Consider the following 72,089-nt stretch of genomic DNA (forward strand, 5'->3'; position numbering starts at 1 on the left):
CACTGAGCCATGCTTCTGTGCAAACAAAGATGCAGCAGTCCCTAAATTCCCGCTGTGTAAGAGTCAGATGTAGTCCAGTTTATTGTCCAGTGAGCAAACGTTTGAGAGCAGCATGGATAGCAGGGCCGGCTTGGATTTGCTCGCCCTGACGCCATTCCGCTTCCTCGCACAACCCTTCAGCGACCCGTCCCCCGGCCACCGCCATCAGGCAACGGACTGGAGGCCTGGTTTCCGTAGCAACCCGAGGATGCACAGCGCTTCCAGTAGTTCCTGGTCAGTTTTTATATGATGCTTGTAATTTAGAAGTGTTTGCCATTGGTAAACACAAACACCTCTTGTTCTGGTGTCCATGTGGCTCAGAAGTCACGATGAAAAGGAAAGCGGAGTGGCCGCTGCGTGCTGCTAACACGCCGCCAGCTGAGTCCTTGAAGATCTTGTTGAATTGTAATGTTTCCTATTTCCATTTAAGAGTTCAGTAAATAGTTAGTTGTGTGGTAAGTGTGGGAAAAGGTTGGATGCTGAGGTTACCTGAGAAGAGTTAAGGAATTTTCTGAAAACCTGGAGAACAGGAGCTGATAACAAACCGGTAAGATAAAATGAACTCAGGGCGTACCTGGCTGTTTCAGAGCGTTGAAGCCAGGGTCGTTTACCTCCTATCGTACAAGTCTGCTGGCATAAAACAGCGAAATATCAGTGACGTTATTTCAAGTTCACAGGAAAACACGGTAAATTAACGGGTGTCTGACCAGGTTATACTGTACATGGATATTTAAGTATACTCCAAATACAGGTGGAAGTATTTTTGCATTCTCTGAGGTTCAGTGAGTGTCAGCTGTTACCATGTAAGCCGTACGTGTGTGTTCACATTTCTGTTTTAAGATAAGATAACCTTTATTAGTCCCACACGTGGGAAATTTGTTTTGTCACAGCAGGAAGTGGACAGTGCAAAAGTTACGAAGCATTTCAGTTAGTGAACACTGATCTTACAACAGCAGCAAAACAAATCTAATAACAAAGTTTATGGAAGTTTGTCTGCTCTGTCTCATCTTTGCCATCAGTAAAAAGAATAATGGTTCGACCGAAGGATTTCAGTGGCAGCACTTTGACATGTTTATAGCAGAAAACCTTGCTTTATGTCACTGTCTGAGTATGTAAAGGATCCCTCAAAGAGACCCCGCTCTGTACCAGTCTCACTTATATAACACATTTTCCATCTGTAGCTCCAGCGTGTAGCTCAAGTACTTTTACTGATACATGGAGTTTTTCCATTGCTGGTGGTTTATGAACCTTCATTAAACCGTCCGAAAGTAGACTTTGTGGTGCTGTTGGCAGTCAAAGTTTGTGTTTTATCTGTATGATAAACACAGTGTTTAAAATCTTCAGTAGCACAACATGATTAATACCACGAGAACACAAAAATGATGAAATTCTGGGAAGGATGACGAGTGAGTTTAGTCACTGAGGCTGGGAAAATAAAAGACATCTCATTGTGTGTAAATGCATATTACACATGGAAGCTAATACCTTTTTTAAGGCAAAATGAGTCAGTTATCATTCTGTTTTACTTCCCACACACAAACCTTAGTCACACACACTGAGAGCTGGCAGCGGTGTTTCACGGTGAAGCCAAGGTAACAGATTTAAAGAGCCGATAAACACAAACGACACACCCACAGCAAAGGTTATAACCACTGTCTGTGTCCACATACTCAGAGACTCATCACATTTTTATTGTGTCTTCATTCATTTCCAGACTGTTGTGTGTACCTTCATATACAGTGTGTGTGCAGTCAAGTCTGAACAAAGAGCTTTTTGTTTATATGCAGACGCCTTCACTAAGAAGGCAAAGCACTTCAGCCAGGTCAGAGTCCAAATATGTCATTCACGTACTTCAGTTAGAGCACACAGTTCATTTATACAGGTTCAGGAGACAGTACAGCCTGTGATACTCCTCACCCTGATGACTGCACTCAGATGGGGGGGTCAAAGTATTAGGCAAAGGTAATATGAGGCCTAATTTAAGGTGGACCCATGCACAAATATCCAAGAGCGTTTGATGCTTCAACTCAAACCCGTCCAGCTCCCATTACTCGACACATACATGTCAGCTGAGTAGAGTTAGTACAGGATAACACAGTGAAGGTGCACCATGTGTTTGACACCAAAAATACTACAAAATGCATCAGAACAATACACTTTTCTCTTTACAGTTTTATAGTCAGGCTGGACCAGGTGACCATTCCTGAGTCATGCTGCTGAGGAGGCTAACCTCCCACCGTACACTGAGCACTTCTCATGCTCTGCAGTGACAGCAAAGAATAATTTAGTTGTGACAATTTCACCACAAGGACATGAAGGGCTTGACCAGTGTAAGAGCCAGAGGCTTCACAGGTCCAAAACAGTAGTTGACAGGAGATGTAAAAAATGCAGATACAAACTTCATTGTTTATTTAAAAACCTGGACAAAGGTAACTGGTTATTGCACGCAGTGTTGGACCCAACCCAGAGAGAGAAATAGGAAAAGGGTTTACTGGTTCAGGAGTTTACATGGAGGAGGCAAACACACCCACACAGTACACACAAAGCATTTATGAAGAGAAGTCTTTATCAGGGATGTAACACTGCTCCTGGTCAACACCAAACAGTCCTACCCAGCAAAAAGAAGGACAAGCAAAGGTCAAAATATCAATTAAACCTTTAAGATTACTCCCAGCTGTGCTCTCCTCCTGTGTCTCATTCTCCTCGCTATCCCTCGGTGTATTTAAGCCCCGTGTTTCTCTTTGTCAGTGTCGTGATCTCCTTCATACGTGTCTGTGTGTTCTGCCTGCAAAGCCTGTCTAGTTTATTCTTGTATTCCAGTTTAGTTCTTTCTCGTGTCCAGCAATAAAGCTGCCCTTTGAGTTTTGGGTCACACAGACCATGACAGAAAATGTGTCTTTACATCTCACACAAAACAAGCCCACAGAGTGTGAAATGTGACCTGATGCTATGCATGTTAGTGTCACTACTGCGTGTCATTACATTTCCCCTGCGCTCTCGTTCGTCTTTCCTTTTGTCCCCCAACATCCTGTTAAAGTAGGGTTCTTCCTCCTCATGGTCTAAAGTTGTTATATATATATATATATATGTGTGTGTGTGTGTGTGTGTGTGTGCGTGTGTGTGTGTGTGTGTGTGTGTGTGTGTGTGCGTGTGTGTGATGTGTGTACAGGAATGAAAGCTGTGCAACATTCAGCACACATGTAAAAGTCTTGGATCTTTTGAATGTTTCAGCTCTCGTTGCTTTTTTCATGCGACTATTTTTTTTCCTTTGCCTCGTCCTGTTCTGTTTTCTAATAAAACAGCTTATTGCTTATCAGCTCATGTGATCTGAGCTCAGAGTAACATGCTCAGAGTCTAGACTGTGCCCTGGTCTCCTTAAAAGGCTCGTGTACATACAGGCTGCTTCGTCCCCATTATTCCCCACAGGAAAAAGTCCTGACAAACATGTATATCTGTGTGTCTGATCTCTTTCCTGTTTTCATCATGAGCCACAGACAGTCATGTTCCAACAGGTGAAAATCCACCTCTGTTCTCTAATCTCCCTGAAACCTGCATACCAACGCACCAAGCATTCGTCTCTGCATTCCTGCGCGTTGCACCAATCCTTCTGCTGGGAGTGGAAATCGCTTTGCTGTGTTCCCAACTCTGCCTACAAGAGCAAACTGTGCACCAGTCTTTGACCTCAGAGTAGAACATCATGGTAAATGGTAAATGGCCTGTATTTATATAGCGCTTTACTAGTCCCTAAGGACCCCAAAGCGCTTTACACAACCAGTCATCCACCCATTCACACACTGGTGATGGCAAGCTACATTGTAGCCACAGCTGCCCTGGGGCGCACTGACAGAGGCGAGGCTGCCGGACACTGGCGCCACCGGGCCCTCTGACCACCACCAGTAGGCAACGGGTGAAGTGTCTTGCCCAAGGACACAACAACCGAGACTGTCCGAGCCGGGGCTCGAACCGGCAACCTTCTGATTACAAGGCGAACTCCCAACTCTTGAGCCACGATCGCCCACACATGTGCATCCTTAATACAGTTACTCCATGTGCAGTTTGAACACAGCAGCTTGGAGAGATGATGATGCTGAGTTATGATTCTGTGGTTGCCAGCAGAGCTCTGGTTAATAATCTCACTCTCTCTCACTGTGGAAGTTCCACCTTTGCAGAAACAGGCTGTTGTTTTGGATCACCTCTAAAACCTGTTTGCTGGAAGCTGTTAAAGCCTGTTCACCAGACTGTGTGCAGGTTAAGCAGGATAATGCTACCAGGAACAGGTTTTCTTGGGCAGCCTCCCAGTCTCTCTAGATTTAAGTTTTCTGGTGCTTGATCCAGCTCATGCTGCAAACACAATCAGAATGATAGATCTAGAAAAGCAGAACACAGTTTGTGACATTTGTGCCAAATAAAAGTTGACATGGACTCTTTAGCAAGATGGCGGCGCGCACAGACGCAGCGGCTCACTGCTCCTCACGTTTGGTGTTTTGTTTTTTACTTTTTCTACGTGTATCTGTGTGGATGAGTGTGTTTTTTATTATTATACATCGAGTAGAGTCCACCTACAGTCGTCAGGACCTTCTGAGTTTGGGATTACGCTGTGCAAGTAGCATTACGTCGGACTACCACAACTTTCACGGCATTCCGGAGGACATAATGAGAGCTCCAGGGTCTCCGTGGTTGGTTCTTCCCAGCGCCAAGACAAAGAGGAAACGTAAACAAAGGAGGCAAAAGCGTGGCGGCAGGGCGGGCCCACTAGCACGGCTAAAGAAACAGCCATTTAAGCCACCGCTTCCGAGTATTTTCCTCTCCAACGTCAGGTCCATAACCAACAAAATCGACAAACTGAGATTACAGATTGCAGTAAACAAGTGTGTACGGGACAGCAGCATAATATTACTCACAGAGACTTGGCTGCAGCCATCAATTCCGGACTCGGCTATTGAACTAGCAGGTTGCACGGTCCACCGTCACGACAGGAACGGCCACTCCGGTAAGAACAAAGGAGGGGGTTTATGCATCTACACCAATGACAGCTGGTGCAAAAACACAAAGACTGTAGACAGCCATTGTTCCCCGGATTTGGAATATTTGACTGTGAAGTGCAGACCCGTCTACATACCTCGCATGTTTACTGTTGTCATGGTAATGGCCGTGTATGTACCACCTGATGCTAATGCTAACTCGGCCATGGAGGAGCTGCACAAGACAATAAGCAATCAGCAGAATTCCCATCCAAACGCAGTGCACATTATAGCTGGGGACTTCAACCACGCTGATTTAAGGTCAGTATTCCCCAGATTTGAACAGCATATTAAAAGTGCAACGAGGGGAAAAACACATTGGATAAAGCCTACAGCAACATCCAAAAAGGCTACAGAGCAACCCCTCTACCACATCTAGGTTTGTCAGACCACATGTCCATGCTGCTGATCCCTGCATACACTCCCGTTAGGAGAAGAGCCCCCCCAGTCACAAAAACTGTGAAAACCTGGCCAGGAGGCGCATCACATCAGCTGCAGGACTGTTTTGAAAACATGGACTGGAGCGTGTTCGAACATCAGGACCTTGAAGAGCACACAACATCAGTGCTCGTATCGTGTCGTGTTGTGTTACATGTAGTGCCGACGTAGGACAGTTTTCCAATTTCATTGTACTATTGTACTATGTATGACTGTGCAATGACAATAAAGAGTTATCTTATCTTATCTTATCTTCTGTAAAAGCCCATGTTTGATTCAAACATGCCGAAGCTTTTAAGTGCTTATCGATGACCTAACGTCTAAAGTTATCAGGAGATTTGATATAAAATGTGTTTGTGAATCCGTGAAAAGGAGCACAGTTTCTACGACCAGCAGAGTCAGCACTGCCCCACCTGCATCACAATAAATCAAAAACACACAGCATCATAAATCAGCCTATCAGTGTGTGCTTTTACAGAGCTGTGGTTACGTGCTCATCCAGAGTGAAGAGTCGTTAACAGAAAAAACCTCAGCCTGATTGGTGTAGCTGAGGACGTAGAACAGGTCACCCACCAAAGATGTTCTCCGATCCATCTGTGTGACTGTGAACGTGTGAAAGTTGGATAGAAAAGCATGTTTGAACTGGTCAATGAGGCTTGTTGTAAAAGCACTTAGAGCACAAATATAAGAACGAGTCTATTTACCGCTGATAGAATCTGAATTTCTCTAAATGTGCTGCAGACATGTGTTGATGCATGCTCAGTCATCCAGATGAGGAAATCCTCAAACGCTGACTCTGTTCATCTGCATGTTTTCAGAGGGAGAAACCTTTCCTCACTCATCCAGGTGACTTCTTAGTTTCACTGAAACCACCCAGATGAACAGAATCATGGTTTTTGGGGTTGTGGCAGACATGTTTCAACGAGCCACACGTTTGCTCACAGACAAACTATAAGTCACATTACAACTGATTATTAATGATCACAGTTAATGTCCTGCACTGCTTGGCAGTCACATCAGTAATCTGGTAATCACTGGATGCTGTAAAGTCTTACAGTGGAGCTGCTGAAATGTACGTCTAATTCAAACTTTTTCAGCTAAACGTTGTTCACGATGACACCGGTGAGTAACAGGCTCCTCAGAAACATACTGTAAGTCACGTCTGATCAACATCAGTGAATCATTAATCCTCATTTGTTTTTAATGTGTTTTCCAGAAACTGCATGGATTTCAAAAACAGACATAATAAGCAGAACGCTGGGACTGTACTGTCTGCCTCGACAACTTGAGTCTGAAGATTAAGATCTAGAAAAGATGATTAAGACCCAGCTCCAACTTCAATGTCCTAACATGCCAAGAAAACAGCTCTTGTGCTTGTTACTGGTCACCAGTTCCTTGCTAAATACAGTAAACAGTGCAGTGTTAGCGCTGGTTAGTCAGTGATATACTGCTGCTCCCTTCCTTCCTTTCAGGAATGAGCCTGAGAAAGTAATTAAGGCAGAAGGGAGGGCACGGGGCGACTAACCCTGCATGCAGTGTGCTCCCACACCATGGTGTATTTCTACATAACATAATAGGCCTCTTAGAACAGTAGCTATGTTAGGAAATGCCTTGAGATATGGTGACAGAGATAACTCTTGGGGAAGAGGTAAATAAATGTTCTGGACCTTGACCACGTGAAGCCTTTCCTCAGTAGAACCGGGGAAAACAGAAAATGCACACTTAGTAATTCATTATCAGTAATGATCAGTGCGCCTTACATCATTTCTCAGGTTAAATTTCAAACAGCTGAATTGCAAACGTTAAGAAAAAGCAGGAAACAGCCATTAGAAGCTGCACTCTCACTCCGCTTTTCTTCAGAGGAACTGTTGGACTCCTGCTTGTGTATTCAACTCTTCCTGTTTGAGACTTGCTCGGTATTCAAAGCCACACTGTACCCTACGGCAGTCGGGCCTCTCATTATCTCTGCTCCGCCCTCTCAGGAGAAGGAGGACGAGGGGACCAGGACTGCCAAAGTCCAGGCAGATATTCCCGGTCAGCTCCATTAAAAGGCTGAAACAGCCAGAATAACAGCCTTAAATGATTCACAAAAAAATCAGCTTCAGCTTTCTTTAGATCGATATCATTAACAAAGCATGCTAAACTGTTATTGCGTTACATTGTTCTACAAGTCAGGCACTTTGAAAATGACTGGACTAAAGAATTCCATCATCCAGCATTTTGGAACAACCTCTCCATCCACATGAGTGTGTCTGGAAATTTAGCATACGTCGAAGTTATCAGATCTATAAATGGAGCCGCGTGGTGACTAAATGTCTTGACTCAGTGAGCTGCAGTGACTGCAGTGACTGTAAGGTCCACGATGCGGTCATTGTAGTCAGATCCGACTCAGCGTTCATTCATGTTTCTCTCTAGAAAGTCATGAAGTCAGCATGAGCGCGCACAGCATCCTCCACTCTGTGAACCAGGACCGACACAGGTCTGCCTGCAGAATCACAACAGTGTATCTGTAGCACGACAGAAACCAGAGTGAGGGCATAAATGAAGGTGTTCTTGTGATTTCACATCAAACCTGTAATCTAAATAAACTGTTCTGAGTTTCAATTTAAAACACTTTCAGCGATTCACTGAAAATAAAGAAAGTAAAATAAGATGAAAACCATCTATCCATCATCCAGGTAAGCAAATCCCCCCAAACTGATTCTGTCCCGATGATCAGAATCCGCATGTGTCCGGAGTAGTTCATATGATGTAATAATGATAGTAATAATAATTGGTTGAGTTCGAAGAAGCCATTGAGCCGCTATATCCGCTCAATGACTTAAGCGGGACAGGCACGCAGCGCATACCGCAGCGCTCCCAGTGTGATGACGGAGGAGCCGGACGCTCCTTATTTGGTCATGTTGGACTGCTATGAGCAGAGTTTTTTAGCCCGCCTGAGCAGAAACGAAAAGTATCCTAGTGTGAAAGGAGGCTCCGAGACTGCACACGGACAGCCGCTGTCTGATCTGGACTACACTTCCTGAGGGTACCATGGCGACCACAAGAATAGAAGCAGGATTTTATTTTCTTTATTTTTCTTTTTTTCCCATGCTGCTGTCTGCCTCAGGTGAGTCCGGCGCATTCTCTTATTGTGGATGCAACGATTGAAACTCTTCTTCTTCTTATTGTTATTATTATTATTATTGTTATTATTAGAGGTACTATCAGAACACGTCTATTTTTTTTCATTTGGCCTCACTTAATTGTGACTTGCGAAAGGAGTGAGACAGTTGCACTCTTTGCCCCCAGCTAAAGAGGAAGGAGGTACTTACGACTCCTGAGGTCTGCTGTTGCAAACAAGCGACAATATTTCAGACAGGTTTGCGATCCTGAGTGTAAGAGGGGAGAAGCTGTGGTCTGCTCTGTGGGTGGCACACTTACTGTGGTCACAAAGCAAAGTGCTGCTCGAACAGTCCGTCCGTAAAACTACATGAGTGGGGACCTTTTTCTCCACCCTGATAAGAGCTCAGCCGCATCACCATGTGAACCTAATGAAATGATGAATCTGAGCACAGTTTGGGTCGTTATGCTTTTGGTGTATAAGGATGTGCAACACTGTGTTAAAGATCTTCAGTCATTCAGTAGGAATCAGTAATGTATGGTTTTCATAATGTGACTGATCCACTCCTTGTTTGCAGGCTTGTATCCCCAAGCAAAGAACGTCATCTGGAAATCCACCAATTTTAAAACGGTTCTGGTCTGGGAACCCAAACCATCAGCTAATTACTCTTACACAGTGGAACTGTCTCCGTAAGTACCATCAGTTCACTTACGGCAGCATGTTTTCATGTATGTGGATGTTTCAGATACACCCATCAGTCACGTCTATGTGTAACATGTCATATGTTGCAGGGTTGGTGGGAACGCACAGAAAATCCCTAACTGTATCCAGTCGTCACAAACGATGTGCGATCTGTCCACCGCCATGACTGACCCCAAAGCCTGCTATGTAGCTGATGTCCTATCTCAGCCCCCACGGGGGGTGATCCCTGAACTCTCCGAGTTTCCCCACAAAACCTCGCCAAAATTCTGCCCATATAATGACAGTAAGACTCTTTGATAATTTTTTTTATAAATCAGTAAAATGTAATGTTTCTGTTGTGGAACAGAACATAGAAATGAAAGCATGCTCGGGCAGAGCACATGAAGCCAGTGTAGGAACAGTTTTAACATGTTCGTAACACACCCCGCTCTCATGATCGCTGTCAAGGCTCGTCAGCTGCTGAACCCTCAGTGAGGATGGTGCATTTACAAAGAAGTCTCACATTCACAGTCTGGGTTGTTTCAATCATCGGTCCCTGAATCTGTAGAATTTCACAAAGTTGTTGTCCATCCAACAAATAAATGCCCGTCACAGTTTCTCTGTGTCAGGTCGGATGTCATTAGGCAGGGGTCTCAAACTCGAGTGGCCCCGTCAGCCCGACCTCCGGCCCGTACACTGACGTGAAGAAACCTAATGCAGTTTTTTTGTTAGGGGGGATTTTTTTTTGTTGTTGAGTTCAATGTTAAAATAAGTTCTTTATGAGCAGAGAGCACAAACATGCTGAGGCTGTGTTAGTGCAGTGACAGAGTCACAAACTCATGTGCACACTTATCTCTGCACTTTGATTTAAAGACGAACACAGTGACAGCAGCAGTGCTGCCACGTGTCAGACAGAGAGGACCCATGTGTTCATTTAGTCGTTCAATGAAAGGCTTCACTTAGTTAAGAGGGAGGAAAAAAAGTTTAGTCTTGTTATACAATATTTGAAATGTAAACAAACAAACAAACGCTACTGTTTTCTTGTTTTGTTCTTCTTGAACACTGAAGTGTCCTCCAATGAGACGACAGTGTCAGCAGTGGCCCACAGTGTGACAGCCCTGTCTTTAAGTGTCCCTTTTGTTCTGTCTAAAGGTCCAGAAAGCAAAAATAATGTAATATGATTATTTATGTGATCATTCAGCAAACTCAAAGAACAGATTGTTGATCATTTTATGTCAACACATTGAGAAATAAGCTGGGTTTTTTAAGCTGTCATTTCTCATTTAGTTCAGTGTAATATGGATTTTTAGCTATTGGAAGTTCAACAAAGACTTGATCACAAGTGTGATCACAAACATACATGCGCACATATCCGCCAGTTTAAAAAATACAAACTTCTCCTCCACAGCTGAAATCGACAGGCCTAAGTTCACGCTGGAGGTCAGTAAAGGCAAAGCCACCCTGAATGTGACAGACTCACCCACTGCCATCTTCAACGGTCAACACCTGCAGACTTTAAGGGACATCTTCTCTGAGCAGCTGCACTATAAAGTCACCTACTGGAAGAATAGGAGCACTGGCAAAGTGAGGAACACCCACCACAGACTGGCATCACAACAGCAGTCTTTAACTTACGTGAATGACATCACCGGGCCTTTTCCTTCTGTTGTCCACAGAAAACATCCGACTCTCAAACAAGTATGATAGAGGTGACTGGTCTGGATCAAGGGGAGAGCTACTGCTTCCAGGTCCAAGTCTACATCCCCAGCCGCACTTATGGCAAGCAGTTCGGAGACCTGAGTCACGCTCAGTGCTCAGAAGTCGAGAACCAGTCCATCTTAGATGGTGAGCTCTTATATTTCAGCACAGTACTGACCACGAGCTGCTGACACAGTAGCATTACAGCAATATGTGTGATTTATTTGTAGACCAAAAAATCGTCAGACTGCAAAAGCCAGTTAACTTGATGAGTAACTTATCATTTTGTGAGGTGAAAATAGAGTTTGTGAAAATATTACTCAATGTGTTTATTTTTGATACGGAGGACACACAAAGTTTTTAAAGATAAAGGTTGAAAAAGTATGGCTCTCTAAAATATTTGAACACACGACATACTGGTGTGGTGTGAAGGAGCTGGGAAATAGAGGTGAGGCAGTAAATAGTGCCTGGATCTGATGATAGACAGTGTTCATTACATGACTGTGACTCCATTACAGTTCAGTCTACAGAATCAGAGTGGTGGGGAGGGCGGGGCGTACTGAAGTGTGCAGAGTGGGTACCAAAATATCAGACCTTACACACAATGCTGTGGTGCTGTGATGTCTGCCTTTTGGGCCAGGGGTGCTCCAGGACCCCAGCACATCCACTTCCCACGGCCTCGTGCGGAAGTGCGTCCAGAACATGTGTACATCCGTCAGTAAATATTTGGACTATAAATTCACAGCATGTTTATTTATTATCTTAGTGAAACAGGTGGTCGTCTAAAATAACATTAAATCTACTTTTAATTCAGTTTTATTTATACAAGACATATGACCTCAATGTGCTTTATATGTGAACAATAACACAAACGTGTTAAAGTGATCATTTGTAGAGTTAGTAATTCAAACAAAAACAAGGACATCAGGATGTTTTTCCATCAGACTGTAAAACCTGTGTGCACAGAAAGAAACACTTCTGCATTTATTACTTCGAAGGTATTTGTGATGAACGTACAGCTGCAGTCAGTGTGTGCTGTGGTTGCACGGATTCTTAGTAGAAATCCAACAGCGCCCCCTTCAGGAAGCTGCTACAGTAACAGGCAATAACCCCACACATGGAGCCATAGAGAGATCACTGTGGACGGGACGTCTGTCTACAGATGTTATTCTAAATTAGCAAACAGTGAAAGTAATCACATTACTCATCACTTTGTTTTGTTTTTCAAAGTAATGCAGTATGTTAATTAATTTCTAAAGTTAAACCAAGTGTCAGAATACGTTATTAATCCTATGTGGTCACAGTGTCTCCACAACAGTAAGAACAGTGACTAAATAAATAATACAATATTTTACACAGTTACAAAATATAACAAAATAGCTCTAATTACTGGAATATTTATAGTTTATGGATCAGTTTGTTGAGTCTGTTGGCATCTGTGACCCTCCACAGAGGACGGCACTGCCCACAGCAGACTCATAGAACATCCTGAGCAATGTCTGACAGATGTTGAAGGACCTCAGAGACGACTCTGGCCTGTCCTGTAGAGGGCGGTGGTGCTTTTAACCCAGTCCAGTTGGTTTTCTGTGTGTCCTCTGAGGTATTTATGTTCCTCCACGACGTCCACATCCACCCCCTGGACTGAAACAGGTCACAGGTTTCTTGGTCCTTCTAAAGTCCACAATCAATTCTTTGGTCTTTGTCACGTTGAGCTGCAGATGATTCTGCTCACACGACATGCGTGTTACTGTGTTACACGGTACAAACTAGTTTACACCACACAGAGAGTCTGCTTGTGAACTTGTGTGAAAAGGTTCAATGTGGCTTGCACTGTAGTCTAAAGTATTCTGAGTACTTAGGACTACAAAGTACTGAATAAATGTCAGTCCATCCGTAATCCCATGTGGGTTACTGCTTAGAAATGAGCAGTAAACCTTTGGTGTGACAGACTGTGTTCTGTTTTCCACAGTGTATTCTCCTGCAGTGATCATTTCTGCCATCATCCTGATCCTACTGCTCACCGGGATCATCATCACCGTCACAGTGGTGTGCTGCAAAAGGAAGAAAAAAGCTCCAAAAGTTGACAAGAAGTGCGTAGTATAAAGTATGTGCTTCACTACACATGCATCTCTCGTGGTACGTTGAACTGGACGCATGGACATATGTAGCTCAGCATTCCTCAGCCAAACACTGGAATTTGATTTAGTTTCTGTGAAACAACCTTTTTAGAGGCACTGGGAACACGGGAAAGCACTGTTAAAGCTCTGCTACAGTATGTACTTCTGATACTGCAAATACTGCATTTCTTTTCCTGGTGAGTGGTACCTCTGACTACTATAGTTAAAATATAACAGTTTATTTCTTTTATTTAATTTTACAGTCTGCTGTGTAAATGTAAATCATTCTTATACTGTGGTGGGGATTTTATCTTGAAACACATTTTTGTGGAATCAAAATGTAGGATGTATATTTTTGTATCTGATGTATTTATTTTATTCTGTTTAACTGATATTAAAGACAATAAATATGTTACTTCATACGTTTATGCATTTTACTGGTAACAGCAGAGCATCTGTGGGCTTTGGTGATCATTAACAACACAACAACAACATTCAGAGATAAACGTTTTGCTGGACCCTGTATAAGGTGAGCCGATGCAGGATGTAACCCAGCGGTTAGGTCAGACCATCAGTTTAATACATTTGCTGCAACAGTTTTGGATTTCTCAGCTCTGACGATGTGGAGATGTCACGTTTTTTATTTACAAATAAAACAATGTTGTTATCAACATGAATACAGATAATTTATAAGCAAACACCTTCATTATGTGTTGATTTACTCAGTACATGTGTTTGTTTGTTTTTTGTTATTTTACATTTTCCTGTTTTTCTTTAACTGGTTTATTCATTTCTTCACCAGGTTAAAACTGCCATTTGTTAAAATGTTACAATTCATGTTAAAATGTAAAATAATGATGGTTAAAGGATTTAGACAGATAGTGGAATTTCTTGGAATATGTTTAACAAGTTTTAAAGAGCATTTACATTATATATGGTCCATTTTGACCAGCATCCTGTTTTATTGTGAAAAGCTCATGATTGTAAGAGGAAGTGAATGTGTTTGTGATCAGTTGCTGAGACAAGCTGTGAGGAAAGTACGAGATGTTTGTCCAAGTGTGTAATTCTGTATGAGCTGGACTATCTGCTCGTCTTGGTCAGTCGCTGTCTCTGAGAAGCATCCACCGAGCAGCTGCTCACTCTTGTTTGAGCATCAAGAGCCTGCACCATCCTGAACGTGTCCACTGATGACTCCTTCACTCAACTGTTATGATCTAGTGCATTTCACAAGGCTCCATACTGTTCCATTTGACTGTCTCAGCCACAGATGATAACTGGAGATAAACAAAGCTACAGAAAAATGACCTGGTAGCTCATAGACAACATGTCCTCCACCCTCTGGAGACATCAGAGCCTATAGAAGCCACGTCTAATATGAGTCCAAGTTTGACGTTTAAAAGACGTCCACAATGACCACATAGGGACTGTAAATAGCCGCATACGGAGGTGCTACGGCCGTGAACACTAGACGTTCAGTAGACGTCGCCTGGTGTTACAAAACAGCTGCTTCAGTGGACCAAAATCACCAGGGGTCCAAAATTTAGATATACACGACGTCCCTTTGCACAGCAGGGTAACCTGGAAAAGCTGTAACTAACCCTTTAATTCATGTGTCGAAATCAAGATTTGTCACCACCAAAATGAAAAGTTCTTTAAAGTTTTGTAAACGTCTTGATCAAATGAATTTTCTGATCTTGTAATCTGACAAATGTAATTCTGAGTAAGTGTAACAGGAGGAAGACGAGGCTGCACAGAGATGTGATTTTTCCAAGGAAAAGGACGACTGCAAATACTCATCGGTGCGACTGGACTTTAAATATTCCAAAGAAGTATTAGGGACACATTAAGAAAAAAATATTGTCAATCATTTTGAGAAAAAAGTTGAAAGTGTATTTCAAGAAAACAAGTGTTTCTATTACTTTGTGGTAATATATTGATTCCAGAGGGAACGTTGTACATGTTCTAAAGAACAAAGCTTCAAATGTTGGATTAAAGTCACACTTTGACATCAGTCACAGTCAGGTACCGTCTGAGATCACTGATATTTTTTTGATGCACACTCTGAAGTTTATCACATTATTATAGATGATTATCACCATCATCATCATCAATCACAGCATCTGATCGATAACTGATCAGGAGCTGATCGGTGCTTAATTATTTTTAAACCGTCTGTGACTATGAATGTGAAACTGTAAATTTATATTAAATTTGTTTAACTAAGCAAATAAAACAATGCTGATGGTTACAAAATAGTCACCAGTATGTTATTCTTCACACAGGCTGCTTTTCTGTAACCAAAGCAACCGTACTCTAACAAAGTAACTGTCACTGTAGTATTTAACTTACAATATAAAGTGCCTTGAAGCGACTGCTGTTGTGATGTGGCATCATATATATATCTACATATATGTATGTAGTGAACTACAAACTAATAACCACAGTTTCCCTACATATTCATATGCAAGTATGAATATGTACGCATTCATACACGCTGATATATTCATAAAGAAATGAAAAGCATTACATTTGAAACTATTATTGACCAAACAGCTGTTTAATTTCATAATAATTAAAACATAAAAAAGTTGTAATTAAAATAAAGGTTTAATATTTTACAGAATGCCAATGTAGATTACACAAAGCTGTACAGGACATGAACAAACATGGCTGCTGCCTGACTGTGACGGTTACAGATCTCTGCAGCGATGAGCGGCCTCACACTTTGCGTTTTGGCAGCTCAGCCTGGTAAACACATTTCCCATCTGTCTGCATGTAACTGACTGTCATCTGACGCTCAGTCACTTGGAAGAAAGCCAGGCCTCCTGCTGTGTGATTGACAGGACTGGAAAAGAGCTGCCAGGACGGAGGGACACTGCTAATGTGACGAGTGGAATGGTCACTGACCATCCCACTCCCGCTGACAACATATGAGCTCCCATCATCCTCTCTGATAAACTGTTGGAGGAGAGAACAGAGAAACAGTGTCTTCTTTTGATGGGTTGGATTTTCACACTTTCTACACAAAGATCAGAAACTAGTATCTCTTGTTTTTAACATTAATATGATATCATCTGGTTTGGGGCACAGAAATGTAAACTGATCAGCAATAAGGAAACACTTGGTCAACACTTCATAGCTTACGACTTACTGGTTGTCCCAGCAGTTCAGTGCGATGGACTGAATATAATGGGTGCAATGGAACAATGAATGGGTGGAGACACTTCATTTCCTTGTTTTAACTGGTGAAAGTGATATTCTTTATGTGAACATACCTGCAGATCATGATCATGGCCACACAGGTAAACTGTGACTCCGTACTTCTTCAGTAGGGGCCGTAGTTTGTCGACTAGACAGGCTGTAGGTCCATGATTGCCAATAGACCACACAGGATAATGACCAGCCACCACCACATAGTCAGACCTGCAGAAGTCAGGCAGCCTTTAAACTCACACACAGAGGGACCAGCAGCACCAGCAGAGCTAACTGGTTTAAACTGTTGGGTGTATGTCTCTTTGATGATCTTCTCTATTTGGTATTCTGTACACTGTATATTTATTTAAATCCTCATACTGCTAGTGACAAGACTCATGTTATAGTGTGGCCTATTATTTGTCACACAATTGTATATCAAACCTTTCATCAGAATCAGAATCAGAAGACTTTATTTATCCCCAAGGGGCAAATAACATACAACAGAGCAGCATAACGTTGAAGATAAGGACAATAAATCAATTTTCAATAAATCAATTTAATAAATCATAAATGTATCTTTGGTTGTATTGAGTGACATTTGTGCACATAACTAGTCAAACAAATCTGTGTTTGAATCACCTGCTGCTGGCCAGTTTAGCACTGATCCAGTTCCACTGGTTTTCTGCTGCCATGGAGTCCTCTGGTCCCACAGGCTGGACTTGGTCATTCGTGTTTCCACAGAGCACCACCGTATCAATCATCAGGATGCTCACTGATACGTTTGTGTGTGGAACAGTAAACTGAAGATCGTAATAAAGAGCTGGGTAATTCCTACAGAAATAACACATCATAACATCTAAGCAACACTGAGGTCTGGAAACTTGAATCATCACTGTTATCACAGAAATGGGTGTACGTATTCAAAACATCAGCGCACGTTTTAGCAACGTCTGAAACACGATTTTAATGCAAGGCAATAGTCACATAATAACTAGGTCAAAGGTCAAAGGTCAAAGCTGCAGGTTGGTGTAAGAAGACTGACCTTCTCACTCATATCTAAGAATGTTTTGCCTAAACCTTGTCTGTATTGCTTGATATTTACCATCGGTGGGATATGTTAGAGTAAGCCATTTGTGCTGAGATGTTGCCAATATGGTCGTGGTTTCCAGCAGTTAGGTACCACTGTATATCCAGTAGAGATGGCTGAGAGAAGACACCTTCAAATGTGTTCTGTGGAGGAGAAATACCTCACAGTTTATGTCAGTCGTCCAGCTCATGGCAGTCTAAGAAGCTTTGAAAGTACTGGACTTCTTAAAGTTTCTAGAAGATGTTTCACCTGTCATCAAAGAAGCTTCTGCAATTCTAAAACCTTAGGTATTTAAACCCAAGTGGGAGTCGCCCCTGAAGGGAGTCACTGACCCACTATGGATTTCTACAGACACAAACATGAGTGTGCCATGGGCTCCCCAGTGTCACCTATTATAGCCAACCTTTACATGGAAGAAGTGGAAAATAAAGCACTTAGCCACTGGCACAGATACATGGATGACACCTGGGTCAAAATCAGAACCCAAGAAGCAGAAGCCTTTACTGCTCACATGAACTCAGAAACACACCAGGGCAGACACAAAGGATAACTGTTCACTGTTTCTGGACTGTGCCGTGCGCATGGAGGTGAACGGAAACCTCAACACTGAAGTTTACCAGTTTACCAGAACATCTGCATCTCAAGGACAAAGGTCACTCTTTCGAGGATGTCAGTGTTCCACCTGAAACCTCTACTTATCATGACTCAGTTCTTTTATCACACCTCGATTCATGTGATGAGGCACGTGATCAGTAGTGGGTCAACAACTCTTAGACTGCGGTCTGTTAGACTTGATGGATCGCATTAACAACTGCTAGCTGCAAATAATCATGTGCAGTTCTGAAAGCAGACTATGACCTAACCTCAGCCAGCTCGGTGGCGAGTAGCCTCAGTAATAGTAATAAATCACATAGCACTAGTACATTAATGTAGTTGTAAAAAGCATGACAATAGTAATCCAAAGTATTCAGAATCCCTTACTGACATAGAGTAACTTAACAGAATACGTTACAAACTACATTTTGGGGCATGTATTCTGTAATCTGTAGTGGAATACATTTTAAAAGTAACCTTCCCAACACGGTACCAGTACTGTCGCTCCAGCCTTTGCAGGGAATATGGTGATTGTGTGTTTCTTTGGAAATCTCAAGGCACATTTTGCAGCTTTCTGGAGTCCAATAGAGAAAAACATGGACAAGCTTCCTGTTGCTATGGGTTTCGTTTGGTTCTCTTACCTATTGTGAAGTTCACATAGAAACTGTCAGTGAATAAATTATCCCTGTTGATATTCACTATAAAAAGAGTGAAGCAAGACTAGTGAGAAGTGCTGACTACAAATCTAAAACTATATTTTTGATTTGTAACATTTTAGTTTTTAGCCAAGGAAATGACATCACTCTGCATATTCCTTTAGGGTAGACTAAACTCTGAAGAGATGCTATTCATCGCAAAGTCTGCGGCTACAAGAAGAGCTCAACAGAATATATTAACAGCTGTTAATGCATGGGTCCTGATATGATATACCTTGAAGCGTGGGTCTTCCTCATCCTTGACGCCGCTAAAATAGAAGTGATCTCCGAGGCTGAGGACAAAGTCCACCCCCTCGGATTGGGCCAGTCTATCCATCTCTGCAGCAATAGCTTTCTCTTGAGCAGTGTAGTAAGGAGGCAAAGGCAGCCCACCCCAGTCTGCAAGCACCACAAAGTTCAGGGCACCTACAGACAATGAAAACACTTTTCTCAACACATGTGCACCCTCCACAGACAGATGCATACATGTGAATGGTTTTGTGGTTTAAAAACTATGTGTGAAATGCCTTAATGAAAACAAATGGTGAACATACAAACAGAAAGGCCCTGGCCAGATGGTGGATTCAAACCCACAACCTTCTTCTTTATTACTTTGGCTGGGCAACAACAGCACTAAATATTGTGGCCCCATGCTGCCCTCCAGTGGTGCCATATGACCTAAATCAGTGGTTCTCAACCGTTTCACAATGAGTACCACCTCACAAAATATATGGCTCTTAAAGTACCACCCTTATGACCGACATTAAAGTACAGTAGTATAGGCCTATTTAACAACACACACAGTTTACACAGACAGTTTTATTTCTTATATGAATGTTATTTATTTTAACTGTCATAAACAGGATGTGACAAGTGATAATAATAACAACTGTACTGCATTAAAACATTCACAGCAGGTGGAATATCCAATCTTTAAGTGATGACCTGATGAACCCTGCTTCAGTCCAAATTACTCTGCATTTATTAAGGCTGTTGTGTTTTTAACATGTTTTAATGCTTTGTATCTTGTTCTGTTTAATCTGAACAAGCCCTTAAAAACAGTCAGTGATCACTGTCGGCCTCTCTTGGTTTTTATTACCACTGTTCATTTTACAGCTCCGTTTTTAAACTCTTACAATGTACCTACACTGTAAAATGTAATTCTAGCTGTTTGTTATTTCAACATATTATTCTATATCAGTTTGACGATAGATGACTGAAGTTGTTGTTATAACATAGAATTACAAGTTAAAAACGTCCCAATTACACCAAAAAAAGCTAACTTGAAAACTCATGTCCAGCTAAATCAGAAACTTATGTGAACTTGACAATGTGGGTAAGTTGAGCACAGCAGGATTCAAAACTGCCTCACGTGACTGCTACCGAGGTGCATCATGGGGAATTGGCGGTTAACGACATGCTCACTTTACTTGGACGTTTTCTAATCGTCTTCTTTGGAATATGCTTTCAAGGTGAGTAACATTGGTTATAACTATAAGGAAAGAGAGCTACAAAAGTTGGAACATGTTTTGAATTTATGGCATGATGTGTGTTTTTCTCTTTTACCGAAATGTTTGCTTTAGCTAATGTAACTTTAGCGGACAAGGTCCAGCTTGTATGTCATGACCAAACTTGACCTAATAAACTGACATATGGCCTTTTTTATGGGTTTAATGTGGCGCTGACCAAATCACAAGTATTGTGCCGCTAGCTTTAAGGTTGTGCACTCAACCACTGTTGCGATATTAGCAAGCTAACTCAGCTAATTAATAAAGCTTATTTCATATTGTCTCTGTACTTGTAAATTTCTTTCAAGTTCACAGGCTGTTGTATTTTGGTGGAAGTTCATTTTGGCAATATTTCCAATAACTGGCTGGGTTCAAAAAGAACTTTTTGGCAGGACTCCGATGCTTGTTGTCATCTGTTTACCCCTATGTAATCACTTAAGTTGTTATTAACTGCTGCATGCTAAGCTGCAAGAGTGCACTGAGGACTGAGACAAAATATGGTCTACAAACCAGCATTATATTAGTTTTTATCAGATAGTCCTCCAGTGTGTTTATTTTTTGCTTTAATTCTATTGTGCAGTTATTTGTTACCCTGAAATGCTTTATGCTTAACAACAGCTCACTATTTTAACTTATTTTTGAACTCTTGTGATCAGTATGACTAGTTTGTGTGAGTTTCCATACTAAAAGAGCTGTAGTGATAAAATAATTGGCATCAGAGACACTGATTTTTGGCATGGTATACTGCAGAAGTTTTTTGGGTTTTTTTGCATAATTTACCTTTTAATTAAACTGCATTCTCTGTATTGTAACAAAACTAACATTGTTTATATGTCAGAAAATTAGCAAACATGAATAAATGGCGAAAACAATATAATTATAACATATATTTTTATTTTACTTATTTTAGGTCTGTGAAGCCAAACTTGATGCTGGGGATTTATTTTTGTCAGTGGAGTCAAATGGTAAGTTACAATTTGTGCATTTTGTCATACTGGAAACACCTCAGATTATATTGTAATTTAATAGCTCTGTAGAACAAATGATATAAAGATTGTAGTGTCAGGGTACTTCTTAAGAAGTAATATGGCACTATTGATGATCACATGCAGGTGGCATAAACTAAATATTCAGACGTGTTACCAACAAATGATTCATTAACAAAAGCAATGGAGCAGACTGTTTAGGTTCTTGTGGTTGTAATAACATCCATAACTGCAGGTTTGTCATTAATTTATTTTCACAGGTCTAGATGATCACTTCTGACTTTATCATTTAAATGAGGTGGACTTGCAAACTTTGCGCTCTTTTGGGTAAATTGCGCTCCACTACATATACACAGAATGTGCACAGTATTTCAGATCTAAAAAGGGAGTATGTAATGGACTCGCTGGCTTTAATGTAAAAAGCCTGTTGTGTAACTTTAATGAGGCAGTTGGACTAAAACAGTATTGCTCATCAAGGTAAACATCTGAGGAATAAGGAAATTGTTACTTGTCCTTTTACTCAGTGTTCTTTTAATCGCACATTTATTAAAGTTTTACATCACATAAGTCATTTTCACAATCATTCTACTTTAAAAGATTTCGAGACAGAGCTTATTGTTCTCTGAACTTCCTTGTTTGCTGAACGGCAGGTAAAGTGCATCTTTTTGTTTGTTTGCTTTTGTGTGTTTGTGTTTTCTCTAATGGGCCTCAGATGACCATTTGCTTAAATTTGGGTCTCAAAGAATCTTTTTTTTATTCTGCCTGTACTCCCCACCCCTCTTCTTCTATTGCTCAGGTTGAAGCAGAATTTGCCCGTCTTACATCTGTTAACCTGAAAGGGTTCCTTTTTGCTGTGCTTGACCATTATGGAGAGGTTCGTGGAGCTGTACAAAATCAAGAGCGGCATAGGAGGGCTGACTAGGCTCATAAGATGCTTCGGTGATGATGTAAGTGTTCAACTGCGAAATCTAATCCTTTGTTTAAGTTTTAGGTTATCCAGTTCAACTGATGAACTCATTGAAAGAAAGCTGATAAGTAAAGTCTGTCATCATATTTCACAACTGGACATTTAGTGTGGTACCTTTTACAGAATTTATGTATATTGGTGGTAGGTTGGATATCATATTCTACTTGAATGTCCTGATAAGCCTGATTCAAAATCTCCAATGATAATCATATATTGATGGAATTATGTATCAAAAAGCTGTGAATTTGGAGCTGTCTACATGCTTCATAAACACTGTTTAAAAAGTGTTTTTGTTTTCTTTTTGACTTCTTTGACCAGAGCCCTACACAAAGGAAGAGGACAGAGGACCTCATTTTCTAAAGGAAGATCCCTCACACACTTTCAAGACTGTGAAGGTTAGCATTGTTTCTTTTAGTAAATTTAATAATGACAGCACCACAGTGTAGCTGCAGTTTGCACATTTCATGTATTCTCAGCCAGATTTGGTTTAGAGCACAGCCAATATTTAGCATAAGTAGATTTAAATTCACACACTGGTGATGGCAGCTACATTGTAGCCACAGCCACCCTGGGGCGCACTGACAGAGGCGAGGCTGCCGGACACTGGCACCACCGGGCCCTCTGACCACCACCAGTAGGCAACGGGTGAAGTGTCTTGCCCAAGGACACAACGACTGAAACTGTCGGAGCCGGGGCTCGAACCGGCAACCTTCCAATTATAAGACGAACTGTCAACTCTTGAGTCACGATTCAGTCATCCACCCATGTGTGTGAATGACTGAATGTGTAAAGCACTTTGGAGTCCTTAGGGGACTAGTAAAGCGCTATACAAATACAGGCCATTTACCATTTAAATTGAAAATTTTGTTTGAATTCTGCAATTGAAGACATGCTCAGTTATTTATGAACATGGTCTTTGTTTAAAGCAAGAAATGGATTTGTAACATGGGGGTGCATATCTCATTCTGAAAAACTCTAACAACTAATAAGTGTTACCCAAAGCCAATCACCATCATCCAAAGCATCAGTATGGCTCTTCTTTGGAAAGACATGAATTCTTAAACACAAGGGATATTGTGTAATTGTAATTGTGTAATTTTTTTTTTTATTTTTTTTTTGTCTTTGAACCCTTTTATAGCCGACAGGTATTGAAGACACGTTTTCTAAGAGGATGAAAGTTGGCATTGCGTTGGTGAAAGAAGAAGACATCATCGATGTGTTGGTCGTCCTTGAGGCGGCAGTAATCCTGTCTAATCTGAGGGATGTCTCAAGTGCCATTTCCATGCTGATGGGCCTTCTTTTTGCCCTCAATATAGACTATCCAAAGGAACTTAAGGACATCTTTGAAGTCATTCAGAACATCCTAATGAACATTGGTGGAAGGCAGTGCATCTCACTAGTGCATGGTCTAAGAAACAGACTCTTGCAGAAAGCCATGCAGAACTGTAATTGTATGCTCCTTAGTGTTAAGGACAGTTTTTATTTTACTGTTTGTTTTTTTATTCTTGCAAGTTCTCATTCTCACTTTTGTATGTCACTAAATGACTACACTTTACATTCCAGATTAGACAATTACTCATTTGTTCATGGTTTAAGAAACTTATGTGAACAACAATATAATGCTGGACTTTGCAGATGCTTATCTCATGCAAGTCAGTAGTTTTTCCTTTGTTTTGCAATTGAGCAGACTCAAACTGATGTTTCTGAAATATTCATATTATCAAATGTTTCAGAAGCATGCACTCATTTTCAGAGATATTGGTTCTGTGGAATTTGTTGCAATTGTAAACGAAGACAAATACAAGAGTTTGATGTCTTAGTTGTTATAAACTGATCTTTACTGTCACTTATCAAAGGTTTTGTACTATTTTAATATTTCAAGTTTTATGCTAACAGGTGTGACTGAGCACAATGAAGTTTAAAAATTTTGTAAATGTAAAGAATAACTTTTCTAAAATAGCAAGTGTCCCGTTGATACATTACATTAATGCAGACTTTATGTTGTTACTTCACAAGAATCACTACTGCTCCTAGAGTATTGGTCAGAATTTAATCTTCACCCAAACTGGGCTCAAGACCAAGTTCAAATTTATTGTTTCACAGGGAGCAGCCTTTGAGTTTTGATGGATTGTGAGCCTGATGAGCTACGTCACTGATTTTTCTGTTTCTCAGATGACTAAGATGGCACAATAAATGGTGAATGTTGGGTGCTCATGAGTAATTGTCTTGTCATGTTCTTAAAACAAACTTTCTGTATGAAATGATCAGATAGACTTTAATGGAATCTGTGGGGTTTTTTTTTCTGTAAACAACAGAAAATTAATTTAAAAGAATGTAGATATTTAAACCTGAGATCTAAGATAAACCTAACAGGTAGTTTTTCTGAAATGGATGTTAGAAAGCTAAAAAAACAAAACTTAAGATGTTTAATACACATTTTTCTTTACATCCAGTCAATCAACTCTGATAATTAAAATGAAACTGATTTACAAGTTCACTCAGCTACCTTAAGGAGCTCAGTTAATTAATAAACTTAAATCAACTTAGCTAACAGATTATGTTAGTTAAGCTAAAATAGATTCCTAAGTTAAAAGAACTACTAAAGTATTTGAATTAACTAAAAAACCCAAGTCAACTGAACTAGGACAAGAGTTTAAACAATAGATTATTTTAATTTAGCTGAAAGGATTTTCCCAAGTAAAAATGACAATTAAAGGAGTTGAACTGACTAACAAATCTCAGTCAACTAAACTAAGATGAAAGTTCAGACAACATGTGATTTTTCATTAAGATAACAATTGGTTGTGTTATAAGAACAAACTCTATTTCTTGACTTAACTTAAAATTTTAAGGCAGCCCTTTACCTCATATTTTTAAGTTGAAACAACAAGTTATATTTTACAGTGTAGAGCCCAGCCCATGCAGCACTATATTAATGACTAACCTTATATTGCAGTTGTTCTCCTGTTTGGTCCGTTTACAGCATAATGCCATGCGACTGCCAGGGGCGTAATTTCCAGAGGGGTTAGGGGGGTTATGACCCCCCCATTAATCAAACCCAACCAATATAACCCCCCCAATAAAATGATGAATTATCTTGCATAAATAGGCTGTTGATTTTCTTTACTCATTTCAGTTATTACCAGCAAAATAGTTGCATGTTTAATCATTTGGGAATTTACCCAGATTTATTTATTTACAGGGGTGCACAAAAGTGGTCCGCAGGTGCGCATGCGTGAAAATCCCACTCTGGCGGACAAAAACAGTGCCTTTTATATGTACGCAAACGCGCGTTGCAACTTCTTTTCTGGTGTGCGTCTTTTATTTTGACAGCGAATGCGCACCTGTGGACCACTTATGTGCACCCCTGTTTATTTATTTAGACAGAGATCTTGATCTCCCCAATGTTCAACACAAAGTTACGCCGATGGCGATTGCATTTGTCCCTAACCATCGGGAACCCTCACGTTAACTTTTATCGAGTGGAAAAAAGTTAGCGTTCATCCTCCAGCTTCACTGTTTATGTTATGCTAACATAGCTGTGTTGCTAGCGATCACATAGCACATCATTATATACCAGCTAGCCCAACTTCAGTAACCCTACAAACGTCACTGCTGTTTAGTTTTCTGTCTTCATTTAAGTTGGAAGTGATAGCAGAGCTGTACTCTTTACTTTTTGCTGTGGCAGTTAAGCTGCTGGATTTTTGGCTTCACAACTCTTCGTGGTCCGTGGACGTCGAACCTCAGTCTGATCTTCGTGGCATTTCAGAAACGAAATACCATCATGTGGTGGCCTCGCTGGATCTGCTTTTCTGGGATACCCCCACCCACGGGAAATGCACCGCTCCCAAGGCGCTGCTGCTGCGCCGCTACTCCCTCTCTGATGCAGAGCGGGCCAAGAAACTCCTATCTCTCTCAGGCCTGGGTGATGGTACCGCTCTCGAGCTCATGGAGAGCACTCTGTCCTTGCTAGGAATGGATGATGGCGGATTTCTCTTCACTCACATCTTCCTCCGACAGTTGCTGGCACCAGTGCCAGCTGGCCTCGCCAACTCCCCGCTGCTGGCCTTGGAGGATCACCGCTCACTCGCAGAAGAACCAGATCATATTCTTCTGGCTACTAGGAGCTTTGGCATCCAGGTGAAAGTTTCGACAGCATCTCCTGCCCCCCCACCGATTCATCGATGGTGGCTGGGATTGTGGCACCGCAGCACTGCGGAAAACGGCTGTGTTTTTACCATCAGCATTTTGGCACTACAGCACGGCGCTGTCTGCCGCCTTTGCAGTTTTAAGGCCCAGGGAAATGAGCCCGCCAGCGCTCTGTAGCGGCCGCGACTGCTGGCGATATGGAAAGGTTGCTCTTTATAGAGAACTCATGCTCAGGGAGACGGTTTCTGGTTGACTCCGGTCCCAGAAGAGTCTTGAGAAGTCTCATGTCGTCTTTGCGTACCTCCACAATGGTATATTATTTAATCTAAAAAAAAAATAATGGAGATTTCCTGCGTACCAGCAGAGAGAGCCCAAGTACCACCAGGGGTACGCGTACCACAGTTTGAGAATGACTGACCTAAATAACGCTACAGCTAACGCGTTAACAAGCTAACCGCGCTAACTCGTTGATGCCGTGCAGCCCCACGCACTGGGCAATCCACGCTAACTTGCTAACAGAGATTTGCTGCGTTATTGCAGATATGGTGTTAAGGTCATTTTAAGGAGATCAACGCTGACAGCACTAATAAAAACACATATTTTGATGTTATTTTTTTTATTTAAATGGTGTGCGAAAGTCTCAAGACATCTTATTCCTTTATATTTTGCTTCCAAGGAGTCAGATTTTTGCCAGACTTTGCATTTTTCTTTTTCAACACAGCACTCGTGTGCTGGCTCATGGCCTGCCCACCTCACGTTTGGGAGATTGTAATGCCATTCTCTTTGCTCTCCTCAAAAACAAACTTCTCAGTTTGCTTCAAATGGTACAGATGGTACATCTACACAAATCTGCACCAATGACTATTGCACCCATTCTCAGCTTCACTAGCTCCCTATCCACATTGTATTCAGTACAATATTTTGGTTCTTTGACTCTGAGCTCCTTCAGCCTTAGACTCCTTCCTCTGCTCAGCTTCAGCTGCTCCTCACTTCAAACTGGAGACTTCTGGTGTCTGAGTCTTTCGCTGCGCTGCACCTTGACTTTGAAATTCTTTACCACTACACCTTCAGCAGCTCGACTCTGACAGCTCAAAACTTAACGGTTTTCATTTGCATGTCAACTTTAATCATCCTTAACTTTTTAGTATTCCTATCTTCTAAAACTGTTCTTGTTATTTTGTGTTGTAAGGTGCCAACGCTGACCTATCAGTCATTCAAGCCTTATAAAGGTACCCAACTCAAGGGATGAACCAATGATGCAACTACACTAAACACACAACTTGGTAAATACCCTGTTTTGTAACTTTGGGCACTTTATCAGCAGCCTGTCACAACAAGGAAACATAAAATAATAATAATATATATATAAGCTCAAATATAAGGCACGAACCTGTAATAATCAGACAGTCCATAATCATGACTCTTCATGTACTTCCTGTGTACACTGACAGGTCAACACACTGTAAATCAAACCTAACATTGACTGCCTAACATAGGCAGTAGCCTACCTTGTTCCACAGCGTCGAGGCCATTCCACAAGTTATGAAAGCTTAGAATCAACACTATACACATGAGCCTGTCCATGGCTTCACTGTGCTCCCCGGTTTAAAACTGAAACAAACCTGAAACTTCCTGCATCAGGCCGGGCGAGAAAAACAGGATATCAGCTGATCAGCAGGTCAAAGTACAAACTGACTGCAGTTGCTCTAAGCAGACATATTGTAAACGTGACACACTGCAGCGAGTAAAAGAAGTGCAGACCTTCATACAGATCTTGCAGTATTTTCTGCTCTGCATGAAGTCTCACTGACTGACATTTAAATGATTTTAAAGGAAGCTCTGAAGATGAACAAACCTCTCTGAAAAAAGCAAAAACATAATGAGATTAAACACCTGTGTGGGTGTTTCCTGTGGTTACAGTGTGTAACTTTTATAATACTATCATTCAAGGCTAACGATGAAAGTAATTCCTAAATTAGAGTAATTTAGAATATTGTTACATCTCTAAATAAGATTTAATTTGGAAATGTCATATTCTGGACTTGCAGCCAAAAAACATGCAGATTTGAACCATTTAACTAAATACAGGATGTGCAGAGGGATGCAGAGAGTGCTATGCTGACTGGTGCACTGACAGAGTCACAGCAGTGTGATGTTGTCACCCTCAGTGGAAAAGCAAGCCTCGTCATCACCGGAGGCTCGTCAATGCAGAGAGATAGTGATGATATTCTGCAACAATCCCATACAGCCGGGGACCGTCCATCCTCCAAGATAACCATGCTTGTTCCAATAGGGCGGAGTGAATTCACTAGTTTCTTCATACTTCAGTCATCCACTCTGATAAGCAACACCAAAGTATCAATAGCAGAATAAGATATGTGACAGTGGTAGAAAAAAAATTGGTAAGTTTTTCATGGATGCTGCACAATTCACAAATGCATTGTCCTTACAATTGTGTTACTATTTATGGGCAAATAAGAGAAACATTGTTACAACAGAAATAAAATCAACCAACACAAAGTTAAGTTCTTTAGTGGTAATTTTATGAAAAGCAATGTTTTTAAGTTCCTTAAAAATAGAGAGGGTGTCAGTGTCCTGAATCCAAACTGGGAGAATTTAAAAGGAAGCCAGTACAGGAGAAGTCTGCTCCCTCTGCTCCCTGTCAGTACTCTCACTGTAACATTTTGGATCAACTGAAAGCTTTTCAGGGAGTTTTTAGGACATCCTGTTGACAGCGATTATAGATAGAAGTAATAAACGTATGAAGAAAAGCAGTCGTACACATTTATTTAATATGCATATTCAGGTTCAGATATTTTGGTAAACGGACTGGTTCTCACCCCGTTTATAGAATCACGTTTTTCCATGTTTAACTGAGCTGAGGTAGAGATTTGGAACAAGGTTGATATGCAAGGTTGTAAAACAGCGCCTGAAACTAGGTTAAAGAGAGAGGTGGTGATCAGCAAGCAGCAGTATGGATTCATGAGCAGAAGAAGCAATGAAAGGAACCTGGACCAGCACACATGTAAGCACAGCGAGACGGTGGTGAGGCAGATGGATCACACCAGAGATCAGCTCTGAATCTCCTCGTTCACAATGACCGGTTGATGCTCACAGATGAAATGTGAGCTGCAGTGAGAGTAGAGAGCCAGGAGAGGTGGAGGTACGTGCTGGCAAGAGGATCGCTTTCAAGGCTTGATCAACCTCCATCACTGCAGAGCAGCTTTTGTTACCCATGTTGTGTTCCCCAAAAAAGTCTTTTGTAGAATTCTGAAATGTACATTATTTTTAACCTGTGGCAGTTCAATACTTAACTTTGTACCATTTCAAGCTATTCGTTGGACGAATAACTGGAAACGTTTGCCTGGTATGCATCTACGCATGTACAAACAGATCTCCAGCTCTCTGTGGATGTACAGACACAAAAATAGTTTCTAAAACTCTTTATTTCATTAATCTGAAGTGAGATAACATTAATTATAGAAAATACCAACACAGTTAAGGCTCCCCTTTACATTTTTAAAACATTAGTATAAGGTACAAACCCCCCCAAAACAAACAGGTTTCAGTCCCACCACCCACAGAATCTACATTTCATTCATGAAAATGAGTAATGACACTTGGAGAAGGGAAATGCTCAAAGTCATTATTTGCTGTTCGAGTGTGGACCAACCAGTTTTATCATCACTGACTAAAAACAGGAGAAAGTGCAGCTTGACAACCATCAGGTTCAAATGACTCTGGTCTGAGCTCCAGAACCACAGCTCGTACTGTTACCAACATTACAGTTTTTCATAAATAAAAAACGCTGCACTGAACTTCACGAGCTGCATTTTGCTTCTCCCTCTCTCTCCATTGTTTGTTTGTCTGATCACAGAGTCAAGATATTCATTCAGACCAGCTTTATAAACAAGAGCAAAGTTATGGAAAACTACAGGCTGCCGTTTGTGACAGCATGTGTTTAACATAACACAACCACAGGCCTCGATAACTTTGTCCCACAGCCACAGAAAAAGTCATTGAGCAAACTTGCTTTAACTTTATGACACATTTAGACGGCCTTTATCCTTCGGCTTGGAGAGAGGAGGGGAAACAACCAGTAATGACAGAAGCAGCAAGCAAGCACATTTATGCCATGAGAAAAAGGGTCCTTCCCCACAAACTCCCCCACAGGTAGTCGTTATAACCTACAGACCCACAGCTACATGTGAACGATGAAATGCTTGCTGGTGTTGTCACCTGTAGGTGGAGTGCAAGATGTCACCTTGGTACCACAATTGAAAAAAACAAAAACAAATAAGCCGTCATTGTGAATCTGAACCTAAACCAAGTTTAGCTAAAGGTTACCAGAGAGCGAGGGAAATCCAGAGTGAGATGCAACAAGATGTGATCTCCTGTGTGAAGTCTGTGGGGTTTGTGATGTCACAGGATCTGCCTCCTCACAAATGCTTCCATAAATTAGCTCATTAAAACATTAATTATGAGTGAAGGACCGTCCAAAGGTCAACTCAACTCTAATCTTCAGTCAGAAGCTCCCAGACAGACACATGTAAGGAGCATCACACTCACATGACGAACAGCACAGCATCGTGCTCATCATTACAAGGAAACCTGGTATTGTTATGATCCATGACTGCAGTGATGACACAGTAGCACGTGTCTACCTTTTAGTGTAAAATAGCCTAAAGGCTGGAAACCGACGTTTCGCAGTGAACAAATTATTATTTCGACAGGACAACAGTGATAAGGATTTAACAGTGAGTAGTTTTAACTGCTGCCACGAGTGCAACCCACCCACCAAACAAAAACACTACACAGAGAAAACAGGACGGGTTTCTAAATCAACAGGAAATTTGTGCCGGTGTCAGCAGCTGGTAGTTATGAACCAAACTCGACTGTTTCTTCTGTGATGGGCTTGAACTCGTAGTTTCCTCTTCCATCCATGTGCAGATAATACTACAGGACAGATTCAGAAACACAGAGTGAGTGTGGGAAGGAGAGAAATGAAGAGACCAATTGGTTAAAACAGTAACATTTACCAATACAAAGAGATGTCGTTTACAACAGCAAAGAGATCAGTTACAAATGTAACCAAGTGTCAAATGGTTAGTTCTAGGTAACAGTAAGCACTAAGATCAGCATGTTTCTGAACACACATGAAGAAGAACTGGGATGTCCTTCACTATTCACAGACACAAAGGCTTAGTTTTCATTGGTTGACTACACTGCACAAACGAATGAGTAGTAATCCAATGAGACATCAAGGAGGCTCACAAGGACAAAGTCATCTTACGCCCCACTTAGTGGCTACAGTCATAAAAGCACAAAAATAGATGACAGCACCAGCACATCGTAGCATTGACCGTTTCACTGACGTTAGCATAACGGGGACAGAAAGGACCCGAGCCCAGCTTCAACCAATAGGATTCCTCCCTTCATGATCGCGACCAATAAGATCAAGAGACTCAGCGGCCAACATTACAGTGTGTGGCACATCATCTGGTACCAGTTCTTTCTTTCTTACTCTCTACAGTTTATCAACACTGAAAATCTTAATGACTCTGCTTTTAATCATAGTGAGTGGATGAGGGGTGAAGCTTTGGTGCCCCTGAAACAACAAACCACCCTGAATACAGTTTGTTTGAAGCCTTAATCACTGAACATAACAGAAGTGTCAGTCTGAACTGTGCACAGACTCACTGGTCCCAAATCTACACAAACACTATGAGTGGTCTGCTCAGCCTCAACCAATGAAGCAGAGCGCTGAAACAATAACAGGATCTGCACTTTGAATCATAAGAACAGAACATCCAGTCCTACCTCATGATGTTTCCACAGGGATTTCCTGTGAGACACAGTGAACAAGGTGATGCCCACCTGTTGAGATAAAAAACAAACCCCCTTTTAAAGAATACCATGGTGAGATTTCGCCACATCATCTCCAACCCTGCTGCAAAAGCTCATAGTGTGTTACGGCCCCAGCAGGGCCTCCTTTCAAATGGACCTTTTCATACAGCTGACTCCCATCAGCATTTAAAGGTACTTAAGGCCAGAGAAAGGTGAGCTCTAGTGCCAGAGAGCCTTGTTGGGTTGCAGTGACCTGTGTGGTGGTTGATTAACTACCTAACCCTTTGGACTTTTCAGTTTTTTGACCAACACCTCAGTTTTGTTGCTCTCTTTCTTTAAAGGCGATAGCAGCTTCTGTGTCTCTTTGAGTTTAGTTAGTAGTAGAAACATTAATAAAACCATTTTGCCTCCCTGTGCTTTTGTTACTTTCCCTCATCCCTGGACCTTTCAGAGGAACGTACCATTGTGGATGTTGGATGGTTTGATTTTATGTAGCGACCCCCTGACAGCTGATTCTTTGGGAAATGAAGATAAATATATTAGGTGGAGTTGTCCTTGACAACCTGTGTTGTGCTTGTTAATTAAAAGTTAAGAGCTGAGGTGAAGCTGCATGCTCAGAACTGGCTGAGCCCTCTGAGGAGGTCGTTCTGGATTCAGTGACTTGACAGCTTCATTTTAGACTGACAACAGTTGTTATTCTGAAAGCAATGAACTCAGATCAAGGTCAGTCCCTGACATCACTGAGAAGTCAAATATTTAACTGTTCAGTTTCTGTAAACAGGGAAACTTCTAGAAACGAATGAATTCCAAGATGCACTTTGATATGACTGACTGAATAAATGAGTGACAGACAGATTAAACTGGACGGGAGGAGTCGTGCCAGTGAGCAGGTTCACATAATTAGTCACTCTATAACCGGCCCCAGTTCAGCAGAAAGTTTTCTAGAACTGAAAACCCAGAGCCCCCCCAACAAATGTGGAACCAGATGTAAACAAATGTGCTCATGTGCTATATTTATGTATATTCAAAGACATACCGTCCTGCAATGGGTGTAGATGTAATCCTCAACATCCACACTCACTGCACTGGTGCACTCATCCAGGATAGCAAACTGGGGCTTGTGGTAGAACAGTCTGGCCATCTATGTAAAGAAATAGATGTGTTAGGTAAGTTAGTCACTGCTGTTCCAAAAGTTGACCATTTCACTGAAAAGGATACTCAAATCAACAGCCACAGAGCAACTTCAGCATCACACTGCAGGTTTAGGTGTGAGAATAAAGCGCTCCTTCAAATGTGTCTGTTAGCAAGCAGAGAAGGGCTTGCAGACCCGACCCCGCAGAGGGTGAAAGCCCAAACTTCATGCATCTGCCAAACCATGACTGGTTGGGCCAGAAAAACAAAGGAGCGACAGTAGAGGTGACAGTGAATGAGGGAACCACACTGGCTGCAGCGTACAGTTCATTTTTAAACACATGCTTCCTCGGACATGATCAGTTTGAGACATGGAGGCAGTGTGTCAGTCTGATGGACCCACAATAGATGAGCCATTCCCTCACTGCCAGCATACTGCAGTGAGGGAATGGCTATAAATAAAGAAAGGCCTGAAGAGTTTAACACATGTCTATGGCTGTTCAGCATAAATAGGCTGGTGTGAGTGAGTCCTTACAGCCATTCTCTGTTTTTCCCCTCCACTGAGAACATCCATCCAGTCCTGGACAGTATCCCAGCTGCCCTCCCGGTCCAGGATGTGACCCAGCTGAACATTATCCAGGTATTCCTTCAGCACCTGTACACAAATATAGAGTCATACACACATACACAGTGACAGTGTGGAGGAAGTCTGCTGTGTCGTACCTGATCAGAGATGCCTTTTCTTTTTTGTTCTTCATGGGTGTCGGGGTAAATGACTTGGTCCCTCAGAGAACCCAGAGTCATGTAGGGTCTCTGGACAGAAACAGAGGAGGACTTGAATTTCTAAAGGGATGCATTAATGCCTGTGCTTGTGTTTTCCAAGCTGATCCTGAAACATGTGTCGTGGGTAACATCTCAGCAGAGACCTACACTACAAAGCAGTATTTGGGCATGAAATGAGCTCTGTTTAGATACAGGAGGCTTTAACAAACTAACGTGCTCCTGGTGAACAGGGAGGTTGTGAAAAGTGCAGGAAGCCGGCGAGACTCTGGAGTACTCTATACATAAACTCTGTGACAGTCTTGTGTTTTATCCCGTCTCATTTTTAGAGACCATCTTCCTCAACCTGAATCAGAGTTAGAGTTAGCCTAACCCAGACCAAAGCTCTGGGTTAGGCTAACACATGAGTACTTACTGAGGTCACCTCTTCAGGAGGTGATCCTGAAGATTCTCACCTGTGGGACATAGAAAAGCTTCCCTCTCTCAGGTTTTGTCAGATGCCCACCAAACAGAGGCCACAGCTAAAACACAATGAAACAAATCCACATTATAAACTCAGCTTGAGATGAAACTGATTACTGATGGTGCAGCCCTACCTCTCCCAGCACTCTGAACAGGGAGCTCTTCCCACAGCCATTGGGTCCACACACAAGAACATTAGTGCCAGACTTCACCTTCAGAAAAGAGAGAACAGCATCTACACAAAGTCTCATTAAACATCAAAACACAGGGGACAAAGCTATCTGAGCCCAGGCTGATCTCATGTCACAGTAGACAGTATCACACATACATCCAGCCCGATGCTGGACATGAAAGTTTGAACTGTATCTGCACACCACTGAGTGAAACAAGTATTTGAGCCTAAAACATGTCTTAGTACTCGATGGAGATGAGGTAATGTAAAGTACACTTTACTTCAAACGTAAGATTTCTGATCAAGAGGTCTCCATTGGGTGTTGCTAGGGGAGTATTCTCAAATCTGCAAAGGAGAGGAAAACATAAATCACACTCGATATCGTACTGACGAAGAACAAAGTGAAACCACACAAACAAATCCAGCACATACTTGATTAGGTTGTCTTTGTTAATAATTTGACCACTGCCCGGGACCAGAACCAGTTTCTCTGCAGCATCTGCTTCTAAACACAGCGGAAAAAACAAATGATGATGGCAGCTGTCGGAAATCCACTTCATAGTACAATCAGGAATCATGCGTACCCTTCTCCTGCTGGGACACCATGGTGCGCTCGTATTTGCCAGCATTTAGGTCCTTGAGCACCTTCATCAGTTCAACGATACGAGCCGTGAACCTGTCAGGGGCACACGTCAATTCAACAGATCCTCAGTGAACAGCACACCAGCTGTGCTTTGTTCTACAACTGGAAACACACTACACAACCCAGACAGCCAGAGCTCATCATGCTAATGCTGACAGCAGACTGTTGGGCCACCAGTAACAAGCAGCTACAGCCAGGCCCTGAAATCACTGGCCTGCCAGAGTTTAGCTTATTTTCATTAGTAAAGAAAGTGTCAGGTCAGAACTAGAAACTAAGAACAGACTGGAAAGAAAGCAAACGTAGGACATTCCCATTATTATCCATTTAAAGATGAGCAGTCAAATCTAAGCTCTAAAGAAATACTGGCTCAAAGCACAGCCTGCCAGTCCCCACAGCTCTCCTTCTGCAACACTCACCCTGAGAGCCGGCTCATCTCTCGGCCAGCCAGAACAATCCTGCCCAGGGCCTGGGACATTCTCAGCAGCATCCTGCCGCTCTGGTAGTAGTCCTACGAACACCAATCAGTCAAACCTCAAAGCCCAAACATTACTACAGCATTACAGTATTTTGTAAGTTCATCATGGTTAAAGCGGTTTTCCTGCTGTACGTCCTGACTGCAGCATAAACATACACTTTAAAAAAAAAAAAAAGCATTAAATCTATGTGTGAAAACTAATTATGCTGGACGCCTAACATGAGGACTGAAGGGACGCCACATTGTTGGATGGAAATGAAAATGATCAGCCTACAGAGGGCCGAGTTCAAAGACACCCTGAAAAATCAGGGCTTGGAATCAATCATGGACCCTTTCACAGATCTGGAATCAGTCGTCACGGAGCTCCTGGACAGTCGGAGGCGGAGCCTGGCAGCAGCAGACAGACTGAAACATCCCAGCGATGTTCTGATTTAGGTCAGATCACGGAGCCATTCATCCTCCAGATACTCCACACTGTTGCCGTAGGAGGCTGGACACACCAGTGGGAATTCCCATTCCATGATCCATATCACTTATCAATTCAATGCCTCTCTCATTGGCTCCGCTCTGAGAGTCAACAGCATCGCAGCATAGTGTGGAATATAATTGCATGCTGTATTTCCCCCCTTTGCTGTGATCAGTGTTAGAGTTGGTGCTCTAAAGTGTAATGCATCACACATATTGCACAGACGTGCTTACTTTAAAGTAGTCCTGTTTGTTACATATGGCAAAATGACCTGAAACGCATCCTTTCATAGTTACCATTGAATATAAACCCACAGGTCTGCAGTGCCACACACCAACAAACCTCCATCAGGACACACGTGAGCAGAAACAGGCTGCAGCCTGACTGCTCATCAGTTTGTTACCTGTGGAAGTTCAGGGTCTGGCTGTTCGGCTCAGGTCTGCAGTCGCTCAGTTAGCCAGGTGCATGTCAACCCCAGCCCAACAGCTAGGTTGGTGTTAGCATTAGCATGCTGTCTGTGCAGGTGCTTGTAAAGAGCTGAAGTTGTGTTAGCAGCAGAATGTATATTTGTCCCTGTCCTGGATGCAGTTTGCCCTTTACCATCACTCTCTTATCTTTGTTGCACAAAAGCAAGAAAGTCATGTTCACATCCACGCTGCAGACTGCAGCACGATTCTGCTCCTCGTGGCACTTGTGCTGCAACTGATTTCAGTTCAAGTGCAAGTGGAACCGATGAGCAATAGACAGGCAGACTAACAACTCCAAGGAATTCATCTACTGGGAAGCCACAGCATCTTCTAGTGGGCTGTGTGGAGCCTGACTGGCATTTGCCACAGAATACCAAAACTGACAGGTCCACTGGCACCGTGGAGTTTTCACAGGTGACAGCATGTTCACCCTGAGCATATGTGACAGAAATGAAGGATCTGGAGCTGTGGAGGATGCTAGGCTCAGCATGACAACGCTTGTTGGTGGGTGAGTGATGGTGGGAGGAGACCATCAGGTACACACAGACCTCGACTGCCATTTGGTATTAGGATGACGCCCATCGTCTGATTGCTGCTGTCAGAACTTCTGGTGCCCGATTATGACAGACCTCATGTATGCAGGCAGTTCCTGGAGAACAAAGGAACCAATACCACTGACTGGTTCCCACGATCACCTGACCCAAACTCAATGTAACAGCTGTTCATTCCGTCTGATGCTGCCAGGTTACACCTCAGACTGTACCTGTACCTCCTGCTGCCAGAGTAATATTAGAGGACATTAAAGCCCACCAGCTGGAAAAGTCAAGGTTCTTAGAGCGATGCTGACAGAAGCCCTGGTTTCACAAACACAGTTCATTATTACATTAATAGAATATATTTGTAATCTAGATTCATCACAGCTTTAACAAATGTCAGCATGGATTTATAAAGTATTCTTTTAAACACATGTTAAGTTACAGTACAGCTCTCCACACACCGCTCACCTCCAGCAGCTCCGAGTGTGTGCTGTGTGTGTGCCGTGGATGGGAAAGGTTCAGGAACGGCCGGCTAACCACCAGATATCCCACCACGGTGGCCAGATCTGCAAAGGAACAGCATGTGCACACACAGGACACACTTTATGTTCTTGGGTTGAATTTGATGAAAATGGCTTCCTTCTGTCAGTTACAGACTGTTACTGATGCTTGTTGGAGGATTGGACGAGGAGGACGTCAGCAAAACAACAACTACTTACACTTAGCAATGATACTGTCCACGACGCCCATAGAGAACCGGAAGAAGATGAAGTCATGCAGGTGGTTCACCTGGAAGAAGACATGCACCTTTGATACAGTCTGGATTACACTTCCATATTCACTCATAGTTACCAGGAACTGGAGATTTTTCCTGCTTTACTGGTTTCATCCTTCAAAAACAAAATGTTTGCATCTTCTAAGTTTCTCTACATGAGTACTTACTGAGGTCAAGCACACAGTCCCTCAGCCTGGGCTAAACCCAGGGTTACCTAAAAATGGTACTCACCAGTTTCTGGAAAATGCTATGAATGGTCTGTTTTTCCCTCTTGTTTCCATTGTAGAAGGCGATCTCCTCACTAATGAGAAAATAAATCATTAACAAACACACCAAACCTACACAGTAACAGACGAGTTACTGACAGGTTTACCTGTTGGTGATGAGGCGAGAGTTCACATAGCGGTACTCTCCCTCGTAACGCTGCTCAGTCACGGTCATCTTGCCTACTGGCCTCCTTAATCTGGTCAGGAACAGACCTGAGATCAGCAGGTAGACCATCATGGTGGCTGGACCCTAGGTGATGATGAATAAAGAGACACCAGTACACCCGAGCTTAAGATGTGCCCGCGTCAAACAATGAGAAGACTTAACAGATGTAGTAAGGAGGTGGACCCACACCCTCACTGAAGGAAATATCCTGGTCAAAAATGACTTACTTTAGTACTATTGGAGGCCAAGGTAATGCCACCTGAAGTCTGGTTAGACACGTTTTTTCTAAAGACTGGTACAACACAGTAGCATAACCTCGGGATTGTTTGAATTCAGAGGGAGAACTTTAGGTGTTTATGTTGGACCAGACAGCGATCCACCCACCGACCTTCAGCCATCCCAGGCTTTTGACCAAGCTCTGTCCTCCAATGCACATATTAAAGAAACATACACATTGACCTTCCCTTCTTTAGGCGTCTGTCAGAAAGAGTTGAAGCGTGTCTTTGTGGAAGCACATAATGGGAGCTGTGGTAACGCACAACAGAGTCAAACTGTGGAAGAAAGCTGTGTGAGGCTGGTCCAGCACACATGTACACAGATAGGTTCAAGCATCAGCTCTGATTCTCTTGTTGGACAGGTTGATGGAGGAGATGGAGATGTCAGGGTGGGGTGATTTGTAGCAGAGGGATAGCAGAAAGAAAGGGAAGCGTTTCATGATGAGGAGGAAAGTGATTTCTGCTGACTCAGGAGTCAAGCCTACAGCTGACAGTGCTGATCACAGAGATCTCCTGAGAACCAACAGGAATCATTAGTGGACACGCAGTCCATCTGGAAAGTACTCATTGTACTTGTTCCATCCCAAAATAAAAAGATATTTCTTGGAAACTGATGAATCAACTTGCTTACCTGGGCACCAATGGCACTTGTCAGTTTGAAGATGTAAAGGCCAATATCTAACAGAGGCTGCAGGACACAAACAGGAAAACCAGAGTTAAAAACAGGGAAACACCACAGGAGGCCTCACGAGTCCAGAGCTGCTGTGGTTTTAACAGAGACACCAAACAGAAGGTAACAGCTGTAGTTACAGACGCACAAACATGTCCAGCACAGAAAGGCCCCGCCCACGTGGTGGAGTGCTGCCCCCAACACTAGGGCAGGGCGATATGGCCAAAAATATTTATCACGATATATTTGAAAATTTGCGATAACGATATAACTGACGCGAGACAAAATACTTTTTTCACTTAAACAAGCAGCTGTTTTTTATGTGCATTAAAGCTGTACAACAATGTAACAGTGCAAATGCAAATTCCTCGCTGACAGTTTAACCAAAAGACATTTCCAGTGGAAACGGGCTGACATATCCTGAGCATAACCATGTATAATATCACTGAAGTTAAAAAGAGGTGCTTTGCAACATGAAACTGCAGCGTGCCAAATAAAAAAGTCAAATACGTATTTTTCAGACCATAAGGTGCACGGGATTATAAAACCAAACAGTCAGATAAGTCAAACTTTACTCAGTCTTCTTGCTTCCTGCACTTTGTACCATTGATTCATTAATGTTGAATTCTCTCACAGCTGCTCTAGTCCCATGTTCTACTGCGCCACTGATAGAGTTTAAAATCCACTTCATACGCACGTCTCTTAACAGGAGCCATTTTGGGCTTGTTACACACACACACACACACACACACACACACACACACACACACACACACCTGTAATATCACATTGAAGCACAGTACGTATCGCTCCGCGAGGCTTCTGACTACGGCAGCCGTAATGCTCCGACAATCCATCATGCCGTGCAGCTTCATAGCTTACCAAAGTCGGACTAAAATATTTTGACGCATTTCTGAGCACCGTGTAGCACATAACATCAGTTCAAGGTCAGTAAGCACAACCAGAATTCATACATAAGGCGCACTGTCGATTTTTGAGAAAATCAAAGGATTGATTTTAAGTGTGCTTTATTTTGTGAAAACAAACGGTAATAACGACGGCCCGCTTGCATGTTCTACAAAAATACGCTTTGGTGTGTATCTGAGGGAGAAAAACTCAGCCAGTTCTGCACATTATACCAGTATTACGGTGAATGGTATGATATGGCCCAGCCCTACCCACCACACTGCTGCACCCTCAGCCTCCTGGTAGGCACACCTCTGCTATTGATTTAAAAACCAGGTGACGATCTTGTTAAATTATTGCAGTCAGAGGTTTTTAGCACATATCCATAATATAAATTTGACTCTCCTGTGTCGCCTTGTTCTCCATCCACCCGCCCCACGGGGTGATGATACTCTGATGTGTACAGTGTATTTACATCCCACTCTGGCCGAATTACACCTGCATGATGGGGGAGTGCAGCTGTGTGTCAGTATACTGACTGATCTGATTTATCATTAACATGTATAGGAGTACCTTGCTGACGTTGGAGTACAGATCCACCACGCTGTTGCAGAATTTCTCCACATCCTGTGTCAGCAGCTGGTCTGCGTTGGCTACACGGTTGTCCAAGTTTCCCATTTTGTAGTAAGTGTAACCTCTAAAGAAGCAGGAAACAGAGTGAAGCAACCAACACATGTCCCAATCACACAACAGATCTAATTCACTAAGAGTTGGGTTAGAGTCCCTGTGATGGAAAAAAGGGTTGATACTGTTTGCTTTGGCTCTCCTTTGAAGTGTTACATCTGCAGGGTCAAAGTTCAGTAGTGACGAGCTGATAGTAGCAAAAAAAGAAAAAGCTGCACCTAGGGCTGCTCATTTAATCGAATTTTAATCTCGATTACGATCTGGGTTTTCAACGATCATCAAAAATGACTGAGCCGATTATTAGCACCTCCCTCGTGCTTTACTCTCGCGCTGCTCCGTGTGGCAAATCGAGCGCACCTCTCTGCGTTTCGAACACGCGTCACAACAATTAAGAGGACCCCAGGGAAGCTCGGAAAGCTAAGCAGAAGTTATTTGGAGAGGAGAGGATAATGGCTGCTGAAGAAAGAATGCCGTTGGTTGAAAAGAGGTAAAACGACTTCAGTGGTGTGGAAACCAATGTTCCCTCTAAACTGCGCACGTGCGCAATTGCGCACTGCTGGCACGGTCTCTGCGCACAGAAAATCTGCGTTGCGCACAAAAAAAAAATCTAACCTGAATTGAAATTAAAATTAAAACTTTAACAATCCTGTTTTGCAGTGTTAGTCAGTGAGTGACTGGCTGCTCCTGTATGGGATTAGAACGATGCCACCTTATCCCATAGTCCAGCCAATGATGCGATTCACATTCGTATATACGCAGCTAATCAACGTCGCTGACAGGCTATGACAGCGTCCTTATGTGCCGACACCGGTGTTTTAGCTAGCAAAGCGGCGTGGCTGATGTGCAGTGAAGCCACGCTAATGACAATGTGTCCAACCATTGGAGATGTGAGCAGGACAGACGGAACAATTGACGGACAAAGTGTGGACTTTATACCAGTTTTTAAATTGTGTTGATCGGCCACGTAAAACCAGAGTTATGATAAAAATATCTGCAATGTTTGGTTTTCTTCCTGAATACTATCGTTGTTTATATTTACTGCGGGAAGAAACGGTAAAAACGGCGTTTTATAAGGAAAACGCTCGAAAGCCTGTGAGCAAAAACAAAACCAAACCCCCCCCACCCTTTCCTATTGGTCGAAAAATGTACCGTGTCGACCAATCAAAAAATGGTATGGCAACGTGGCATCTAGTTGTTAAGAAATGGGGGGAAGTTTTAGGAGTGACGGCGGTGTTCTGAGATGTGAGAGATTTGAGACGTTTAGCGCAAATCTTGTGTAGTTAGTGTGTAGTTAGTGTGTAGTGTAGTTTTGTTGTGTGTGTCAGAACAATGAGGCGGCTGCTGAATGTTACAGGTGTTACAGCAGTGATACATCTCCTGTTGTCAGGCCTGCAGGTATCAGGCTGTTGTTCTCCTTTATCTCATAGTGGACAGAAATTAGTTTTTGGAGTGGCACAAATAATTTGTGTGGCATCAGATTTGATGCAGAACAGCTGATTGTTCTGTAAATAGTTTGAAATGTTTATTTAAAAACGCCTTGGCTGCAGTAAAAAAAATAAATAGCTGCAAAAAACTTTGTTGTTTGCCAAACTGAGTTACTTTTTTGAAGAAGTAACTATATAATTAATTGCCCAACATTGGTCATTATATACTGTATTTGGCAGACAGAGAGTTACAGACTCTCTCTCAGACCACAGACTCATAATACAAGTCAGAGCTTTATGAAAAAAAAGAAAAGAAAGAAAGTTGTGTTTTCAAAATTGGAGTTCAAGTTATTTTTACTTCCAATAGTGTTAACATACTACACAGGTCATGAACAGGATTTTTTAAATTTTCATTGTAAGTGGGCTAAAGCAGTTAATTAAAAGTCGTCTAACATAAATGTAAATGCTGTGATTTGATTATTTTAATAAACCATGTAACTTGGATGGATTAGATGCTGGCGTGACCACAGTGCACACGTCTGATGTCGCTCACAGTGGTCCAAGGGACGCTCAGGGAGTTTGTGTGTTCGCTCAGACACATGAAAGATTTGAGGGAACATTGGTGGAAACATTATGGGTTCGCGGAGTCAGACGTGGATCAAATATTGTGCAGTATTTTGAAGTTCACTAAACATAGATGTTTACATTTTTCATTTATTTTTTATATTGCAAACATTTGCACTGTAATCAGTATTTGCACACTATTTTATATTATTTTTTGACAATCTTTAAAGCCATTATTCAATACATTGTTATTGTTAAATAAATATCGTCAAATAATCCAGATCTCAATTTCAGTGAAAATAATCGTGATTATCATTTTTGCCATAATCGAGCAGCCCTAGCTGCACCCACACAGGCACAGCTTACATGCATGTTCCAGGTGTTGGTGTCAGTGACCACAGGGAGACAGAGAGGCTTCAACACAACAGCCAAAACTGACACCGTCTCACATTTGTTTCTCAGATTTAGCAAACAAAGCCACTCGTTTCATTTGAAATTGTAGTTCAACTTGAAATACACCAGCCTAACCATGCTGCTCTCAATGCACCTGTCTCACAGGCACTGAAGGTGAAACCCTCTGGACATGATGAGCACAGTATTACTGGTGTACTTACTGCAGGTACTGGTTGTAGAGATGGTGGGTTAGCCTCTCACGAAACCTCAGCTTCAGCTCATTCAGACCAAACTTTAGGAAGTTGTTCACCAAGGATATCTGGAAACAGCCAGTCACACATTAAAAGAAAGCTCCCAGGAGAACAGCGTGGCAATAACAAAGCTAGAGCTGCTATGGTGACCACCCACAGTTACTGGCAAAGGCTACGGAGCAAACTAGCATGATTTCATGAAAGCCATGCAAACTAAACAACACAATCAGCCTGGGAAGAGTCAATGCTCAGTTTATGTCAGTATGATAATTACACCAATTTCTGTGCCATAGAGCTCAACCATGAAAAGCAGTCAGTCACACAGCTGCACAGGCATTCATTCACACTGTTAGCGAAGCAGAATCATGGTAGTGTGTGTTTTTGGTTTTAAATGGAATTATTTGTCATTCCAACAAAGATGTGGGAGCATGAACTACAGATGGACATGAAATCAACGTTGGAGTGTCACAAACCTCAGGAGTTCAGAGTTCACACTTACAATTGGCATGAATTCAATAAACTTCAACAAGCAGATCTTGAAATCTTTAGTCGAACGACCAATAATTGCACTGCAAACCACAACAAGAACAAAGATGAGCAAACAAAGCCAAGGTCAGAGACAAACACTGAAGCTTGCTGTGTGCAATTTATGATGTGATACGACACAAACAGAAGGACGGTGGGATCCTGACACGGAGCAACACTATTCAATCTATGCATTTCCATGTTATTAGCTGCTGTGCACTGGACTATAGAGGGCCACCGACTCCAAAGGCTTTACTGTACCACGGCTGACGTACAGTGGCTAGTGGCATTAAATTGGATTTGTTACATACATTACAAATATTTGTCAGATCCACCTAATCGCACAAAAAAAATTAAAAAAATATCGCAACCCATACCCAAGTGCAGTGTGTGTGTGCTCGTAATTCAAAATCTGCACCAATATCAAATCTATAAGCAACAGTACTTCAGTCAAACAGCTAGACGATGCTCTTGGTCAGTTGGCTCTCTGAAAACTCCTCAGTGACTCCTGGATCAAACCATGACGCTCTCCCTGCTGCTGCCACCATGAAGAAATGGATCGAACCACAGTCTCGGTCTTTTCTTGCTTAGAAGCATCAGGCCCAGCTCGCTCTCCTGGGGTTTCTCACATTTGCAGAGTGTACATAGAACAAGTCTGCATTTGAATAATTCTCAGCTTCAGTCGCTTCTTAACAATGCAGCGTGCGACGGCTTTCACTGCTCCTAAAAAGATGTTCTCAGCCAGCAGTTTCTCATCAGATACAATCTGTGACCGGCGGCACTCGTACGCAGCGCTTTGTGTGCTAGGGTCACATGATACATGAAACGGCCCTTCTGAACGCACACAGTATCTGAAGCAGAACAAGTTCATACTACACGTCATGTCTGATCAGCTGCAGGCCGAGCCTGCTGATTCAGAGACAGCCGGCTGTGCTGCTCATTACTCTGACATGTACAATCAGACTGACACAGGCTGCTTCCAAACCAGGAGTAACAAGGCACAAGCACACACTGAATAGCATTCCAGTTAATCTATGCCAAGATGTTACACATTACCATGATGACCACAGGTCAGTGTTTTACCTCAAAAGGAAAGCAGACCTCACACAAAGCACAACAACTCCAAAGCAGATGTTAAAACTACCATGTTAATGGCTTCCCCACTTCTAATACAAGCACTTGTTGACAGTTACCCCTGGTATGACTGATATGTAGGAAAAAAAGTGCCTGTTGAATAGAGAGCTGTCTCTGCTTATAATACCACTGTGAAGAATCAAAACAAAGTTCATCAATTCCTGTAAAGACAGCAAAGCAAAATCAACGTTACATTTTCAAACTTTCATTCTGTGACTAGCAGCAGAGAAACCCGGGAACGCCACATGCAAGGTAGGGCATCAGCATCAGTGATATACACTACCCCACCCCCCATACATAGATTTATCATCTTTGTTGTGTCGTCTGATTTACTTTTGTAACAAAAACAAACATCTTATCTTAAACACTGAAGCCTGACCTTTCGATCATGGTCCCATTCTGGATCATCCACACATCACAGTAGGTTCTGGCCACCAACATGGCAGCAATAAAAATAAGGTAGCCAGCCTGTGGAGGAGAGGGGAAACAGCGCCCACAGTTAGTGGAGTGTGTAAAAGACTGCAGTCAATCACAGTTGTTTATTATCCTACCTTTGACTCTGCTCATATCTAATGAACTGATGAGATAAGACGAGAAGAAACCAGGAGCAGCCATGTGGCTGCGACCTTGACTTGTGGAGTTATTGTTTCTGTGTCAAAGGGCTCTGCTGCACACGCAATCAGAGTAACGGTTTGGAAACAGTTTCCAAGTATCTTTGAACCATTACCAGATACCAATGTTTTATGGTTGGCCCAGTCATCACTGGTCAAATAGGTGAAAGGCAAATGGACCTCAGTAATTAGGGCTGTCACAAAACTAGAATTTCAAATGTAATACCAATAACCATGAAAATGTCAGAGAGCAGCCAATCTAACACCACGGGGAGGGAAACACAGGCACAAGTACTTTTAAATGGGAGGACTGGCAACATGTGTCTTCAACATTAATGCTGACCAGAAGGAAGCAAAGATGAAGTGTTGGTATCACTACGATCTTATTATCAGGTAATTACTGTCCAAGTATCATATTTATACACATGCTGTCCACACCTGCTGTGTTTATTTCACTTAAAAATATGTGAAGATGTGAACACAGTAACCTCACTGTGACACGAACCAAAGCCGGAGCCATGGACGTTGTGTATTGTGGGATCCGGCAAGGTACTATAGATATGTGAGGGTCTGTATGGGCTAGCAAGCAAGCTGTGAAATTCTCCATGTTCTCCTGTAGTTGAGAACACAACACCATCGTCCTGAACTAACCTTTGTTGCTCCCACTGCAGACAGATTTGGATTTTTCTGTGTGAAAACAAACCAAACTATGGGGACCAGCTACACATGCAGCAACTGATACAGACCAGAGTAAAAGAACTATAGGTGTGAAAACACCAAGTCATCAACTACATATTGGAAGCTGTGATCTCAGCTCACGGCAGATAAGATGGGCACCGAGCCCTGGTAGGGTAATGGCTCTTCAGTCTCTGGTCCTTAGAAAGAAGGAACCAGGATGTGCTCACAAAGCAGTCAAGGCTTGTTTTTTACACTGTACTGGCTTTTCTGCTATTTTTTTAGAATAAAGGATGCAGTGTGTTTTTCCCCCTGATAATCATTTAACAGCGATCAGAAGAAATGTACAGCATGTCTACACTGGCGTGATGAAAGAACTGTCCACTGCCCTGGAATCTAACAAAAGCACATATATGAATAAATAAGAGAGCAGTGAGTGCAGGCAGTGTAACAGCTTGGTTCAAGTCTACTCGCTTGTCTTCACATCTTACCTCCATGCAGAAAACGCGAGGCACCAAGACCCGGAGAATCCGGAGGATCCGGAGAAAGAAAACTTTGTCCACAGCTGCCCGATCTTTTTTGCCATCCTTCTACATGAAGAGGTACAGACAAGAATTAAAGCAATTGCACCAAACTAAGTATTATGTAGACTTTGGACACTTTAAACATTCAGGTCAGGGTGTTTCAACATACCTGCGTGTTCAGCACCAGATCTGAGCTTCCTCTGAAAAAGACGGGGTTGAACGATTATCAGAAACACGCTGTTAACAGTGGCCTCCCCTGCCATACTGTAGCATGAGGCCCATTTACGGGATTCACACAGGGACTACAACCTCCGCCTTCACCGCCTCAGAGCAGTGTTACTTCTGTAAGCTTTCCCACAATTAACATTACTCACTTCACCTGCCAGCGGGTTTAATGTTGTTGTGGCTGACAGATAACTACACACACTACCTTATTAAATTATACACACACACACACACAACTTTGGCTGACAGTACGACATTTCTTAGAAAGATATAGTAGAAGACACCAAGCCACAGATTTGACAACTAAGTCGTTTCCCAGTCAGCCCAGTCATGGGTTTACGACAGTGTGTCAGGAACACACGTTACTTCTGTTTGTGTTGGGATGTATGCCGACCGAAACAAGAGGGCCCCAAAGTGCACACAGAAAACGTGCCTGCTTAGAAAACCTGAGGGAGACTCGGGAGCACCGAGGCAGCGGCAGGTCGCAGTCACCTGTCAGCATGAGCTGCTAGCCGCTCCTAAGTAGCATGACAGTCGTCGCAAACTGCTGACAACCAGCTACTGAGCGACACATAACAGCAGCCACTTACCTATTTGACTTGGTCCGCTTCCTGTGCTTCAGCAGGACTAACACAAACAAAATGCTGCCCGCTATGGAGGAGTTCCTAGCTGTCAGATATTTACTGAAACCCGCCATGACTGGGACACAACGACCGGCCTGCTCCCCACGGTCTTTCGGTCGAAGTCTTCTGCTTCTTCTTCTTCTTCTTTTTCTTGTGCTTCGGCTTCTTCTTCCTCATCGGCGGCTGACAACAAGTATAGAGATGCATTACTGCCACCTACCTGTGGCTACAATACTACTACTACTACTAATAATAATAATAATAGTAAATTGTCATTATTATTATGTATCTATTTTTACTTTGACACGTCAAGTACAAATGCATATACGAATGAATGAATTGCCAAAGAGATCAGTAACAATGAATTTAAACACGAAAACAGAGTCAGTGAATAAATGTACATCCAAAAAACACACAAATATCTATCATATCTAAATAACTATGCAAAAAATAAGCATGTGAACGAAGTGTAATATTAAATAAAAGCTGCACTTACTTTACAATAGCATATGTTTTTTTGTGTTTTTTTCATTTTAAAGTACCTGTAAAGTTTTTTATATATAAGTTAAATTATAACTTAAATTAGCTCAATTAGTTTAAGATCTAACCCTGCTTTAGACATAATAATCAATGATGGTGATAATGAGGTAGCTCTTCTGCCTTAAGCCATGTGCTTAGCCAGAGGTTGTTTGGTTTCCTTAATGTATAAAACATGACAATCATCCTGGCACTTACTGGTGTATTACTAATCTGTGCCGGGGGACTGCCAGTCACACAAAGCTTGTTATCAACTTGGTAAGCTAACCCACGGTTTCCCCTGGGGTTTCTGTCCCGCAGTCTAATAAAGGAAATATGGAATTCTCTACAAAGTAACAGGAAGCAAAGAAGCAAAGAAGGACTCATCCAGGCTGGAGAAACTAATCAGGAAGGCTGGCTCTGTGGTCTGTGAAGCTGGACACTCTGGTGTCAGTGGCAGAGAAAAGGACACTAAAGAAACTCCTGGACATTATGGACGATGCTGGGCATCCTCTGCACATGGTCGTAAACAATCAACGGAGCCTATTCAGTGACAGGTTGCTTCTCCCAGAGTCAAGAACCAACAGACTTAAAAACTCCTTTGTCCCACAGGCCATCAGACTGTTTAACGCCTCTCTGGAGGGGAGAGGGAGGGGAAACAGGGGGACAAGGGAGGGCGGGAACAACTGAGCTGTAGGTGCTTTTTTACACTGTGCAATATTTGCAATATATATATATATATATATTTTTTTTTTTCTTATATTCGACTGTGCAATAATCACGGTGCAATATACTCATTCAAATGAGCAATCCTTTGTATATTCTGTATCTATATATTTGTATATGTGTATATATGGTGTATTTATGCTAATATCCTTACTCTCATTCCCCTTATTGTATCTGTAACATGCAACTTCTTTCGATGCTTTGCTACTGGAAACTGAATTTCCCGGAGGAACCCACCCGAGGGATTAATAAAGTTTCATCTAATCTAATCTAATCTAATCTGAACTGTGCATGTTTCTGTGACAATGCAATGCATGCAGTTTCACTCAGCGGTTTTAGTTCTGTAGACTTAACCTGCACATATAAAGGGTATTCCCCCCAGGACTGAGTCTCTATCACACTTAAAACAAGCTGTAAATAAAAATGTTCTCTCAGCTTAAAGGGTTTGAAACTAAACATAGAAACATAGGCTAAATCTATCTACAAATTTGATATGAGGTCAGTGTAGGTCCATCAACGACCACGATAAGATAAGATAAGATAAGATAAGATAAGATGGCCTTTATTAGTCCCACAGGTGGGAAATTTGTTTTGTTACAGCAAAAGTGCAAAGTTATGTAGCAGAAATTAGAAAACACTGGAATGCAATAAAATACAATAAAATAAAATAAAATACTATATACAATAGAATAAAATAGAATAGAATAATATATACAATAGAATAAAATAGAAATACAAATACTATATACAACTGAGTAGGAAAATACAAAAACACAACTTCGTCAGAAGAAGAATTGCACGTATAGCAGTCTTATTGCACATGTGTGGGTTTGTGTGTTTGATCAGCTGCAAAAGTCTTTATTGTAGAGTCTGACAGCAGTGGGGAGGAAAGACCTGCGAAATCTCTCCGTCCCACACCGTGGGTGCCGCAGTCTCCCACTGAAGGAGCTGCTCAGTGCCTTCACAGTCTCATGCATGGGGTGGGAGATGTTGTCCAACAGGGATGACAGCTTAGCCACCATTCTCCTGTCACTCACCACCTCCACTGGGTCCAGAGGGCATCCTAGAACAGAGCTGGCCCTTCGGATCAGCCTGTTCAGTCTCTTCCTGTCCCGATCCTTATAGAACAACAAAATTGTTGTAAAAATGTTTTGTTCCCAACAGAAAAAACAATCAAAGAATAAATTTGCATCTTTGTGATCTAAAGAGCTCTTACATTCTTTTAATAATATCCAAAAATGTGAAGGCTACATATTTTTCAAATTTTATCTAAAACAGCCAAGAGAATTCAAAAGTTTTACTTGACACAATCAGAAACATTGTCATGTCTGAACGTCCTGCTCCAACTGTTCAGTCAAATAAAGAGTGTGAAAACTTTCTTTCTGTGTTAATAAGACCCATAATATCAAGCAAATATTAGCTGGTCATCACTCTTTGCACCAATCTCTCTGAACAGTCTCGTCAGTTTGGTTGATAAAATGAAGGCATTCTTTTGCCCACTTGACACTTTACCAACTTGACTGTTCAAAAAGGTCTCACACACCAATGCACCACTTGTTCTTAAGGTGATGAATAATTCTTTCACCTCTGAATGTGTCCCTCAATGCTGACCTCTCCCTCCTTGAGAATTTTAGGCCATTTTCTTATGTAGGTGAATATTCCGTCCTTGTACTTTTTGATCTCTCTGCTGCCTTTAACACTGTTGTTCATGGTGTTCGGATTGACTTGGGTGGCCATTTGTAGGTCTTGACTGTTTTTCTTCCAATCTCTCTCACAGGAGTTTTTCAGCCCCGGGACCTATCCATGCTCTCACTTGGGCACAAGTTCAGTATCTTCTCATATCGTTGTTATGCAGATGATATTCAGATGTACATGCCCTTCAAACCCCAGAATGTAGCCACATTATCTATACTTCAAGACTGCATTCATGTTATAAAAAAAGGATATTTTCTCTCTTTGAATACAAAAAAGTCTCTCTGATTTAAAGTTCTGATCTGTGCACCTAACACAGTAACTAAAAATCTTGGCCCACTCTCATGTTTAGTTTCCCCACTGTGAGAAATCAGCATGTTGACTACCTTTTTAGAAGCTGTTTTTGTCATCTGCAGAACATCGCCCATCTTAAATATACTGTGTGTCAAATTGAAATGGAAATGGGGTGCTGGTCCCGCAGATCGACATTTGGAGTTTTCATCTTCACTGCCCTTATCCTAGTGTGCCATCGGTGCAAATATAATTTTATCTTAGAGGACAAGGGGTTGTAATTGTGTCTTTATGGTCGCCTCCCTATCAGAGGCTGTACTTGTCCTGACGTACATCTTGGGACAGTAAAATCTGAAGTCATCCCCTGTGTTTTTGATATATTAATTTTGTATACTGAAAATTTGCCAAAGTCATATATTATGTTCATTAACACTTCAAATGATTTGCAAAGCTCCTCCAGGAACATCATCAGCAAACATCACCAACTGCTCACATCCTACCATCACAATGTCTCCAGCCTTTTAGTGGCCTGGAGGGTCTATAAATACAACAAAAAGGAGAGGAGATAGAATATAAGACTCTGAAAGGTCTTATACCTTTGCTCAGGGTTTATTTACAAAGCCTGTATTATTTTAATAATGTTAGTACAGATAGTCCTGATGTTCCCGTGTTTGTCATGGGCATCTGTGTTTGGAGGAGGAAAATGCAAGATTCTTGGCCAAAATCTCCTTCAGCTGGATGAGCTGTCAGAGTCTAGGGGAGTCAGTATGGAAGTAGCAGTGACACACCCACAGGACTCCATCCACACCCAAAAAGGGTGTCCATGAACTGAAACTTGATGTTGGTGTTAAGGCTGCACTGTCTTTGTGTGTCTTTCTGTAACAGATCGAAGAAGTCCATCTTTGACAGCACGTGTCTTCTAGGACCACTAGGACCACTCTGCAGCCATCACTGCATCTCTGATCTCTCTAAAAGATTAAAAAAGATTTATCCTCTGAGGAATTTTGGGGGAGGGGGGTAGAGCACCTAAATCCCAGTAGAAGTCAGTCTGGAGGAACATGGTCATGGTTCTGGGTCATTTGAGCCAGCATTTTGAGTTTCTTATATTCCTTGTGTAGCTTCTTGTCTGTGAGGTTGCCGTTGGGTCTCTCCTCTGTGTCGCCAGTATGTGTCTGTCATGTCGTCTGTGTTTACATCCCTCCCTCCATGTCTCGTCTCCCTTGACTATTTCTATGTTTCCCTCTTTGTGTCTCCTTCCTCTGTCTCCCCAGTCGATCATGTTCTCATGTGCGTTCCTCTCTAGTGACCATGTCTTAGTGTTTCCTGTTTTATTTTGACAGTCTCGTCTCCGGTTCAGTGTTTGGCTTCCCCTGTGCTGTTACATCTATTCGCCCCCAGCTGGGTTCCCATGTGTTTGGCTTCCCTTGTCACACCTCTGTGTATTTAATGTGTGAGTTTTTCTTTGCTCTCATGTGTCATATTCAGGTATTCATGTGTTCCATGTCCAGGCTTCATGTTATTGTGCTATCTACTGTACAATATAAAGCGCCTTGAGGCGACTTTTGTTGTGATTTGGCGCTATATAAATAAAATTGAATTGAATTGAATTGAATTGAATAGTGTTAGTTTTGCCTTAGTTTCCTCCTACCCTTTGTCTTGTATTTCTCCCCAGGTTTTGAACAAACAGCTCACCCTCAGTTACTTCATTTTGTTTCCACGTGCCTGCTTTTGGGTCCACTTCTACACAGTCTGCACCCGACAGGCAAGCAATGTTCTCCATATTAGGAATGTCAGCAAAACCAAGTCATACTTCATGAACAACAGTGACTCTAAGCTGTCACTAGCAGGGTATTTATTGTAACGAACTCACTGTTATTGCTGGTCAACCAGCAGGAAGTGAGCAGCATCTATATGCTGTGCATGCTGTTTATTGTCCCACAAACAAAAGGATGGCCATGGTCATTACTATAACAATCAAATCATTTTTAGAAGAAGAATAAAAACTAAATGTATAGAAAAGTAAACATCCCAACTCTATTACTCTATTACTATTACTAACCGATCGTCACATCATTAAATATCAGTTAACATGAGCTAACTGGAACCAGCCCACATACTTGTGCTATTGTAGCTTTAAGTTTTTATCTTCAAAGTGTAGACCTCCAACCTCCCAGTTTCCAAGGCCCAAAATGGCGGAGGGTGCAGTCCGTTCCAGAAAGAGGAGCTTTCTGAGAAAACATGACTACTTTGTGTCTTGGTTGTGTGCGGGCAGGCAGGGAGATAGGACCCAAAATGCAGGACTCCGAGGCAGACGTGAACTCAAAATACACAGCTTTATTTTTGTGGCAACAGAACAGAAGCTAAACTAAACTGAGAATACAAAAATAACCTGGGCAGGCAGAACACACAGATAACGTGAGGGTAGAAGACGTTAACGACGCGACAGAGAACAAAGGAAACACAGGGCTTATATACACACGGCAGTAATCAAGGGATGAGAGACAGGAGGGGAACACACCTGGGAGAAATCACAGCTGACGAGACAGGGGAAACGTAAACTGAGCACACTCACATAAGACACAGACCTTCACAAGAAAACAGGAAACAAGAAACCACTAAACAAAGACGCAGACTGAGAGGCAGACCGAATATAACACATAGAACTCAAACAATAATAATTATCATCATCATCAACAACAAAACACCAGAGAAACAAAATGTTCATTCAAAAATAGACCAGAACTCAGAATGCTGGGTCAATACTGACCCAGAACCGTGACACTTTGTTTCATTTGAACATAATTCATTCTAATGTGCTGAACATCCTTAAACAATATTAAAAAATTACAATACTAAGTTACTTTCAGATGAGAAGTTTAAATGAATCATTTCAGAAAGATGAGGTCTTACATGCAAATCAACAGCTGGCGTAATGCACGTTTTCCATCTATTTCCTCATCACGTTAATTAAACTTCCTGACGGCTTGTTGCTAGTATGCTAGTGCTACTATTGATGGTGCAGCTGCTAAACACGTTGGTTCATTTGACACATTTTGCTGCATCTGTATCTACTTTTCTCTCTTAGCTTTTCAGCTCCAACTTTTTGCTCTTGTTTGTCCATCTTTATCAATAGCATCTTCCCACTAAAATCTGGTCTCCAAGGTGCATTAGTGCACATGGTAGGTTAGGGGCGGGGCTGGTTGCACTGAGAGATTTGATTGGCACTCTAGTGTCAGTAATGAAAATGAACGAACGCTGTCAGAATGCCAGATTAGCAGCCCAGGCCTGGCTCACAGTAACAAAATCTGAAGGCTAAACTGGTTTGCTCATTGAAAACATTTAGAGCACTATGAAATAAAAAGGAGTCCGAGAACTATTTTAAAACTGATTGGTAAAACATATTTTAAATTCCAAACGGATACTGATCTCCTCACCTCTCACTTTGTTATTTAAAGAAAGCCTGTAGTGTCTCTGTCCCAAGAATACTCAGGTTTGAGTCATCACAATTAAAATGGCTGAAACATTTCCCTCCATGATAAATACAGAATACATGATTTAAACAAAATCAAACAACAAAAAAATGGCGATATTTAATTTTTCGAGATTCACTGGTGTTTTGAAATTCATCTAAAGGGTTTTTAACCACAAATCTTTTTTTATTTCAACTTCAATGTATTGTATTTTATGCAATATTCTCAGATTTTGCTTTTCTTACAGACAGAGGGATATAACCACATGTAGCAATACAAAAAGTCCATTTCAAGTCATTTGACTTTTTCCACAGTTAAATCCCTTCGACACTCTGAGATCTGGCTGGCTCTGCTAACTCTGAATATGAATATATGCTGCTGATATGTTTTATTTTACTCTTTTTACTCTTGACTAATCAAACTGCAGATCTAATCACTGGGATGTATAGATTTTGTTTCCACCTTTGGATCAAATTTACTAGAACAAAAAAGGATATGTAGAACAGACTAGGGGAAATTCCCACAATGCAATTTTTATAAAAACAACACAGCAAAATCTCCAGTGTTAAATTAACACTACAGAGTGTTTATATGTGTCCACACTGTGGAGTGTTAAATGAACACTTTTGACAGTGTTGTATTTTTAAAAGTAACCTAGTCAGTTTTCAAGATTTACAATGAATAAAACTGAGCAGTGCTGATTTTCTGAACACTGGAAAATAACTCAAAATGTTAGAAATATTCCAGTGTTAGAAAATCAGCACTGCTCTGTGTTAGTCATTGTAAATCTTGAAAACTGACTAGGTTACTTTTAAAAATACAACACTGTCAAAAGTGTTCATTTAACACTCAACAGTGTGGACACATATAAACACTCTGTAGTGTTAATTTAACACTGGAGATTTTGCTGTGAAGGCTGCACATTGCTAATGACCCTGACTCCTTTCGTGAGTGTTTTCTCACTGATTGGCACCTTTCACACACACAGAGTAGAAATCACTGGGGTTCTGAAAAGTGAAGTATTATATATATTAATGTCCTTCAGTAGAGGTGATCTACTGGACAGCTCACTGTGAAGGACCACTCTTTTCTCCCTTGGCCAGTCAAACTTTACTCTTTTTTCCTCCTGGGGAAAAAAATGAAGTGTTTTTAAATAGCATCACATGTGACTAATGAACAAAACATGTTAAAGACATTGCAGAAGAGACTGTCTCAGCAAGACAAATGAATTTTCAGCAGAATAATTAAGTTAATTAACAAATTAGCATGCACATCCTTCAAGTCACTGTAGTCCCTCCAGCAGGACCTCGATAAATGCTACTGTAATAAGGATGTCCTTTTCAACATGTCTTCATCTACCATTTGTAGATAAAGACAGGATAACGTGGTGTAACCCAGGTCCTACGTAGCTATGGTGAAAGCTAGAGTGCATAGTACAATGAGACTGGGCCTGGGTTTGTTGTACTGCCGTATATTAATGCCAATCCCTTCTAATTAGATTAATAAGGACCCGCACAGCACCACCCTGTCAGGTATTTAAAACCACACACACACACACACACACACACACACACACACACACACACACACACACAGCAGGGTCCACTGGCTTTTAAACACATTGAAACAGTTGAGCTACCAAACACTATTCCGTGACGATTTAGCGTCAGCATGCTTTAACATTAGATTGGTAAACAGATTAGGGTTACAGCCCAACATATTGATCCTGAACAATAAATGAACATTAGATCATGACATCCTTTATTTATTGAACTCTTAACTGTAAATAAAGTACCTGGGTAACTAAACATATGACATTTTTAAACCTTTTACCAATATTTTTACCACTTTGGTAGGGTGGCTCTTGTTCAGGAGGTAGAGCGGGTCATCTGCTGATCAGAAGGTTGGTGGTTCATCCCTGCCTCCTCCAGCCTGCATACCAAATATCTTTGGCCAAGACATTAACCCCGAGTCTCCGCGCATCCATCACATTCATCTGCAGTGTGAATGTTAGTTAATAAACACAACAGCAGAAAGTAATGGCTTGTTGAATACAGTGCTCTGGGAGAGCAGGACAGCGCTATATAAGAGTCAGTCCATTTACCACCATGAACAGCTTTTGTTTCCAACTTGTTTTCTTTGCACTCAAATGTGAATCAGGGCGGCCTGTATTTTACTCTGTGCTTTACCTTGAAACTGGAGAAAGGAATATAACCCAAATTCCAAAAAGAGGTGGGATTATGTGTAAAGTGTAAATAAAACAAAACATAATGATTTTAAAATCTCATATACCCATGTTTATTTCACCATCAAACACAGAAAACATTAGAGAGTGATATTATACCCCTTATGTCAAAAATATTCATGAGCTTTTTGAGTGTTAGTTTCTATGAATTATTCATGAGCTCAGTAAGTAATTAAATTATGATAATTAAATTATGATAATTAAATTATGATATTAATAAAAATATGATATTCATAAAATTATGATTTTCATAAAATATGCTAGTTCATTGCTTTTCTTCCCCCAAAAAATAAGAACTAATTGCTTATTTTAGAAAAGTTTTTATATCAAATAGCATTCTTTATTTTTTTAATCCATTAAAAACTTTTTCCTTTTTCCCCTAAAGAAACGCCATCTGGTGGTGGGTCAGCGCATGACAGCGCATGAGTGCACAGGGCGCGCACGAGCGCGCCTGTGTGTCTAGGCGCGCTCGTGCGCGCGCCTGACTCGGGACCGTGCTTCTGTGGGGGGCTCCGTGTTTATGGGTGAAAATGTGTTAAACCAGTATAAATGTGCTTAGTTAAACTTGTGCTTTTGTAACGTTCAGAATGGCCAGACATACAGGGTGCATGCCTTGTGGGAAAAGTTTATTTCAATTTATATGCATTTGTTTAATCCGAACAAAGAAATTTAAAATCAAAGTCCGAGTCGCAAAAAACTCTCGCGACCATAAACGCCCCGCGGCTCCCAGCGGCTTACAGCAAAAAACAAAAAAACCTCTGCGGTTTCTCTCCAAAATACGCAAAACAAAAAACCCCTAGAAATAACCTGTAGGGAACCCCCGTATACCCAAAACCTTATACTCGATAACAGGGGCAAATCCTGAAACCAAATCCTTAGTCTTTTATTCTCAAACCCCGCTCCGTGTCTAAGTTCTTACTCGCGATCCTTAGGCACATAACCGGCAAATCCTCCTGAAAAACAAAACAAAACAAAAAAAAACCTCCGCGGTTTCTCTCCAAAATACGCAAAACAAAAACCCCTAGAAATAACCTGTAGTCAACCTCCTATCCCCAAGCCTTATATTCGATAACAGGGGCAAATCCTGAAACCAAATCCTTAGTCTTTTATTCTCAAACCCCGCTCCGTGTCTAAGTTCTTACTCGCGATCCTTAGGCACATAACCGGCAAATCCTCCTGAAAAACAAAACAAACAAAAAAAACCTCCGCGGTTTCTCTCCAAAAATACGCAAAACAAAAAACCCCTAGAAATAACCTGTAGTCAACCTCCTATCCCCAAGCCTTATATTCGATAACAGGGCAAAATCCTGAAACCAAATCCTTAGTCTTTTATTCTCAAATCCCGCTCAGAGTCTAAGTTCTCCCTTCGCTCCGAGCCGCACCGGCCCGCAACCAGAGCATTCTCTTTTTCCTTCTTGTTCGTTCCCCTGCTCACCCTCGAATGCTGCCTACCTCGTTTGAAATTTGCGCCGGAGATCCACTCCGCCTCCCAGGTGCCGCCACTCAGACCGAATACCCATTAATACCCCCTTCGCCAGACCGCTTAAAACAATTAGCGGTACTCAGACCGAATACCCATTAATACCCCCTTCGCCAGACCGCTTAAAACAATTAGCGGTACTCAGACCGAATACCCATTAATACCCCCTTCGCCAGACCGTTTAAACAATTAGCGGTACTTTTACCTGTGTGCATATCAATCATACCTGGTAAACCTTACTGCCCCGCTGACAATTACATAACAAACGGGTGGATCCGTTCACACCCCGCTCACCCAATCGGATACAGGGCCGATTTATCTTCTCAGCGATAGGTCTATTCTCTCACCTGCATCAGGATAAATAATCTCACATTTCAAGTTGAATTTAACAGTTTTTCCCTCTCAGAAAAACAAGTTTTCTCCTTTTTTCACAAAACAACATGGCCACCAGACCTACCAACCTCACTGTGGTCTCTCAGACCCCCGTAACCAGCTACAGAGCCTCTGCCAAGCCAGTGCAGCTCAAACGGCTGCATCTCTGTAGGGTCCAGCCTGCATCTGCTATCCCTTTGGAGGAGAGATTCCCTCTCAACACCGGGGGATTTTGGAGCAAAATCTTTTTCTACCAGCTAAAAGGAGGTGAAAGTTTTGGTCCCCTCACACCGCGGATCGCCTTTACTTTGTCTAATTGGGGTGTTTTGAGCCTCATCGCTACACCCGAAGTGCAGAAGAGCCTGCGGGAAACGAGCTCGCAACAACCGAGAACCAGGGATCAACAACAACTCGCGTCGCTTTCCCTATGTGCATATCACTCGGTAAGTGTTCATCTTCCTCTCTAACTACATTTTTGCATTTTCCTTTTTACCATTCTGTCAATCCTTTCATTTAAAAAATATCACATTGGTTTGTAACACGTACAATACACCATCCGTCCATCCATTCGCTTCCGCTTATCCTTTTTTCAGGCTCGCGCGGTGCGCTGGAGCCTATCCCACGTACAATACACTTTAAAAATATATATAAGATCCAGTTTAACTCCCGTCAAAGCTTATACATTACATCTCTACATCACCTATCATTTTCTCATCAGGTATCTCATATCCTCTTGTTATTGTTATGTTATGCTCCTTTGATATTTTGCTAGTTTGCGTGTTTTAAAATTCTTTTTGTTTTTCTTTATATTTTTTAGACTCTCATTTAAGCCAGATGTGTTAACCTGATCCCTGCGAAACACCAGCTCTCCGTGGATTTTGACCGCGAGTGACCGGATGTTGTTTCCGGCCTGAGGTTGCCTGAAATGCCGTGAGGCTCGTTTGAAAGATTGCGCCCGAGACCAACTCCGCCTCCAAGGCGTGCCTACCTTTAGCTGCCACCAGTGAGATATCAGAGCCGGGCTCCACATATCCAATCAGGAGCACGAGCAAGACAGCTTTTGCAGACTCTCCAGAAATATACAAGTCCTTACCAACTGCTCTGCAACCCAGTGTTTCTGGTCCCCTCACCAACATCGCTTTTTGAGATATTTTTTTACGAACCACCAAAAAAGCAATTTTACCCCCCAGTACAGAAGACTGGATCTGAGGGCAGCAGCGGGGACAAATGATTGTAATGAAGCGACAGACATTTCGTGGCTGGTCTTAGATAATTGTGAGTCATTGTGTCTTATGGTGAAAAGTACATAGTTTTGCAAGAGGCATACAAGCACTGTGGAAAAAGTAATCATAAAACTGTTTTTGTGAACACTTTGCTCCCTACGTTATGCTTTTAAAATTTGATACATGTAATGTGATCATCAAAGAACATGTTCTTTTTAAAAACACTCATTCTTATGCTTTTAAACTATGTCAGATTATCATAAAACACTTATTTGTATGTTATAATGTTTTTCTTACACCATGTGTAATTTTCATTCACACCTTGTTCATTGTATCAATGTGTAATTATGTATCTTTGATAAATAAATAAAATATTTAATCCTGTATTTGTGTACTTTCTGGTGATTCAATAAAAAATTAGTCACATATCGCTCTGATAAACACAGATGGCTGAAAGAAATGTTTGATGGAGCAAAGGAAACAAGTGTCTTGCTGCTAAACTTTTAAGTCACCATGGTTTAAATGAGAAAATGCCACTAGGAACTAGCAGCCCTAAGTCTTTATGTAAACATGAAAAACTCCATATCAGTGATATCTACAAAGGTGTACTCATTTCTTTGTTATGGTACTTTACTGTTCCAATGAAACAAAAAGAAATCTCATTTTAAAGTACATTTTTCAGCCATCCTGGCCTATTTTCAGGGGCAAGAATGTTGATGTTAGACTGTGTTTTAAATCAGGTTGTGATCTTAAACTATCACAGCACTGATTTTACAGTAATGTGCAACAGTTGTAATGTCAATTAGAATTCCAAACTGGCTTTTCTCCAGTCAGTGTTATTGTGAAATTTAACTTGTTCTTTTGTGTAATTGCACATGGCCCATCAAAGGACCCCTTAGTAAGCTGTACAGCATAAGTTTTCAATTCACTTTTGTCAGAAAACTTCACAGTATGAGAAGTTACAGCACAGTTTCTCCAAATGTGTGCTTCTTTTTCAGTCAGCGTGCTTTTAGAGCATCTACATTAGCTCATGTAGTAAAAGTACAATCAGTAAGTGTACTTTAACATTTGAGATTCCGAGTGACTCTTGCTTAGATCATGTGAACAATTTCATCAACCTTTTTTTTTGTATAATGCATCAAACCTGTTCAAATCAGTTTATTTTCAATTCATATTAACTAATCTAGAGACAAGGAACTCCTTTTTAGCTTCTGTGATGCATTTACCTCTCGCACGTTAAACTAAATGTTAGTGTTCTCAGAGTTAACATGTCTTATGTTACCATCATGTATTTCTAAAACCCAGCCTCAGTCTATGCCCTATAGACTCTCACATGGAAACACCATTGATCTAGATATTCACAAATTTCATCAGGAGATTCTTAAGGTATTAAGTTTTTTTGTTTGTTTTAATGTTTTACACAAAAAACTTCACATTTTTATATTTTTAAATGAAAGTGTCATGGAAAGACATTTTTTCTTTAATGATGTTGCTGCCACATTCTCAAATACTAATTATTCTGGGATTTTATGGTCAAACTATGTGATTTTCCAAGTGTGTGTGTGTGTGTGTGTGTGTGTGTGTGTAGTAAAATGACCTTATGATGCTGTCACCGTGAATCATTCAGGATTAACAACGCAAATTGTATCGATAGCAGAAACAGTCTTAAAACTTAATTAGTCTTATAATTCTCACACGTTACCACTAGTTTTACAAGCACAGTCTTCTTCAGTTCTGTTTATGTAGCTTTTATGAAACTGATTTTCCATAGTACAAGTAGCATTTAATCTTTCTTTGCTCTCCAGTATAAATGCAAGAATTTTCAGGCTTTTATTGAAACTGTCACAAATGTAACACTCAATGCCAAAAACAGGGTTGATCAATGTTTCTATGAACACTGCTTCGTATATAAACAGCTCTGAAACCCCCTTTATTTTTCTAAAGTAATGCAGAACAGGATCTCTGTGACTCTCTGTGTCTCTAAAAATCCCAACAAAACTGGCAATCACCTTGTAGAGGAATTTCTTTCATTTATGTATTGATCACTTTGTTTATTGGTAATGCTTTTAGGTCACTGTTTTAGCATGTCTGCCTCATACTCCATTCAAACAGTTAGACACACGGTGGGGGTCTGGTAAGGAAGTTGTGGGGAAAGCAGACAACTCCACAGGAAGAGTCTTTTTGTCTTTTCTCCACTGTAAGAGATAGCAAGGGAGTGTGAAACTTTCTTTGGGGGAAAGACCAAAGGTGTGAAAACAGCTGTGTACTGCCTTTTGTTCCTGTAGGAGGTATTTAACTGAGAGCCATGCTCACCGTCTGCCCCAGCTATGGCAGTCCCTCACCAAGCTTGATTTCTGTTCTTTGTCTTGATTAAAGAATGTTAGCTACCGCTCTTCGCTTGTCTGCAGGCTCTATTAAATGGAAAACTTCCACAACAACCTCTAAACAATGGTTTATGGCTTTTTGTCACCTGCAACACCATGTAACACTTGGATGTTATCACATTTTCAAGGGTTTATGTGTTATCCTTGATCACAGTTCTAAACAAGTTAACTTTCTTAACATAAAAGTAGCCCAAAAAAGACAAATATACGTCCAGTTCTTTTCTTACTCCAAGCCTACTGATCGGAAAACATTATGTGATGCTGGAAGTTTTCATCCTATCCACCTCCAAAACAAGTTTACCTGTAAGCCAACACATTAAACTCAAGCAAATTTGTGAAATTCCTGAACAATATGCTTTGTGCAGTAGCAGTAGTACTAGAACTAGTACTAGTAGTCCTAGTATTGTGCAGCAACCAGGCTTTAAGAGTGATCACTATTCTGGCTTGCAAATGGTGAAAACATGTCACAGTCTTAGCTGCAAATCAGAAATGTTGGTAAATTTAAAAAAGGAGTTTAAACTTCAGGTTTGGCATAGACACAGACTTTCTTAATGCCACACTCAGGAAATTCACATGTTACACATGATTTAGCTCACCTGCTAAATCCCCAGAGCAATAACCCCATCAGCATCCTTAGCCTGAGTGTTGATCCTCCAGGTGAGTGAGTGGAGTTGAGTGTGTGTGTGATCAGAGGTGAAGCTGCTTTCTTCAAAGTCTCATCAACAACATCTTTAGAAACAAACATCAACAACCAGGAAGAGTCTAAAAGCACTGAAAATGAAACAGACCATTTACCATACACTGAAAAAAAGGCCATGTTGGATTTACTTGATTCAGTAGTGGACATTGGTTGCACACAAATGTTTTGCTTTGGCAGAAACTTAAACAATTGAGTTCAATCAACACAACTTGTTCATATTCAGTAAACCTGTGCATTTTGTGTTCATAAAACGCGATTGAAACATGTTTAGATGAAGTAAGTTGAGCTCTTGGAATATTTTAATCCTTCACAATTTTGTCATTTTATTTCAACACTATTCAATAACTTTTACCCCAATACTACTTGGTCACTTAAATACTACATGTTGTCTTCATATTACATAATATTCAACAAAGTCTAGATCCTGGTTACCATAAGAATTCAATGGATACCATCCTCCTATCTTTATCCTGGTTGCAGGGGGTCTGGGAAATAACGCTGAAGTGATAGGTTTCAAGGCAGGGTACACCCTGGACAGCCCACCAGTCAATCACAAACAACCATTTGCACTTACATTGACAGGTAATTTAGAATCACCAATTAACCTAACTCCAACAACTGCATGGCTTTTAACTGTGGGAAGAAACCAGAATACCCAGAGAGAAACCAGTGGAAACTAGCCAAACTGTGGATTTGAACCCAGGACCTTCTTACTGTGAAGCAACAACACTAACCACCATGCCAACAATCCAGACTTAACAGAAGTAGGAAAGCTATGATTTCAAGGCTTGATGCAGAAGTTTTTTGTACGTTTTTGTCCTTGACAGGTTAAACCACAATAAATAGCAATAGCATACACGTGGTGTGTGTGTGTAGTTGTCTGCCTCTTATAACTCCAGTGTTTTCCTGCAGTTTGACATCTTGTGAATTTCATGAGTTCAGCAACTAACCACTCTTACTAGAATGTATCATGTCATCTCATCAAGGACAAATTAAGTTGTTGAATTTCGTACAGATCCTTCATGATTTAATTATGTTCATAGAAACATGAAATTATTGTGTTTAAATTACAAGTTAGACTTTTTTAATGTAACAACCACCCAATTTACTTTTTTCGGTATACCAAAAAAAAAAGTAGAAGCGGCTGCTCGATTTGACTGAGATGGATGCCTTCCTGAAACCACGATCCAAAGCGCACGAGACTGAAAGTTATTGACTTACTTCACTCGAACATGAAATGAACAATTTAATCTAGCCTCTCTGCATATCATGTAGTTTCTACACTATATAGTTACACTTAACTTTAAAGCATGATGCACTTATGTTAAATACACGCAAGATGCTTACGTAAATCAAAGAGTTGGCCAATCCCTTTTTTTCAGTGTACCCAACACTGAGCTCCTGCACAGTCAGATGGAGTGAAACATAAGGTCCCAGTGGTGTTCTGTTGGATTTAGCAGGTGAGCATTGTTGCCAGTCAAAACTTTCTTGGAAAAGGATTGCAAGAATCCATGTAATTATTTGTTTTACTTGAATCAAATGTATTGGTTTCATTACATCAAATAAAATAATTTTGGAAACCCGTTACATCAAACAAAACTTTCTTGGAAAAGCATTGCAAGAATCAATCTCGTTATTTGTTTTACCCCATTCAAATCTATTGGTTTCATGACATCAAATAAATTGTTTATGGAAAACCGTTGCATCCAATAAAACTTTCTTGGAAAAGCATTGCAAGAATCAAACTCATTAATTTTTGTTTTCACTAGAATCAAAGTGTAATGTTTTTCATTACATCAAATAAAATATTTTTGGAAACTCATTGCATCAAATAAAACTTTCTTGGAAAAGCATTGCAAGAATCAAACTCATTCATTGTTTTACCCCGTTCAAATCTATTGGTTTCATTACATCAAATAAATTGTTTGTGGAAAACCGTTGCATCCAATAAAACTTTCTTGGAAAAGCATTGCAAGAATCAAACTCATTAATTTTTGTTTTCACTAGAATCAAAGTGTAATGTTTTTCATTACATCAAATAAAATATTTTTGGAAACCCGTTACATCAAACAAAACTTTCTTGGAAAAGCATTGCAAGAATCAAACTCATTAATTGTTTTACCCCGTTCAAATCTATTGGTTTCATTACATCAAATAAATTGTTTGTGGAAAACCGTTGCATCAAATAAAACTTTCTTGGAAAAGCATTGCAAGAATCCATGTAATTATTTGTTTTACTTGAATCAAATGTATTGGTTTCATGACATCAAATAAATTGTTTATGGAAAACCGTTGCATCCAATAAAACTTTCTTGGAAAAGCATTGCAAGAATCAATCGCATTATTGGTTTTACAACCAAATGTATTGGTTTGTTTACTTGAAATAAAACTTTTTTGGAAACCCGTTACATCAAATAAAACTTTCTTGGAAAAGGATTGCAAGAATCAATCTCGTTATTTGTTTTACCCCGTTCAAATCTATTGGTTTATATACCTGAAATAAAACTTTTTTTGGAAAACCGTTACATCAACTAAAACTTTCTTAGAAAAGCATTGCAAGAATCAAACTCATTAATTTTGTTTTCACTAAAATCAAAGTGTAATGTTTTTCAATACATCAAATAAAATATTTTTGGAAACTCATTGCATCAAATAAAACTTTCTTGGAAAAACTTTACAAGAATCCATGTAATTATTTGTTTTACAAACAAATGTATTGGTTTCATTACATCGAATAAAATAATTTTGGAAACTCATTACATCAAATAAAACTTTCTTGGAAACCCTGTACATGAAGTAGAAGGTTTTTGATGTTGTAAGTTCTGGCTTTAATATTTTCAGCTGATAAGGTGAACTTCATACAAACTTTGTGTTAAAAAAATCAAACTATGTCTCGTGAGTGTGTATTGGCGTGTATTGTGACTGCTCCATCATAATGTATGGAGCAAATGTATGGAGCAAATGTACCCCTGAGGCACAAAGGGCTCAGAGGCACATTTGGCAGCCAGGGTTAGAGCTCAGAAACGTGGAGCCTGGGGGGTTGGGGCTAACAACACTGACTGGTAAAAGAATCTAACATCCAAGTGTTACATGGTGTTGCAGGTGACAAAAAGCCATAAACCATTGTTTAGAGGTTGTTGTGGAAGTTTTCCATTTAATAGAGCCTGCAGACAAGCGAAGAGCGGTAGCTAACATTCTTTAATCAAGACAAAGAACAGAAATCAAGCTTGGTGAGGGACTGCCATAGCTGGGGCAGACGGTGAGCATGGCTCTCAGTTAAATACCTCCTACAGGAACAAAAGGCAGTACACAGCTGTTTTCACACCTTTGGTCTTTCCCCCAAAGAAAGTTTCACACTCCCTTGCTATCTCTTACAGTGGAGAAAAGACAAAAAGACTCTTCCTGTGGAGTTGTCTGCTTTCCCCACAACTTCCTTACCAGACCCCCACCGTGTGTCTAACTGTTTGAATGGAGTATGAGGCAGACATGCTAAAACAGTGACCTAAAAGCATTACCAATAAACAAAGTGATCAATACATAAATGAAAGAAATTCCTCTACAAGGTGATTGCCAGTTTTGTTGGGATTTTTAGAGACACAGAGAGTCACAGAGATCCTGTTCTGCATTACTTTAGAAAAATAAAGGGGGTTTCAGAGCTGTTTATATACGAAGCAGTGTTCATAGAAACATTGATCAACCCTGTTTTTGGCATTGAGTGTTACATTTGTGACAGTTTCAATAAAAGCCTGAAAATTCTTGCATTTATACTGGAGAGCAAAGAAAGATTAAATGCTACTTGTACTATGGAAAATCAGTTTCATAAAAGCTACATAAACAGAACTGAAGAAGACTGTGCTTGTAAAACTAGTGGTAACGTGTGAGAATTATAAGACTAATTAAGTTTTAAGACTGTTTCTGCTATCGATACAATTTGCGTTGTTAATCCTGAATGATTCACGGTGACAGCATCATAAGGTCATTTTACTACACACACACACACACACACACACACACACACTTGGAAAATCACATAGTTTGACCATAAAATCCCAGAATAATTAGTATTTGAGAATGTGGCAGCAACATCATTAAAGAAAAAATGTCTTTCCATGACACTTTCATTTAAAAATATAAAAATGTGAAGTTTTTTGTGTAAAACATTAAAACAAACAAAAAAACTTAATACCTTAAGAATCTCCTGATGAAATTTGTGAATATCTAGATCAATGGTGTTTCCATGTGAGAGTCTATAGGGCATAGACTGAGGCTGGGTTTTAGAAATACATGATGGTAACATAAGACATGTTAACTCTGAGAACACTAACATTTAGTTTAACGTGCGAGAGGTAAATGCATCACAGAAGCTAAAAAGGAGTTCCTTGTCTCTAGATTAGTTAATATGAATTGAAAATAAACTGATTTGAACAGGTTTGATGCATTATACAAAAAAAAAAGGTTGATGAAATTGTTCACATGATCTAAGCAAGAGTCACTCGGAATCTCAAATGTTAAAGTACACTTACTGATTGTACTTTTACTACATGAGCTAATGTAGATGCTCTAAAAGCACGCTGACTGAAAAAGAAGCACACATTTGGAGAAACTGTGCTGTAACTTCTCATACTGTGAAGTTTTCTGACAAAAGTGAATTGAAAACTTATGCTGTACAGCTTACTAAGGGGTCCTTTGATGGGCCATGTGCAATTACACAAAAGAACAAGTTAAATTTCACAATAACACTGACTGGAGAAAAGCCAGTTTGGAATTCTAATTGACATTACAACTGTTGCACATTACTGTAAAATCAGTGCTGTGATAGTTTAAGATCACAACCTGATTTAAAACACAGTCTAACATCAACATTCTTGCCCCTGAAAATAGGCCAGGATGGCTGAAAAATGTACTTTAAAATGAGATTTTCTTTTTGTTTCATTGGAACAGTAAAGTACCATAACAAAGAAATGAGTACACCTTTGTAGATATCACTGATATGGAGTTTTTCATGTTTTACATAAAGACTTAGGGCTGCTAGTTTCCTAGTGGCATTTTCTCATTTAAACCATGGTGACTTAAAAGTTTAGCAGCAAGACACTTGTTTCCTTTGCTCCATCAAACATTTCTTTCAGCCATCTGTGTTTATCAGAGCGATATGTGACTAATTTTTTATTGAATCACCAGAAAGTACACAAATACAGGATTAAATATTTTATTTATTTATCAAAGATACATAATTACACATTGATACAATGAACAAGGTGTGAATGAAAATTACACATGGTGTAAGAAAAACATTATAACATACAAATAAGTGTTTTATGATAATCTGACATAGTTTAAAAGCATAAGAATGAGTGTTTTTAAAAAGAACATGTTCTTTGATGATCACATTACATGTATCAAATTTTAAAAGCATAACGTAGGGAGCAAAGTGTTCACAAAAACAGTTTTATGATTACTTTTTCCACAGTGCTTGTATGCCTCTTGCAAAACTATGTACTTTTCACCATAAGACACAATGACTCACAATTATCTAAGACCAGCCATGAAATGTCTGTCGCTTCATTACAATCATTTGTCCCCGCTGCTGCCCTCAGATCCAGTCTTCTGTACTGGGGGGTAAAATTGCTTTTTTGGTGGTTCGTAAAAAAAATATCTCAAAAAGCGATGTTGGTGAGGGGACCAGAAACACTGGGTTGCAGAGCAGTTGGTAAGGACTTGTATATTTCTGGAGAGTCTGCAAAAGCTGTCTTGCTCGTGCTCCTGATTGGATATGTGGAGCCCGGCTCTGATATCTCACTGGTGGCAGCTAAAGGTAGGCACGCCTTGGAGGCGGAGTTGGTCTCGGGCGCAATCTTTCAAACGAGCCTCACGGCATTTCAGGCAACCTCAGGCCGGAAACAACATCCGGTCACTCGCGGTCAAAATCCACGGAGAGCTGGTGTTTCGCAGGGATCAGGTTAACACATCTGGCTTAAATGAGAGTCTAAAAAATATAAAGAAAAACAAAAAGAATTTTAAAACACGCAAACTAGCAAAATATCAAAGGAGCATAACATAACAATAACAAGAGGATATGAGATACCTGATGAGAAAATGATAGGTGATGTAGAGATGTAATGTATAAGCTTTGACGGGAGTTAAACTGGATCTTATATATATTTTTAAAGTGTATTGTACGTGGGATAGGCTCCAGCGCACCGCGCGAGCCTGAAAAAAGGATAAGCGGAAGCGAATGGATGGACGGATGGTGTATTGTACGTGTTACAAACCAATGTGATATTTTTTAAATGAAAGGATTGACAGAATGGTAAAAAGGAAAATGCAAAAATGTAGTTAGAGAGGAAGATGAACACTTACCGAGTGATATGCACATAGGGAAAGCGACGCGAGTTGTTGTTGATCCCTGGTTCTCGGTTGTTGCGAGCTCGTTTCCCGCAGGCTCTTCTGCACTTCGGGTGTAGCGATGAGGCTCAAAACACCCCAATTAGACAAAGTAAAGGCGATCCGCGGTGTGAGGGGACCAAAACTTTCACCTCCTTTTAGCTGGTAGAAAAAGATTTTGCTCCAAAATCCCCCGGTGTTGAGAGGGAATCTCTCCTCCAAAGGGATAGCAGATGCAGGCTGGACCCTACAGAGATGCAGCCGTTTGAGCTGCACTGGCTTGGCAGAGGCTCTGTAGCTGGTTACGGGGGTCTGAGAGACCACAGTGAGGTTGGTAGGTCTGGTGGCCATGTTGTTTTGTGAAAAAAGGAGAAAACTTGTTTTTCTGAGAGGGAAAAACTGTTAAATTCAACTTGAAATGTGAGATTATTTATCCTGATGCAGGTGAGAGAATAGACCTATCGCTGAGAAGATAAATCGGCCCTGTATCCGATTGGGTGAGCGGGGTGTGAACGGATCCACCCGTTTGTTATGTAATTGTCAGCGGGGCAGTAAGGTTTACCAGGTATGATTGATATGCACACAGGTAAAAGTACCGCTAATTGTTTAAACGGTCTGGCGAAGGGGGTATTAATGGGTATTCGGTCTGAGTACCGCTAATTGTTTTAAGCGGTCTGGCGAAGGGGGTATTAATGGGTATTCGGTCTGAGTACCGCTAATTGTTTTAAGCGGTCTGGCGAAGGGGGTATTAATGGGTATTCGGTCTGAGTACCGCTAATTGTTTTAAGCGGTCTGGCGAAGGGGGTATTAATGGGTATTCGGTCTGAGTACCGCTAATTGTTTTAAGCGGTCTGGCGAAGGGGGTATTAATGGGTATTCGGTCTGAGTGGCGGCACCTGGGAGGCGGAGTGGATCTCCGGCGCAAATTTCAAACGAGGTAGGCAGCATTCGAGGGTGAGCAGGGGAACGAACAAGAAGGAAAAAGAGAATGCTCTGGTTGCGGGCCGGTGCGGCTCGGAGCGAAGGGAGAACTTAGACTCTGAGCGGGATTTGAGAATAAAAGACTAAGGATTTGGTTTCAGGATTTTGCCCTGTTATCGAATATAAGGCTTGGGGATAGGAGGTTGACTACAGGTTATTTCTAGGGGTTTTTTGTTTTGCGTATTTTTGGAGAGAAACCGCAGAGGTTTTTTTGTTTTTTGCTGTAAGCCGCTGGGAGCCGCGGGGCGTTTATGGTCGCGAGAGTTTTTTGCGACTCGGACTTTGATTTTAAATTTCTTTTGTTCGGATTAAACAAATGCATATAAATTGAAATAAACTTTTCCCACAAGGCATGCACCCTGTATGTCTGGCCATTCTGAACGTTACAAAAGCACAAGTTTAACTAAGCACATTTATACTGGTTTAACACATTTTCACCCATAAACACGGAGCCCCCCACAGAAGCACGGTCCCGAGTCAGGCGCGCGCACGAGCGCGCCTAGACACACAGGCGCGCTCGTGCGCGCCCTGTGCACTCATGCGCTGTCATGCGCTGACCCACCACCAGATGGCGTTTCTTTAGGGGAAAAAGGAAAAAGTTTTTAATGGATTAAAAAAATAAAAGAATGCTATTTGATATAAAAACTTTTCTAAAATAAGCAATTAGTTCTTATTTTTTGGGGGAAGAAAAGCAATGAACTAGCATATTTTATGAAAATCATAATTTTTATGAATATCATATTTTTATTAATATCATAATTTAATTATCATAATTTAATTATCATAATTTAATTACTTACTGAGCTCATGAATAATTCATAGAAACTAACACTCAAAAAGCTCATGAATATTTTTGACATAAGGGGTATAATATCACTCTCTAACATTGTATATTCAAACTGAGTCATTGTATTATTTCCTCAAAAATATTAGCTCATTTTAAATTTCAGCAGCTACACAACTCAGAAAAGTTGAGATGGAGGAAACTGATGAGGTTGATTGTCCAGAGGTCAGTAACACAGCTGGATGTAAAAGAGCATCTTAGCGAGGCAGAGCTTCCCAAACGGCGAGATGGACAGATGTTTAATATCTCATCATTTACGGTACATAATATCATCAAAAGAAGAATCTGGAGAAGTATCTGTAGACAGAGGACAAGGCTGAAAATCAGTATTGGCTTTTCTTTTGGGCCTCAGCTGACACTGCATCAAAAACAGGCATGAGTCTGTCATGGCTGTTACAGCATGGGCTGCTGAAATCACTGTCTGCAAACAGAGTAAAGGAAAAGCCATGTGACTGTGCTCCACAAACACTGCTGTCTTCTCTGAGCCAAAGCTCATTAAGACTGACTGAAGCAAACTGAAGAAAACTGCTAACGAATACTGAAATCCAATGTAAATTCTTTTCCAGGCCCACTCTCATATGTGATGGACTCCACAGGAGAGGGACCGTCACAGCTCAGTCTGTTTGCAGGCCTTAGTGCCTACACTGTAAAATACTCACGCAAAGCTCTCTGTGTGGGTTCTTTCTGGGTACTCCAGGTTCTTCCCACAGTCCAAAGACATGTAGTTAGTGGGATTAGATTAACTGGTGATTACACAAGAATGTGAAGGGTTGTTGTCCCTGTGTTGGAAGAGGAAGGGGAACTGAAGAAATGTGGCAAGTCCCATAAAATGACAC

At 41.2% G+C, this 72,089-nt stretch overlaps 3 protein-coding genes across 3 annotated transcripts; 1 reads left to right on the plus strand and 2 right to left on the minus strand.

Moving 5' to 3' along the window:
- The first annotated feature begins 8,423 nt into the window (after positions 1–8,423).
- f3a (coagulation factor III, tissue factor a) lies at positions 8,424–15,897 on the plus strand. Its single transcript, XM_003457512.5, has 6 exons — positions 8,424–8,607; positions 9,179–9,290; positions 9,393–9,586; positions 10,691–10,866; positions 10,959–11,127; positions 12,950–15,897. The coding sequence occupies exons 1-6, from the start codon at positions 8,532–8,534 to the stop codon at positions 13,081–13,083; spliced, it is 861 nt and encodes a 286-aa protein (XP_003457560.1). The 5' UTR covers positions 8,424–8,531; the 3' UTR covers positions 13,084–15,897.
- On the minus strand, positions 15,634–27,943 carry acp5b (acid phosphatase 5b, tartrate resistant). The gene is made up of 6 exons (XM_003457513.5): positions 27,787–27,943; positions 18,904–19,094; positions 17,395–17,522; positions 16,932–17,123; positions 16,373–16,520; positions 15,634–16,055 (listed from the first exon to the last, which is right to left on the minus strand). Exons 1-6 carry the CDS (start codon positions 27,860–27,862, stop codon positions 15,816–15,818), a joined length of 975 nt encoding a protein of 324 aa, XP_003457561.1. The 5' UTR covers positions 27,863–27,943; the 3' UTR covers positions 15,634–15,815.
- Positions 27,944–29,706: 1,763 nt separating this feature from the next.
- Positions 29,707–48,104, minus strand: abcd3a (ATP-binding cassette, sub-family D (ALD), member 3a). Its single transcript, XM_003457519.4, has 23 exons — positions 47,916–48,104; positions 47,270–47,300; positions 47,068–47,166; positions 45,670–45,758; positions 44,131–44,200; positions 43,602–43,699; positions 40,889–41,012; positions 39,371–39,427; positions 38,406–38,548; positions 38,264–38,333; positions 37,977–38,046; positions 37,726–37,823; positions 35,730–35,821; positions 35,255–35,346; positions 35,103–35,175; positions 34,952–35,015; positions 34,633–34,710; positions 34,492–34,557; positions 33,980–34,069; positions 33,792–33,911; positions 33,162–33,266; positions 32,099–32,155; positions 29,707–31,234 (listed from the first exon to the last, which is right to left on the minus strand). The coding sequence occupies exons 1-23, from the start codon at positions 48,020–48,022 to the stop codon at positions 31,157–31,159; spliced, it is 1,971 nt and encodes a 656-aa protein (XP_003457567.1). The 5' UTR covers positions 48,023–48,104; the 3' UTR covers positions 29,707–31,156.
- Positions 48,105–72,089: the final 23,985 nt, after the last annotated feature.

This window comes from Oreochromis niloticus, linkage group LG9 (genome assembly GCF_001858045.2).
Source record: "Oreochromis niloticus isolate F11D_XX linkage group LG9, O_niloticus_UMD_NMBU, whole genome shotgun sequence".
Lineage (NCBI taxonomy): Eukaryota > Metazoa > Chordata > Actinopteri > Cichliformes > Cichlidae > Oreochromis > Oreochromis niloticus.

What these genes read in the sequence shown, in the direction of transcription:
- f3a (XM_003457512.5), top strand. Translation starts at nt 8,532, where the DNA reads ATGGCGACCACAAGAATAGAAGCAGGATTTTATTTTCTTTATTTTTCT. An exon ending in CATGCTGCTGTCTGCCTCAG is followed by an intron (nt 8,608 to 9,178) that starts GTGAGTCCGGCG and finishes CCTTGTTTGCAG; the next exon opens with GCTTGTATCCCCAAGCAAAG. An exon ending in TACACAGTGGAACTGTCTCC is followed by an intron (nt 9,291 to 9,392) that starts GTAAGTACCATC and finishes CATATGTTGCAG; the next exon opens with GGTTGGTGGGAACGCACAGA.
- acp5b (XM_003457513.5), bottom strand. Translation starts at nt 27,862, where the DNA reads ATGGACAGGCTCATGTGTATAGTGTTGATTCTAAGCTTTCATAACTTG. An exon ending in GCTAAACTGGCCAGCAGCAG is followed by an intron (nt 16,521 to 16,931) that starts GTGATTCAAACA and finishes TGACTTCTGCAG; the next exon opens with GTCTGACTATGTGGTGGTGG. An exon ending in GCCATGATCATGATCTGCAG is followed by an intron (nt 16,056 to 16,372) that starts GTATGTTCACAT and finishes CTCCTCCAACAG; the next exon opens with TTTATCAGAGAGGATGATGG.
- abcd3a (XM_003457519.4), bottom strand. Translation starts at nt 48,022, where the DNA reads ATGGCGGGTTTCAGTAAATATCTGACAGCTAGGAACTCCTCCATAGCG. An exon ending in TGTTCAGAGTGCTGGGAGAG is followed by an intron (nt 34,558 to 34,632) that starts GTAGGGCTGCAC and finishes ATTGTGTTTTAG; the next exon opens with CTGTGGCCTCTGTTTGGTGG. An exon ending in GGGAAAAACAGAGAATGGCT is followed by an intron (nt 33,267 to 33,791) that starts GTAAGGACTCAC and finishes TTCTTTACATAG; the next exon opens with ATGGCCAGACTGTTCTACCA.